The sequence below is a fragment of the Atractosteus spatula genome, chromosome 10 (genome assembly GCF_055471065.1).
Source record: "Atractosteus spatula isolate fAtrSpa1 chromosome 10, fAtrSpa1.hap1, whole genome shotgun sequence".
Classification (NCBI taxonomy): Eukaryota; Metazoa; Chordata; class Actinopteri; order Semionotiformes; family Lepisosteidae; genus Atractosteus; species Atractosteus spatula.
This window is the reverse complement of record NC_142715.1, coordinates 29,762,288-29,834,376: the sequence shown is the minus strand read 5'-3', so window position 1 is coordinate 29,834,376 and position 72,089 is coordinate 29,762,288. Positions and strand designations below refer to the sequence as shown.

Here is a 72,089-nt window from a genome sequence, read left to right as displayed (position 1 = left end):
ATAGGTACTGAATGAGGATGAGAATGTTGAAGTTGACTCGAAACCTGATAGGAAGCCAGTGCGAGGAATTGAAGACAGGCGTAATGTGATTGCTTGCTAGCAACCCGGTCAGGATTCTGGCTGCTAAATTCTGAACATATTGGAGATTGCTCAGTGTGTATTTAATTACCCCAGTGAACAAGATGTGCATTTATTTATTCTATGTTACAGTGTGTGGTCCATGTGTGCTTTTGTTGCTATGTTCCACACTTCCTGACCCTGATTGTTCTCCCTCCCCCATTGATCTATCTTTACACCATTGTTTCTGTGTGATGTCATCATCAATCAGCTTCTTGGCCAATCAGAGTACAGCTCCATTTTGTTTTTGTTTTTTTCTTTGGCACCACTCTAGTTCCCTACCCCTGTTTCTTATTGTGTCTTATTAAGTACCAGTCACTTATTCACCTTAAATGATCACTTTTGCACCAAAACTTATTACGCTTCCTAAGTCCCTCACCAGAACCCACCTGCATCCAAAAACTATCCTAAATGTTACACCTCTTTACCCCTAGACACTTGGGGTCGTAACATTTTAGAAAAAAAAACCTCTTCGTTTCTCTAGTTCCCTTTAAAAGAAAGGGAATCAGTGTGATTTTCCACAATGCAGAGTGCTACATGGCTGGTAGTTACATATGATATTTGTATATGTTAAACCAATGTCCTGACTCTCAGTGGTCATTAAAGATCCCCTAGGCATTTCTCGAGAAGAGTAGGGAGTTACCCCAGTGTCCAGGTCAAATTTCCCCCCATGGCCTTTACCGTGGCCTCAAAACCGTCCTAGCTATTGCTAGGCTCCAGATCTTCCCACAACCCTGAATGGGATAATGCGGTTAGGAGGATGGATGGATGGATGTTATAGACTGCAGAAGAAGATGATCAAGCTAACAGACTGAATGGTTACACATCTACTGAAAAAAAGCATGCTAACAACTATGCCTTTCTATTCCTTAGTTAATATATTTCACATTATTCATTCATAAAGTAGGAAGTACAATAAGCTTCTGCAAAAATAAATCTAAATGGTGAGAAAGCTGTGCTTAAAGATTAGGGACTTAGAAGTAAAAGAAACTACACTGTTTAATTTTAAATACTAACTTATAAACACAGAAGCAATGGGTGCCATTCACAATTTGCGCTATAGAATGCTCACTCTGTATTGTTGAGCTCTGCACCTCCTCTCTCTCTCTGTACTGCCTCCCTCTCAGAGAGCGCAGAGGGTGGTGTGCAATTTCCCCAGCCTCTGATTGGGGGGAAAAAAGACCTGATGATCTGCTCACACCAGAGGAAGAGAGGAGAATGTGATTTGCTCTGTAAGAAACGTGTGTTGCATTTATGAAATTCAACTATTTAAAACATTTAATTTAAAAGTAAAAAACCTACAGCATACACAAGTTTTCTAAGCTTATAGAAAACTTACAGAAAACTACAGAATTATTAACAGTGCCAAAACAGATGTTCTTATTAGGAAAGATTCATACGATGTCCCTCTATAAGATTATTTCTTATTAATCAAAAATAAATTACTTAATGTATTGATATTTGACATTTCTGGGGATCAATACTCTTTAGACTGTGCAACAAAAACTTGTGCTTTTTGACAAAAACTTATAAAATGTGTTAAATTTTTTCTTAGACATTTGATTATTTATTACAATTTAGTATTCATCATACCTTTATACATTTGATTATACAAATAAATTAAAATACTTAAAATGTGACTAAAACTTTGTTTTAATCAGTTTAATTAAGTTAATTAAGTCATATAATTAGAAACTAAAATGATTATAAAGTAATTATAGTGAAAATTTAGTTGATTGGACTAAATTAAAAATGGATGACTAGAAGGTGGCTATGATTAACAAACACTTTCACTGACTTGACTAAGACTATGACTAAATCAAAAACTGGAGGCTAAATTAACACTGCAAACAAATACACAGAAAAATAACATGCAGAATTAGCAACTTTTCTAAACACACATTACATTTGTTGGTAACAAATACCTCTAATTGACAGCAACAATCAGCATTGACCAGCAAAGTATTTTAATAACCACTTCAAGGTTTAAATGTTGAAACAGTGTGGTGATTGGTTGAAGCCCAAGCACAGTCCTCAGTGTGCTGTTTAAGGTTGAACTCTAGAAGCAGTGACTGGCTTAGACAGTGAATTCAGAGAGGGAGAGAGATGAACCAGGCAGGAAGGGAGACAGTCTGATACAGAACTGTTTAATTACAGAGAGGCTCCCATCTTAATCAGAAATAGGCAAGCTGGTGATTCAGAAAATAAACCAAAGAGGGGAAAAAAGGCAAAAAGGCACAGAGATAACCAGTGGGAGAAAATGAGACCGGAGATTATTTTCCACTGAGTCATTGCTTGACATGATAAGGGGGGGAAAGGGTTGTTTTGAATTTACTTTACTGAACATAATGCTAACACAAGTGCAAGACACTCATTAACAACAGTGAATGGAATCATAATAATACATAGAAAACTTTGTATTGCTCACTGGGATGTGGAAGCCTGACTCAGTGATCAAAATAATTGTAAAGTTTACCTTGGTTTACATTAGTTAATTCAATTCTAGGTAAATGATTAAGTGTTAATCAACAGTTCCAGAAGACAGCATAAAAGAAAAGGGACAGAGATAAGAACAGAGGAAACAAGAGAATATGAAGGTGAGAGCTCCTTGTTCTAGATCACCTGGAAAGATCAGACTGGAGCTAAGTATTTGAATCTTGTTAAAATAGCCTATTATTCTGTAATTTTTAGATCTCACATTGTCAGTGTAATGAATCCCTTGGTTAAGAACACTTTCTCCTGATTAGTGGGTGGATTTTGAGAATAAGCAGATAAATTGCCATTAATTTGGTAACATCAGGGTTAAGAGGGAGAGAGATTTAACTGCAGGCAGTTGATCTCTTCTGCTGGTCTTTGTAAGAGCTATTTAAGAGTTGAATACTTAGCAACAGTCAGGTTTTTCTGGGTAGATAGGAGGTGGGTCTCTGGGTCACCTTATTTATAAATTCCATAACTTGCATGTTGTATGTTTATTGTGTGTGTAGTTTAATGTGTGTATTGTCACTGTTAATAAATATTTGTTAGCCCAGTGTGTCTTACTTCTGACTCTTTTCTGTGTCGGAGCACAAGGAACTCAAGTGCTTGTCAATGTAATTATTTCTGTAAATGGGGGATGTAGATATATAATTTAACTGTTGATTTACCATCTGGGCCATTTCAGGCTGTTCCTCTAATTTCAAAACCCCCTATTTGTAAAAATTGGTGTCAACAATATTCTGTGATGGTATCCTATGCATGGTGTATCCCACACTGTGCCACTTGCATGCTGGGACAGGCTCCGACTCTACCGTGACCCTGTACTGGATAGAGTAGTGAATTCAACTGAGAGGAAACAACTCTCTCTAAAAGACTCATACACATTCTACTCTGTGCCTAATCCAAAGAGGTCAGGAAGAAAACAGTGGACATTACAGTGCTGGTACTCAACTGATCAATAAGAGCAGACAACACTGACCAGACAGGGTAGCACAGAAACACCAAGACAAAAACTCTGGGAACAGAGTTTGTCCTTTAAATTCCTTCAAAATCCAGGACACTCCTCCACAATCAATGAATACAGCAGAATCCCCAAACTGAAAACACCCCAATATGCTGCAGCTCACCAGAGACAATCCAATATTCACTTGCTCCTGCACCTCAAACCCCTGAACGTTAGAAAACATAAGAATGCATATGTAGTTCAGGTGGGTAGCTGCAAGCTGTAAGAATGCATATATCTATCGACTGATTGACCATTTTTATCCTGTTTAAAATGTCACGTTTACTTCCAGATTTTATTTGCTTTTGTAAAACCTAAATCACTGAGAAAACATTTGGCCAAGACTATATTAAAAATAAGTTAAATTAATTAAAAATATATTAAACATAGTTCCAAAGAAAAAAAAAACACTAAACAAGCAAGATACTAATGTATTCTGTAACAATGATGTAAATATAGTAGCTCATCATTTTTTACTCCAGTTACTGAATGATATAGACTAAACAGCATCTAAACAATGTGTTCTCGGCCCTGTTACTAAAATACAGATGAGGGGATGAGGCGAATGAGGGGTTAATACAGACAATAACTGGACACTCCAGTACATTAACACTGCACTGAGAGAGAGAGAGGTTAATACAGACACACTGACTGACTGGACACTACAGTTCATTAACACTGCACTGAGAGAGAGAAGGGTTAATACAAACACACTGACTGGACACTCCAGTACATTAACACTTCACTGAGAGAAAAAGGTTAATAAAAACACGAATATTCCGAATAATCCTGACAGAATATTCCAGAGGAATTACAGACAGTGGACTGGAATGTTAAACAAATATAAAAGCTAAACAAATATTGTATTTGTATTATAATAATTGTGTAATATTATATACTGTATATATATATATTTCCTAATAACATCGGATTACACACTGATTTAGAGAAACAGATGCTGAATCTGAACGAGTTGTTCTTAGCACCATAACCGGATTATAACAATTTCAGTTTCCAGTAAAGCATCCTGTCGCTATATCACACAAGTCTTTCCACTTCCGTATCTCCACTATATTCTCACCAGTGAGGAAGTTAAAGACACTGTTTTTAAACACACACACTCTGACTTCGTACAGGTCACCACACTGACCTGACAGCTCCAGTTTCGTGTCCATTTCTTCTTTTATTTCTGCAGTGACTTCACAGGGAAGCGTGTGTCCAACACGATCTGTCTGTCCCTGATCTCCTCCTGCTCCCGTCTCCTTCTCCCACAGCTGCAATCTCCACTTCAAGCTCTCGTTTTCCTTCTTCAGCTGCGCCATTTCACTCCCGACACTGTCCTCCACACACTGTGTGATTTTAAACACGGCCCGTCTCACCAGAGTCTGGGAGACACTGCGGAGTTTGTCTTGTAACTCGTCCTCAAAGTCAGACATCCTGTTTCTGAAAACGTCTGAAACTTCATACACGATCGATTTGAGCAAAACCTGCATGAAAGAGTGAAGCTGTTTGCAGATTCAACAAACACTCCGCCATCCTTCTTCAGAGTCGGTCGGAAACAAAGGCTAAATTGTGGAGTTTAAACGCAAAAACGTTCTTATTTTATTCTTCACAGATCCTGCATTCAGGCCTGTATTCCGTTCAAGCATTCCGTTCAACACAGCTGACAAATCGTAGCATAGTAAAAAAACAAAATAACTTTCTTCTTGATTATTTAGCTAAAAACAACTGACTCAATCACTGTCGCGTGGGTGAAATATCTGTTGTGTTGAGTCGCGCAGCATGATGACGTCATTCTTTAGGGCTGCCGCAGCTTCAAAACAACTGAGGAGAGGAATTTTGAGACAGATGTATTTCTGCAACCCCTGCAACAGATATAAACCTCACCACACCTGCTAGCGCCATCTAGTCAGGACGAGTGAATCACCTGCGAGTTACGCAGTGTGAATTTTGTGAAACAGAAAATGTATTTCCACGTTTTACTTGCAGGACACTATAATGTACATTATTATCAGCGCAGGATTTCATGTAAAGTTATTTTTAAATCGAAGCACACATCACTAATCACCTGCTCTGCTCAGTTTTGTGATATAATATTAAATGCAATCTCTGAATAAGTCACTGAACTGGGCCAGACCAACTGAAAGGACGGAATGCAGACAATAACTTAACAGATTTAAATTTTATTATTCTATTGCCCCTCCACAACCCACTCAAATTCATCTTATCTAATTAATACATTTTTCCTTCCTTTCATTTTCTTTGTACACCTCTCTTTCCCTTCCTTACTATTTTTCCCAATCTTTTTTATCTCTCACATCTCTCCATACTTATAGCTTTGTTTATCTTAGATGAAATATGTCTCAACAAGGCCACATACTTGTTTAAATTGATTTATTTTTCCTTCCAGGCTATAAACAGTGTTTTCATCTTCAGTCTGTCCAACAGGTTGATTGGCCCCATATTGTTCATCTGTTTCTACAGAACAGCTCTTCCTCCAAAATGTAAGCGTAGCCAATGTTGGTGAGACTAGGAGCCTGCAGAAAATAAATATGCCTATTGTAATAATTCTAAAAATTGTTCTAGTGCAAGAGCTTAACCAAAACTGTACCTGTATTTCTAGGTGTTATACCAGTTCAGTCATATATACATTTTATGATCAGTCACCTTGTAGTCTGCTTAACCAGTAGAAATCAAATACAACTGAAGTTTTTCTTGTTGAGACTTAAACTGTTAATCTTCCATATCAGGTAAGTGTATAAAAAGTCAGCTGTAACTCTTCTTGTCAGAACTACTCTCCTGACTGTAAGGAGGATACTTCTTCTTGGTCATGTATTCAATAAACTCCTCTTTTACTTAACAAAAAACGTCCCAAGTGGATTTTTGTTCTACATCTCCATTCGCAGGTTTTTGGTAAAAAAAATCGCCAGGATTTTCTTGTTAGCTGGCAGAATTCCTTCTGCACTAATGAGCAAGATTTGTATTTCATCTTTCACAAGTTATATGCAATTTTTGAAAAACAAGTTGTCCAAAAAGGAAATGAATACTTGCATTGAACCAAATCAAGCCATATTTGATCTTCAATAATTATGATACATTCTATAGGACAAAACAAGAAGAAAGACACCGCAGGATTTCAGAAACAGGATTCCCTGTTTATTGAGAGAAGCTTTTACCATCCAGGAATTTTCGTGTCCAAGGACATCAATGTGCTTTCCATATACAGCTGCCACTGAAGCACAGCACAGACTCAGAAGCTTGACATCTCCCAAGGAATATGTTGAAATTGTAGGTGGAAGAGGAAAATGACCCTCAAGTACAAGGAAAAGATGATCATCTTGATCTCGCCACCTCATAACTGGTCCAGTGGCAACGCCCTGACAAGGTGGCTGAGTGGTTAAGGTGATGATTGCTAATCCATTGTGCTCTGCATGCATGGGTTAGAATCCTATCCTTGTTGTGTTGTGTTCACTGTTCCTATTTGAAACTGTTTAATAAGTGTTCTTTGTCATTGGTGTTCCTTTATGAGAACAGTAGCCAAAGAACTTCCTCTATATTTATTTGAGTGAAGGGGGGGAAACCATGTATGTACAGAAAATAATAATCGAATTGAAGTGCTGCCCCACATAAGTAATGTCTGAACTTATTGTTGGTAACCTGGAGAGCAGACCAACCTCTTCAGTGATGTAAAGCACAGGACCTGCAGTATGTAACATACACTAAATATGATATTTCAGTCTTCTGTGGAGCAACTCATACGAAACTCTAAATCCCAGGGTTGTGAATTCAAGCTCCATGCGGGTGTAGTGGCAAGGCTTATTAATAATACAGGAATTAAGTTTTCTGCTCCCTTGCCTTGCTCTTCCTCATCCTAGTGGTGCTGGACACAGAGAGGCCATTCCATTTGGTTCAGATTTAAGATGTTTTTCTAACTGAGTTTTTTCTATTTTTTTCCTGATAAGGAACAACTCCCAAGTCTGAGGTTCTCCAGCCACCCTAATAAATGGTAATCTCTGCTGCCTTACTGTCTGGGAGATTCCAAGGGAGAGTCTCATCCCAGGTTGTTTACAACCCTAATGTCAGAGAGCATAGTTATTCATCCTCCACCTTGATCAGCTAATCAGGAACTGGTAGGGCAGGATAACCCCACATGGGTCTCGAATGCCCACGGAACATTCAAGCAATGAACGACCGTAGTTCCTCCAGATAAAACAGGCAGCACAGGGCCCAGAAGATGCCCCTCCAGGACATTCTCAGACTCAGCTCGGACAATCACGTGATGGAGTCGAGAACGGAGAACGTTCGCTTGTAACCAAAGGATCCGCCCGAGGTTAGCCCAGTAGCAAGCCTCATGAACCCACCGCAAATGCTCGCCTGATCAACGAGTGAACTAAGGTCGGAACTGTCAATAGCTGGATCTTATTATTCAGGGCTAGCACTACACTGGGAACGAAACGGTCTTCTTCCCATCGATAGAGTGGACCCACAGTCACTTTTCATGTCCACAATCTCTGCTAGTGGAGCCAGGACTAACTCCCCTCCTTCTCCCACACATCACGCCGGACCAGGACTGCCTGGCGCTGGTCTAGAGGATGCCGATTGGATGCAGCAACAGCCTGTCACTGTTCTCTTGTGTCCGTGGGAGATCTGAATCCACACAGATTGGATGAGTATTCAACATTCTGCATTACAGCTCGAGAATTCAATTGTTACCTCAACCCCAGTTGATATGAATTTAATGCCTATGAGTGATATACTTCCCTTTGAGTATCTAGTGTAGAAGTTGTAATCAAAGTTCATTTACAAAACAGTATAAATGAATGGTATACTGAATGTATGTCCCTCATGGTTTGTGACTCTTTGTTATTGAATATACAGTATAAGGTCAGCAGGCTTGGGGAATTGAACTTTAAGGTGAAGACTGCGGGTTCAGTAGCAGCAGAACCTGGTCAGTATCAGTTGACTCCGATATACTTTGAAAACTTAACTTCTGGATTTAGAGTCAGACATGCTACTGTTGCACAATGGGGTACTTAATTAAAAAAAAAATAGAAAAACAATCAGTGTTCCTGGATCATTTATAGAGAACAACACCTGCACAAGAGCTGTGCAGGAAGAATGAAATGTGGTCTGGGAAGAAGAGACTCTCTTCGGAAGAGCGGTGCTCTTCACAGGATAATTTTTTTTGTGACGCTGATTTGTCTCCTTTGGGGAATTCAAATGTATAGACAGCTGTGACCTTGTGGCGCAACGGTAGCGCGTCTGACTCCAGATCAGAACGCTGCGTGCTCAAATCACATTGAGGTCAACTGTCAGTTTTTCAGGTTCTGCTGCTCCTGAACACGGAATTCACACTATGCTGTTGAGCACTATCTGTACACCACATAGATAATCTAAACAAAATAGAGCAGTACAGGACACGCAGTGTGGGAGCTCACACAGTGAATAGCCTTGAACACAAGAGAAAAGGCACAGTTCACATCTGACTTTAGAGACAGCTTCATCAGAGAATGGAATCCCGGAAGTTTCAGTTAAAGTTTTTTTTTTTAAATACAGGTTCAAGCAAACCTGAAAGTTAGGGAGTTTCGAACACATTCTTTTATTAAATAGTGTCTGAAGCCTGAAAATGTAATTTGAAAAAAAAACGCTATTGGCCATTAGCAGGTGCTTTTTGTAACGATTTGCTATTTCATGCTGGAAAACAAAGGAAACAGACCCAACATTTGCTTTCAGGTGCGGTTCATTACATAATAGACATCTATTACTGAGGAGCTTGAATAAAATTTACACGAGCCAGGTAGAAGTCAAACCTATAATTTTATGATCCGAAATCAGATGCGTTATTTATTAAACCGCTGGTATTTCACATAACCTGAATTCCCCCATAGTGTGCTCAGCGCCGCTACTAGTAATACACCGCCACGTCTAAAATTTCAAAGTGAGAAATATGTGTTTTCTGATTTTTTATGAGTTTTAAAATATCATCTCTTTAAATCAGACAAAAGGTTTATGTTTCGCACTGAAATTCCGATTGATTGAGAATTCAAATAAAGACTGTTTTCTTCCACAACACCGTATAATTATCACATCCACCAGACTCTCCAACTTCTCCAGACCTTGCTGGGTGAGCATTTGCTCCGATAAATTAGATCACGTATCATGTTAAACCACTTCTTCTCAACACAACATTTCCTGGTGCACGTTTTCTCTATGAAAAAAAGACATTTTTCCCTTGCATGATTTCTCGTTTTTTATCAAAGCGTACAGAAAGAAAAAAGAAGAAGAAATAGTGTCGCAAAAGAACTCTGTCGCCCTTGGGAGATGTCAAACCCATTGGACATGAAAAATGCCAGATAAAAGCCAGTTCTCTTCGTTTCTCAGTGTCGGGGCTGCTACTGTATGTAAAAGAGGCAATTTGCTCTGAGAGCAGGTTCAGCGCTTACTGAACGCAGATGTCTCAGAGCGGTGTGTCCAAGTGGCTGTAAAAGGGGACAGGTGTCCTGTCACCATAGCTTAGTTGGTTAAAGTGCCTTTCTATTAAACAAAAGAACCCAGGTTCAAATCCCAGCTGTGTATTTTTTCCTATCTTGTAGTACAGAACGTACCATTTTGGTCACTCACAAAGGGCTTGATTTCGTTAAATGCATGTGTTCATTTCCTTTCTGGAAAACTTGTTTTTGATGAAATTCACGCAGCTTGCGAAAAATGAAATTCAATTCTTGGTTATCAGTGCAGAAGAAATATTACCGGCTGGCATAAAGAATGGTAAGAGATATTTTGTTTAACCGGAAACTTGTGATTCGAGAAAAAATACCAGCAGTCAGTCTCTGTGGTGCAATTGGTTAGTGCGTTCGGCTGTTAACCGAACGGTTGGTGGTTCGAGTCCACCCAGGGACGGGTTTCTTTTGCGATGTAAACGTTGTCTTCGCATAGGTAGATTGGATTTCTCAGCGAAACCATAGCCATTTTAATATTTGCAGGAAATGCGAGTGTTCAACATGTGTCAAAAATGTCCAATAATGCCCAACATCGCAACTCCCCAGAAAACCATATTCACACAAGAAAAATGATCGTCGAATCATCATTTATACTCCCGTCACATCCTCTGCTGAAATATTTTAAAAATACAATGCAGATTTGTTTGAGAACTTGACAAGCATTGTTACGTTAGCACTGTGCAGTTGGATTTTGATATTTTGACATATTTACCTTAATTTTAAACATAAATACAATCTATTGTAATTGTGTTGTAATATTAAAATATGTTAGCTGAGGATGCAAAGGGGTGAAAGGGAAAGGTCAGAGGGTACAGTAACAACAAGGTTAGGATTGGTGGAGGTGGTAGGGGTGTTGATGGTTTTTTCTCTTTAGAGGACGATTGAGTTTTTTATCCTTCTCTGAAGTGAGAAACTGGAAGAGTTGGGAGTTGAGAGATCTGATGAGGTTAGATATAAAAGGAAGATGATGTTGAGCTGTTAGCGGTAAAAATTACTTAATGTCTTTGATGTTGTCATCAAAGATAAACTGCAGTAAGCAAAGATAAAAAGAAAATTATCTTTGCTTACTGCCCTGTCTTTCTCACACCTGAAGAAGGCTCCACAGCCAACAAGTTGTGTTTCCTTTCTTATCTTTTCAGCATGGAACAACCCTTTACTTGTTCCTTTGCAGCCTACGCATGCTGACGCAGCTACTCACCTGATATTTAACATTCCTATAATCACAAATATGAATATCCACTGTGGGTATCTTTTCCATGATTATTTATTCTGTCATTGAAGCATATTTTATGTCATACCGAAGTGTCATAATCACTGAATTTTTTTTCCATTTAGAAAGTAAGAAAATGATAAATCACTAAGAATTGCATTTAGCCTGTTCTGATCTAGATTTTCTATATACTTTAACATGCCATGTTCACAATGTCACAACTCAGAAATGCAACAGTGAAGTGTTGTAATTACAAATGTACATAGTGTTGGAACATTGAGATGTTTTGGTAATGAGGAAGGAGGGAAACGCCATGTTCAAATGATACAGTAAAATTTATTGCATTTCGGGATTAAGAGAGCCTGTTACATTGTGTCTCACACCTCAGTGTCAGAATTTTGAGACATTTTCATAATCAAGAGGAAGGGCCATAGCAATACAGTAGAAAGTGCATTCCCAATGCATTCTCTCATGCTTTGTTCAGAGGGTCACATTTTCAAAAATGGTACAGTAAAATTTCCTAAAGTTCAGGATTTTGATAGTCTGTTCCATTGTCTCTCACACCTCAGTGTCAGAATTTTGAGTTGCTTTTATAACCAGGGGGTAGGTTTATAGCAATAAGCAGAAAGTGCCATCACCCTTTGCTCATCCTCGGTTAACCATATATTCTCATATGCCATGTTCTAAATGTCCCATTTATATTAAAATTTCTTGTAAAATGCAAGATTTTAAGACTTTTTATGATCAGAAGGCAAGGTCGTGGTAAATATGCAGAAAGTGCCTGTGAACTTATGTTTTGCCTTTGTCTTATTTACTTATTGCGTTTGTGTTATTGTGAGTTTTGAAAATTGGTTTACAATTTTCTGAAATGTGTTTCACACAAAAATGCTATTTGGATAGTCACTACTTACATATTCCCCTTTACTGAGAATAAGTACAGTAATCCATCCTGATTAGTACTTTTAAAAATTACTGTAGACAGCCATCTACAGGCGAAAGCCGGCATAACATCACAGCAGCAGCATTTAAGGCAGAAGAAGAAGCTGGCGAATAAGAAGCCGGCTTCAGCCTCGTTAATGCAATATCACTGGGTGAGGTGGAAAAATATTTCTTGCTCTGAATCCTAACATGTTTATAGGAGGTGTTCTAGTACTTCTTGCCTCAGATAAAACTGCCAATACATCACTTATTTCTATTCCATCAATAGCAGCAGTGTTATCGGTACTGAGTCCTAAATGTACGTCCTGTCATCATACAAAATGTCGAAAGTTTTGACTGCATTCAACTGATCAAATTTCTCTTCGATGACAGTTATAATTTTATCCAAAATACATCTGAAACAAATTTGCACGTTTTTTTTATCCAGAAGAGCATCATCAAGAGACTCAAAACATACCTGTTTTTTTTCTTCTTTCCAGGAGGAAGGATTGTTCAGATGCAAACATTGGTCCAAAATCAATGTACTCTCCTATTGCTGTTGCTTCTTCAAATCCTTCATTTGAACGTCGATATTGAGGGATGATATCTTACAAATTCTTTTAAAGCAAATTTTCTTAAAATATAAGGCCCTGTCATAGTTGTCTTGGAAGTTTCACAAGGTATAATAGACCCCCTTGTGCCCTCAGCTAAAATATGATAAAATACAACAAAATGTATTTACATAGAACAGCATTTATTGTTACATGTATATTAAAATTAAGATAAATATACAAAACTATTAAAATACAAATGTACAGTCCTAACATAATCATGCTGTTCAACTGTCTTTTTTGCTTGTCAAGTTCTCCAACAAATCTGTGTTGTAATTTTAAATATTCTAACTAAGGGTGCAACGAGAGCATAAATGAATTCTCCTGCCAGCCATTCGAAGATCAAAGTCCATGGCTGAATATGACGTCCTTGAATGTTGGTCATTATTGGCCATTCCCAGTGATATTGACTTACGTACTTAAGTAACTTAAGTGTTTAACAAAAAAAATCACATTTCCTGCAAATATGAAGTGGGTTAAGGTTTTGCTAAGAAATCCAAATAAGTAGAGATGAGGTTTACATCACAATAACAATAATAAAGTACATTTCTGGGTGGGCTCAAACCACTAACCTTTCAATTAACAGAGACTCACATGTGTCCCTTTTCTCCATTTGCAAGCTTCTGATTAAAAAAAAGAAAATAATGCTTTTTTCTTACCAGCCTGCGATATACAAGGCAAGATTTGTATTTCATCTTTCACAAGCTGTATGAATTTCATGAAAAGCAAGTTGTTCCAGAAAGAAAATGAAAACTTGCATTAAAGAAAATCAAGCCACATGTACAGATACAGCCATTCAAAAAAAGCGGGCGATACCGCATTATTCTGCGTTGCGCTTGACGCAGTTTACCGCAAGTTACAGTATTAATGCCCTAAATTCTCACATAGTGCCGCATGATACCATGTGGTACCACAAGTAACATAATAGTATCCGGAATTTCCGCAAGGTGGAGCTAATAAAGCTCAACCTCTCATGTTTGAGCTGTCGCTCAAGTCTTTACCGAAGATATTACTAATAGTATTAATAATGAGTGAACTTGGACAAGCTGTAAACTCAAAGTATTGCCCTGGTCCACATTCTTTTTTTCATTGACTGTCTTTGTAAAAGTAACAGCACAGCATTTCGCAATCACGCATTTGTTTCCAATCATGCAAAGTACAGTAATTTTTGAGAATCTCCGATTCACCATGCCTTTCACATGCTCATAAAAGATATTGATTTAGGAACATAAACATATTACTGTATGCAAACTGTACTGTATACAGTATGTATATGTAAATTTAATGTCTTTACTGTGCCCGTTTAAGTATTAAATATTTATATGGAATTTTACCACTGAAGGGAAATCTTAGTAGCCGAGCATAAAAAGAATAGGAGCATACTGTAACGCGTGTGAAGGCCATAAACAATATTCATTTTGGAAAATAAACATACAATATATGGCTGGTCTCGGTACTTTAAAGAGAAAATTCACACCAGTATTCCGTTTCTCCCTAAACATTTTAAGCATCAAAGTCTTTAACTAACATGTGAAATAGCGTGTATAAAAAGTGGTAGTTTTAAGCTTTTCTGCTAATATAATATGGAATCACATATCTAAAGAAATTAATAACGATATAATTATATTCGTGTACTGCAACACAGTAATACACGCTGTACAATGTCTGTTGATTCTGTATGTGTAGGGCTGTTACACCATTCTTTAGGTGACTGCTCTGGGTGGTTCTGTGGTCTATGTTTCTGACTTCTGAACCCAAGGTTGTGTGTTTAAATCCAGCTGGTGCAATGACTTTTCTCTTAACAAACATTTCTTTGAAAAAAATAGAATAGCAATATTATGGACAATTAATTGACTTTTTATATTTCTAAATATCACAACATGATTGAATTTAAGTCATTTTTAATAACAATGAATAGTCACCTTCTTTCCTTTTGACAACTGTCCCTGCTTCTATCGTGTGTGTGTGTGTGTGTGTGTGTGTGTGTGATCCCTTTAGATCTCCCTTCAGATTTAAAAGGTTATTAATCATATGTTCTGTGTTGCATCTTCCCAGTGTAGCCGATCTTTTGCTGCCTGGGTAAACTATCACAAAGCTTTAGAGAACTTAACATTTCTATTATCAGCAAATTGTAAATATGGAGGTACTGTACAGTATGTGTTACAATATAAACATTTATATTGATTTAAATCGCGTTTTGATTTAAATCGCAAACGCGTGTTTAATTATATGTAGTTTTTGATTCACAATCAGACAAATTCAACATAAATTGTTATCTTTGTCTTCTAAGTATCTTAATAAACTTTCAGCATAGCTTTCTCCCCGTTTAGATTTATTTTTCTTGGGATTTGGGGATCAAACGTTGAAAGATTAGATTGTAATCGTTTTTATTTTTTAAATACATTTTAGAAAAGTGTAATTTATACTAAAAAGATGTATTTATTTAATACCACTCTATACTTATATTAATGGAGTTTAGTTGATACTGTTTAAAATTTTATTTTAAATTGTATTACAGCATTGTACACACCTTTAAAAGAGAAGAGAGAAAACTCAAGCCTTCTTCAGGTTTTCTGACCTGAATGAAATGCTAAAATGTAATGTAGGCTCTGAATGGGTTCAATTCAGTGCGAATTGTAATGCTAATTAAATGACCGCGGGCACTTTCCAGCCCCTCTGACAGCAGGAACTCCTATTCTTACAATAGCTCAGCAGCTCTTTACAATATAGGGTGTTCAAACTGTTTTTTTTTTTACACAGTGACACAGCGTTGCGTTGTGAATCTGTTTTTCCGCGTTTACAAAGAAAGTGGAATACAGTGACACTACCTGCTATATACTGTAGATACATATGTTTAGATATTTAGACCTGGCGCTGCACCGAGAGAAGGAGGAGGCGCAGAGCTCAGTTCTGCTGCCTAGGGTGCTTAATACACCAATCGCGTCAGCATTTATAACTTAGGTTTTAAAATTAGTCAAGCAATATGAAGCATCTCTTTTTACTGTTTATAAATAATAAAATGTATTAACTAAGGAGTAGGCTGGCACAGTTGTTAGTACACTTTTTGTTTTGTTTCTTCTTCATAAATACAACAGTAGTACCTGATGTCTCAGTGGCTTTCACGTCACCCCGTGTCATGATGCGCAAGGACGTAGCCAATTACGCGCGGTACGTGTCTGTGCCGCACACTTTGAATGGCTGCATCTGTACACTGGATTTAAATATGTATTTAATTTTTGTTCTCGTTGCTCCCCAGGTATTCTGAAAATTTACTATTGCATATTAAGGCTCTACATCTATTAGCTAAAATATTGAATCTTATAGACATTAAAATACATTGTTAAATTGCAGTGATTAAAAAACATGAATTAATTAAACTTCATTGTGTATATTTCTGGTGTGTATTTAAAGCAATTTTAGGGAAATATTACAATAAAATTCAAGCGACTGAAGCAAGTTCATTTCTGACTGAGGATATTATTTCCACTATATTCAGGAACGTTCTCATATCATCTGGTGTTCTGCTTAGTCCCCTACCTCACCAACGACTACAGGGCAGCAGCTGTTACTTTGGATTCCCTACAAATGAGGGACCTCTCGCACTCTCATAATCCCATCATCAGAAAGTCATGAGTTTCGGGCCAGGGCTACATCCTCTCCTGCCCTTTTCAGTCACTTGTGTCAACTTTTCGCTCATAATCACGTCTGGAATGCGTGACCTTTACAGGGGGGAGAAGCAACGCCGCATCCCTTTCCTAAAGAACATTCACATTCAGAAATAAGTCAAGAAATTTGCCATTACTTTCGCTCGTGCTGCTGTCAGCCTGCCCATGTTGCCAAAGAGAGATTCACTCGGCGTCAACATGACAGAACAGCGATCACTAGAAAACAATGTTTCACACTCCGTAAGCAAGAACTTCAGTGTTTGCAGTCACCCGATATGCCGATAGTCAAAGGAGCGCAAAACACGAAGCGTCAAAAGACAAGATGAGTTGATGGAAAGAGCGTTGAATTGATGAGCACAAAAGTTCAGCTCGTACAATAGGCAACGAAGGTCCCGGCATCGTCATCGCACTTGAAAGGACTGCCTTGCAGACCAAGGGCAGTGGGCGGTGCCCTGTAAGAAGGGCAGAGGCGGTAAAACATGATGCAGAGAAGCCTGAAGCGAGGGGGATTAGCTCAAATGGTAGAGCGCTTGCTAAGCATGTGAGCGGTAGTGGGATCGATGCCTGCATCCTCCAGGTCTGAGTTTGGAGCTCCGCCAGCCAGGTGCTCTCCTTTAGCCTCTGCTACTTCTGACAGGTGCTCCTCCGTTGCGGAGAGAACGTCCTTCGGTTGTCAAGCGTTGAAGGGCCACGCCTCCTTCCCAACCTCAGTCTGCACTGAGTGCGTCTCCGGCATTTTCTCGTCCAATTTGTCAGCTTAGCAAGTGAAAAGTATATCCGAGTGAAAACAGTGCTGATAATACTCTCACGAATTGTTAGAAGACGTGCTTTTGATAATCGATTGCTTAACAATCACATTCGTTCGACTTGAGCCATCAAGCTTGTAGTTTTCCTTCAAATCTTGAAAGCTGTCAGTGAGCACATCATAGTCTGCAGGATGCCCCGTAACTTGAGTACTTCAGCAGAAAGAAGAGCAGACAGCTCCACAAATATGTGAGGTACAGAGAGCGCAAGGCGTGGAAAGAGCGTTGAATTGATGAGCACAAAAGTTCAGCTCGTACAATAGGTAACGAAGACTAAGACTTGCAGACTAAGGGCAGTGGGAGGTTGCTGTTTTGAGACGGAGGCATTGGGACGGTGGGCCGAGATCTATTCTTCTTAAGGAATTCTTCATCGTGAAAGATCGGTCCACAGGTCATCCAAATAACTTACAAATTTTTTGGACTCAGGAAATCACGTGCTTCCGGAAGGGAGTGAAGTGCTGAAACACATGACATGCCCCCTTGATCTCACATGCACAATTCTGCTGCAACATGCACAGCTACTGTCCACACCAGGCAGTGGGGCTTCAGCAGAATTTGCTACGCCACCTGCAAATACATATCCAGCTGCACACATATACATGGCCCCTCTGTCCTTTTCAGGATCTCAAAAAAAAGCATAGCGTGGTTTTCCTGCAACCTGATTGACCGCATCTCCCTCAGAATGTGCCCCGCTGAATTCATTGCTGAAGCAGGACGGAGGCTAACGGACATGCCAGAACAGTGAGGTTCAGCGATCTCTCCAAAATATTGTGGTTGTAGTGGAAGAAATATGGTTTAAATTGTACCTTGGTATTTCAAACTCTCTCTAGAATGTTATCCATTTCTATTTTATTTTGACAGGAACTGTTAAAAGGCTAATGACACTAGATGAAAAGAGCAGAAAGAAAACACAACGTTTCGCCCGTGGAGCCTTCTTCAGGTGTGAGGGCTCCACGGCTGAAATGTTGTGTTTTCTTTCTTTTCTTTTAAGCATGGAATAGACCTATTACTTGTTCCTTTGCTGCCTACACATGCTGACGCAGCTCCCCACCTGAACTGCTAATGATACTAGATGCCTGGTAGTTTGTGGTACTTGGTTATTGTCTTATGTTTGCTCAAACTGCATATGTGTGATTGCATATTTTTGTGCATTTTCATATGTCAATATTTAATTCACTCACATTCCTGTATGCTTGGAAGGAAGGCAGATTGGATTTGGCACAGGACGCCTGCTCATATATGTTGATCTTTGTTGGGCTGGAAAAACTGATAAAAAGTGTATGAAAAAAGCTCTCCACAACATTTCCCTTCTCTTAGCCATGGTTACACTGCCCTTTCTTTCCGTCTTTTGTCCTTCTACAAAGATTCCAGGGCTCTTTATCCACCATAATATCAGAAGCCAAAAATAACCATCTAATGTGTAAACAGCATTTGTAATGTTGGTAGCTGGAAGAGGTTAAGTATGTTTGCAAGACCTAGTTGATTACACCACAGACTTACTTTGTTGTTGTCAGTTTTTTTTCTCTTTTAAAGGCTGTGCTGGACTGTACCACTATCATAGAAGATTTTTTTCAGGACACATCGCAGTTCCATAGTAGAAGTTATCAATAGTAGAATTCCATAGGACATTATTTATCAACATCTAACACTACCCAGTGTGAGACTCTGCCAGTAAACCTCAGAGCATTGAGTTCTCCACTGGTGAAGATGGCTTTCTGAAGTCATGAAGTCCACTGCTGGGATGCCTGAGAGACAGTGATTGAATCCTGGCTGGAATTAGGCTCTCTGTTAGTGTTGATCTGTGGGAATTATGTGGTAAAAAGGGAAAACTCCTTTACTTTAGTCACTTTGAAAGTTCAAATGTACAGATCTTCAGAAACCCCAGTCTGAAGGATAAAGCAGGTTCTGCTCAAGGATTTGCCTACATTTTGCTTCATTCATTCCAAGCTGATAGTCCAACATTTGCCTTCTCTTGGCCATGATTACACTACTGCCCTTTCTTTCATCTTTGTACTTCTACAAAGATTCCAGGACTCTTAATCCACCATAATATCAGAAGCCAAAATTAACCTTCTAACATGTAGAAATCATTTGCAATGAAAGGAGGTGGAAGGGTTTAAGAATGTTTGTAAGACCTGGTTGATTACCACACATAGACATACTTTGTTGTCAGTTTTTTTTCTCTTTGAAAGGCTATAGGAGGGGCGTGATGGACTGTACCACTATCATAGAAGATGTTTTTCTTCTAAGGACACTTCTGTAGCGGCAAGGTTTATTTAAAATACAGGAATTAAGTTTGCTGCTCCCTTGCCAGTCCTTCTCTCCCTCATCTCAGTGGAGCTGGATACAGAGAGGCCATTCCATCTGGTTCACATTTAAGGTGTTTTTCTAGCTGATAGAGTTTCCTGATAAGGAACAGCTCCCAAGGCTGAGATTCACCAGCCACCCTAATAAATGGTCATCTCTGGCGCCTTACTGTCTGGGAGATTCCATGGGAGAGGCTCATCCCAAGGTTTACAACCCTAAGGTCAGAGGTCACTGTTACTCATCCTCCACCTCAATCAGCCAATCAGGAGCTGGTAGGGCAGGGTAACCCCACGTGGGTCTCGAATGCCCGCGGAACTTTAAGCCACTGAACTACCGTAGTTCCTCCAGATAAAACAGGCAGCACGATGCCCAGAAGGTGCCCCTCCAGGAAGTTCTCAGACTCAGCTCTGACAATCACGTGATGGCCAGTGTGTCCGAGTGCCAGGACTTAACTTTGTTTTAAGAGTCGAGAACGGAGGTTGCCCGTGCATAATAAAAAGATCTGCTCGAGGTTAGCAAGCCTCGTGAACCGCCGGTACTCCACCGCCAAAGCTCACCTGATCAACGAGTGAACTACGGTTGGAACTGTCAACAGCTGAATCTCAGGATTCAGGGCTAGCGCTACATCGGGAATGAACTGGTCTTCTTCCCATCTAAAGAGTGTGACTGGCTTGGCCCCGCAGTCACTTTCCATGTGCACAAGCTCTGCTAGTTTCAGCCAACACTAACTAGCCGGTCTTCAAAGAGCATCAGCAGCGCATCGCAGCAGGAATCTCTCCCTCCTCTCCTTCTCGCCAGCCGCACCGGCCACTGCCTGGCACCGAGCCAGAGAGTGCCGATTGCACACAACAACAGCCTGCCACTGCTTCTTTGTGTCCGCGGGAGATCTGAATCCACACAGATCGGATGAGTATTCAACATTCTGCATTACAGCTCGAGAATTCAATTGTTACCTCAACCACAATTGATATCAATCTAATACCTATGAGTGATGTACTTGCTTTTGAGTATCTAGTGTAGAAGTTGTAATCCCAGTTCATTTACGAAACAGTCTAAATGAATGGTATACTGAATGTATGTCCCTCTTGGTTTGGAACTCTTCATGATTTAATATATACCTTTTGTATTCTGCTAACCCACACTCTTAAGATCTGTTATGTTTATATGCACATTTTATGTATTAATAAGTGTATTAGTATCTGTGTGTGTGTGTTAATGAGTTAACCCGCAAGGTCGGTTTTCTAATAGCCATCAAAGAATCATTTTGTGACTTACTGCTACAATTAATAATTGTCCCAGTAAATACACAAAACCCCTACACACGCATGGAAACCAATATTTACCTGCTAATCCAGAATGCAGCAGAGAACAGTTGGACAGAAGGTTAGTATTTGTCGATACTGCATCACAGAGGTCAGTCTCTTCCCCCTCATTATGCAAGCTGATTTGTTGAACGATGAACTGTCCTCCAGTGACAGTCAGCTGCAATCACTGACTCAGACATGGTGTTGATCCATTAATGGCACTTTGGCTGATTTGGTAAACATGCTTTCCTCTTAAACAGGAGATGCTGAGTTTAAATCCCAGCAGTGCTTGTCTTACAAAATGAATCACTATGGATGATTACGTACAGCTTGATTTTGTTTAACGCAAGTTTTCATTTTCTTTCTGGAACAACTTGCTTTTCATGAAATTCATACAGCTTGTGAAAGATGAAATACAAATCTTGCCTTGTATATCGCAGGCTGGTAAGACAAAAGCATTATTTTCTTTTTTTTAAGCTTGCAAATGGAGAAAAGGGACACACGTGAGTCTCTGTTAATTGAAAGGTTAGTGGTTTGAGCCCACCCAGAAATGCACTTCTCATTATTGCAATGTAAACCTCATCTCTACTTATTCGGATTTCTTAGCAAAACCTTAACCCACTTGATATTTGCAAGAAATGTGAATGTTTTTGTTAAACAATTAAGTACGTAAGTCAATATCACTGGGAATGGCCAATAATGACCAACATTCAAGGACATCATATTCAGCCAAGGACTTTGATCTTCGAACGGCTGGCAGAAGAATTCATTTATGCTCTCGATGCACCCTTAGTTAGAATATTTAAAATTACGACACAGATTTGTTGGAGAACTTGACAAGCAAAAAAGACAGTTGGACAGCATGATTATGTTAGGACTGTACATTTGTATTTTAATACTTTTGTATATTTATCTTACTTGTAATATACATGTAACCATAAATGATGTTCTATGTAAATACATTTTGTTGTATTTTATCATATTTTAGCTGAGGGCACAAGGGGGTCTAGTATACCTTCCGAAACTTCCAAGACAACTATAACAGAGGCTCATATTTTAATATAATTTGCTTTAAAAGAAAACCACAATTTGTACGATATCATCCCTCAATATCGACGTTCAAATGAAGGATTTAAAGAAGCAACAGCGATAGGAGAGTACATTGATTTTGGACCAATGTTTGCATCTGAACAATCCTTCCTCCTGGAAAGAAGAAAAAACAGGTATGTTTTAAGTCTCATGATGATGCTCTTCTGGATAAAAAAAAACAGTGCAAATTTGTTTCGGATGTATTTTGGATAAAATTAAAACTGTCATCGAAGAGAACTTTGATCAGTTGAATGCAGTCGAAACTTTTGACATTTTATATGATGACAGGACGTACATTTAGGACTCAGTACCGATAACGCTGCTGATATTGATGGAGTAGAAATTAAGTGTATTGGCAATTTTATCTGAGGCAAGAAGTACTAGAACACCTCCTATAAAAATGTTAGGATTCAGAGCAAGAAATATTTTTCCACTTCACCCAATGGTATTGCATTAAGGAGGCTGAAATTGGCTTCTTATTCGCCAGCTTCTTCTTCTGCCTTAAATGCTGCTGCTGTGATGTTATGCCGCCTTTCGCCTGTAGATGGCTCTTTACAGTAATTTTTAAAAGTACTAATCGGGATAGATTACTGTATTTATCCTCAGTAAATGGGAATATGTAAGTAGTGACTATCCAAATAACATTTTTGTGTGAAACACATTTCAGAAAATTGTAAACCAATTTTCAAAACTCACAATAACACAAACACAATAAGTAAATAAGACAAAGGCAAAACATAAGTTCACAGGCTCTTTCTGCATATTTACCACGACCTTGCCTTCTGATCATAAAAAGTCTTAAAATCTTGCATTTTACAAGAACTTTTTAATATAAATGGGACATTTAGAACATGGCATATGAGAATATATGGTTAACCGAGGATGAGCAACGGGTGATTGCACTTTCTGCTTCTTGCTATAAACCTACCCCCTGGTTATAAAAACATCTAAAAATTCTGACACTGAGGTGTGAGAGACAATGGAACAGACTATCAAAATCCTGAACTTTAGGGAATTTTACTGTGCCATTTTTTTAAATATGACCCTGTGAACATGGCATGTCCCTCCTTCCTCATTACCAAAACATCTCAATGTTCCGACACTATGTACATTGGTAATTACAACACTTCACTGTTGCATTTCTGAGTTGTGACATTGTGAACATGGCATGTTAAAGTATATAGAATCAGATCAGAACAGGCTAAATGCAATTCATAGTGATTTATCATTTTCTTACTTTCTAAATGAAAAAAAATTTCAGTGATTATGACACTTCGGTATGACATAAAATATGCTTCAATGACAGAATAAATAATCATGGAAAAAATACCCACAGTGGACATTCATAGTTGTGATTATAGGAATGGTAAATATCAGGTGAGTAGCTGTGTCAGCATGCGTAGGCTGCAAAGGAACAAGTAAAGGGTTGTTCCATGCTGAAAAGAGAAGAAAGGAAACACAACTTGTTGGCCGTGGAGCCTTCTTCAGGTGTTAGAAAGACAGGGCAGTATGCAAAGATAATTTTCTTTTTATCTTTGCTTACTGCAGTTTATCTTTGATGACAACATCAAAGACATTAAGGGATTCTTACGGCTAACAGCTCCACATCAACTTCCTTTTATAACTAACCTCATCAGATCTCTCAACTCCCAACTCTTCCAGTTTCTCACTTTAGAGAAGGATAAAAAAACTCAATCATCCTCTACAGAGAAAAACCATCAACACCCCTACCACCTCCACCAGTCCAAACCTTGTTGTTACTGTACCCTCTGACCTTTCCCTTTCACCCTTTTGCATCCCCAGCTAACATATTTTAATATTACAACACAATTACAATAAATTGTACAGTATTTACAGTTTAAAATTAAGGTAAATATGTCAAAATATCAAAATCCAACTGCACAGTGCTAACAAAACAATGCTTGTCAAGTTCTCAAACAAATCTGCATTGTATTTTTAAAATATTTCAGCAGAGGATGTGACGGGAGTATAAATGACGATTCGACGATTATTTTTCTTGGGTGAATATGGTTTTCTGGGGAGTTGCGATGTTGGGCATTATTGGACATTTTTGACACGTGTTGAACAGTCGCATTTCCTACAAATATTAAAATGGCTATGGTTTAGCTGAGAAATCCAATCGACCTATGCGAAAACAATGTTTACATCGCAAAAGAAACACGTCCCTGGGTGGACTTGAACCACCAACCTTTCAGTTAACAACCGAACGCGCCACACAGACGGAATGGTGGGTCCGTGTCTCGCATCACAACTTTCTGGTTAAAAAAAATATTTTTTTGCCAGCCGGTAATATTTCTTCTGCACTGATAATCAAGAATTGAATTTCATTTCTCGCAAGCTGTGTGAATTTCTTGAAATACAAGTTTTCCAGAAAGGAAATGAACACATGCATTTAACGAAATCAAGCCCTTTGTGAGTGCCCAAAATGGTACGTTCTGTACTACAAGATAGTGTAACGCTTGCAGGTTCTTTTCAGAACAAGGACGAGTGGAGACGCAATTAACAAACAAGCATTAGCTTTATTCGTTTTAAACCACACAAAACCCAACACAGGATCTACACACACATGAGGAGACTGACGGAACACGTACACATATTTAGGGTGGTAATTACCTAACAACACACTACACTTTTACAGGACTACACAGGGCACTAGAATTACTAGGACATTATTTACACAGGTAGGGTCAGCCGCTGGTCATCGTGCTGACCCTCAGACTCTCCCCGGCTACCACTCCCAGCATGCCCCGCGGTACTACGAGCGCCTAGGAGCGCTTCCTCCTCACCACCAGGCGAGGGCGTTACACTGCCCCCACCTGAAGCGTCTGGCGTCTCGCCGACGTCGAACACCCCCCTCAGGCTGTACTCGTATTCGGCCAACTGCTGCGGAACCCTGCGCGAGCGGCCGCTACGCCGCGGTGACGGCTGGTGACCCACGGACGCCCCACTATCGGCTGGCTCCAGCCCCGGCTGCTCCTCTAGAGCCTCCCCACACGGCTCCTCCTCCCGGGCCCGGTAGGGGGCCAGGCGGTCTCGGTGCAGGACCACCACTCTCCCCCGTGTTCGCAACCGGACACGGTAGCAGACCTCACCCACCACCCCGAGTACCTCAGCGGGCCCCTCCCACGACGGCGCCAGCTTAGGGCTGAGGCCTTTGCGGCGGCGCGGGTTGTACACCCAAACCGAGTCCCCGGGCTGGAAGGCAGGCCCCCTGCAGCGCAGGTCGTAGTACCGCTTCTGCCGGACCCCCGCCTGTGTCAGGTGGGTCCGTGCAAAGCTGTGCACCCGCTGCATCCGCTGCCGCAGGTCCCACTCGTAGTCCGGTCCAGCCGGCGGTGCCGACCCGTCTCCGGGCGGCGGGCCGAAGACCAGGTCCACCGGTGTTCGCATTTCCCGGCCCAGCATGAGCGAGGCCGGGGTGCACCCGGTGGATTCCTGGACTGCGGTCCTGTACGCCCAGAGTGCAAGGGGGAGGTGGCGGTCCCAGTCCCGTTGGTGCCGGGACACCAGGGTGGCCAGCTGGGTGGCGAGCGTCCGATTAAACCGCTCCACCAACCCGTCGCTCTGGGGATGCAGCGGTGTGGTCCGCGTCTTAGTGATCCCCAGGTGCTGGCACACTCTGGCGAAGACCTGGGACTCGAAGTTACGCCCCTGGTCACTGTGTAACTCCTCCGGCACCCCCAGCCTGGCAAACATCCCCTCCAGCAGTGCATCGGCCACCGTGGGGGCACTCTGGTCCGGGAGGGTGTAGGCCTCCGGCCACTTCGTAAAATAATCCATGGCCACCAAGACGTAGCGGTTCCCGGCCTCGGTGCGCGGAAACGGGCCCAAAACGTCCACCCCCACCCGCTCTATAGGAGCCCCCACCTGGTGTTGTTGGAGGGGGGCCCGGGAGCGCTCGGGGGGACCCTTCTGCGCCACGCACACCGCACACGTTCGGCAGTACCGCTCCACGTCCCGGTGGCAAAGACCCCAATAAAAATGGCCTCGGAGACGCTGCAGGGTTTTTTTACCGCCGAAGTGCCCCACGCCCGGCTGGCCATGCACCGCTCGGAGCACCGCCCCGCGGAGCGACCGAGGCACCACCAGCTGCCACCGTACCTCGCCACTGGAGGGTACCCGCCACCCCCGGCGCAGCACCCCGTCCTTTACCTCCAAGGCCTCCCACAGGGCGCAGAGGGCCTTGACGGACTTTGGGTGCGGGGCGAGCTCCTCTCGCGTAGGCCGCACTCCTGCTGCCCTCCAGCGGAGCACCGGCCCCACGTCAGGATCAGCTGCCTGACGCTGCGCCAGGTCTGGCAGGCTCACCCCCAGCGGCCCCTCCCGGGCCGTGGCCGCGGTGCTCACCCCCGCCACGGGGCGGACAGCCTCCTCACGCTGCTCCCGCCGGGCGCAGTGGTGGCAGTCCGCGGCCTCGCAGGGGCGCCGCGAGAGAGCATCAGCATTGAGATGGCGAGACCCCGCACGGTGCACGACAGTGAAGTCGTACTCCTGCAGGATCTCTATCCATCGCGCCATCTGCCCCTCCGGCTCCTTAAAGTGGAGCAGCCAGGTGAGGGACGCATGGTCGGTCCTCAGCCGGAACCGGGTCCCGAACAGGTACGGCCTGAAGTGGTGGACCGCCGCCATCACCGCCAGCAGCTCGCGACGGGTCACGCAGTAGTTCCGCTCAGGCCTAGTCAAAGCCCGACTATAGTATGCCACTACGCGCTCCCCATCCGGCCCCTCCTGCGCCAACACCGCGCCCACCCCCGAGTCACTCGCGTCGGTATCGAGAACATACGGCAACCGCGGGTCAGGGTAGGCCAGCACGGGGGCCCCCACCAGAGCTTCACGCAACCGGCCGAAGGCAGTCTCACAGCCCGAGTCCCAGTCAAAACGGAGGCCCTTGTCGGTGAAGCGGTGCAGCGGGGCAGCGATGCTGGCAAAGTCCCGGACGAACCTCCGGTAGTATGAGGCCAACCCCAGAAAGCTGCGCAGCTCCGCGACGGTGCGTGGAGTCGGCCAGCCCCTCACTGCGGCGACCTTACCTGGGTCCGTAGCCACCCCTCGCGGTCCAACAACATGTCCCAGGAAGGTCACCTCCCGCCGCAGGAGCTCGCACTTGCGGGGGTTGAGCCTCAGGCCAGCACGGCGGATGCAGGCCAGCACCGCCTGGAGGTTTGTCAAGGCCTGGTCGAAGCCCCGGGCATGAACCAGCAGATCGTCCAGGTACAGCACACACTGGTTCCGCGGGACAGATGCCAGCACCCTCTCCATCAGCCTCTCGAACGTCGCCGGGGCATTGCACAGGCCAAAAGGCATGACAGTAAACTGCCAGAGGCCCTGGCCGATAGAAAAGGCCGTCTTCGGGCGAGCATCGGGAGCAAGCGGTACCTGCCAGTAGCCGCAGCGGAGGTCCAGGGAGCTGAACCAGGTCGACCCGGTGATGTAGTCTAGGGCGTCATCTATCCTCGGCAGGGGGTAGGAATCCATCTGTACTGTATATTTGATTTCCGCGAACCGTTCAAGGCTGCTTGGTGCTTCGCAAGCAAGTCATTTAACTTCATTTTAATATGGATGTAACCATAAATGTTCTTAAGCATGTTGTACTTTTGTCGTACTTTTTAAAACATTTTAACTGAGGAAGCACGACAACTATTATACCTTGTGATACATGCAAGATATCTGTAAACGAAGATGTAATTACAGTCAAATTGGCAATTAACAGAAAACCACAATTTGTATAATATTATTTCTCTATGTCGATGATCAGTTGAAGGATTTGAAGAAACTATATAATATTATTCCTCGATATCGATGATCAGTTGAAGGATTTAAGGAAACAGCAGCGATAGAAGGTGATTTTAGTTTTGAACCCATCTTTACACCTCAATAATCCATGTGTCCTCGAAAAAAGAAAAGACAGGCATGTTTTGAGTCTCATAATTATCCTCTTCTCGATCCAAAGAAACGTATAAATTTGATTCCTTCCGTAGTATTTTGGATTTTCTTACGAAGATCTCACGAAGCATTGCCAGGATCTATATTTAGCGTTCTGTAGCGATAACACAACTGATATTGATTGAGTAGAAATCTATGATGTATAGACAACTTTATCTGAAGCGAGAAATCCAAGAATGCTACTTATGAAGTGTTAGGATTCATACCAAGATATACTTTTTGTTTTCAACCCAAAATGCTGCTATTGCATTACACATTATGTGAACATTACCAGTTTTGGTAGCTTCTCTGCGCGAAACTAATTTTCAAAACTGAAACTAATTACAAAATTACTTAAGATCAACCATGACAAAAAATTATAAATCAGGACTAATATTAATATCAACTCATATGACTACAGAAGAAAAGATTTAACTGAAATATTAATAATACTATGCAAGCCTAAAAAGTAGAACAATTCAATTTATATAACTTTTATTTTTTTTATATTTTGAGAAATGGGCTCACACACCGGAAGACACTAACGTTTCTCTTCGTTAGAGTATGTGAATAACAGTTTAACCCAAAATGTTTGGAGTCCAGAGGGAGGACTCGCTCGCTGAATGATCTCTCAAGAAATCCCTGGTGAGATTCAAAAGGTGTTTTTTTCAACAGCCACGAAAAGTTTGATGATCTTCTCTGGATTTTCTGAATATGACGTTAAATTAGTTCAAATCAGTTGGTAGTTAACAAAACTAAATGCTTTGGAGGTACATTTAAAACAGCAGAGCAACACTGTAGCACTTCGAGTGTGCCTGAGTTTAATTGTGTAAACCTGTCTCTCTATGAACACGAGCAAAGAGTTCTCACTCAACAGAAGACTGTGATGTGAGCACAGTAATATAAAGCACCTGGAGATGCGGGGGATTGAACGGATTGTTATATGCTTTAAGTGATGGCTGTACGCACAGAAAAAAACGACAGTACTGATGATTTTTTTTTTAGTTGAAGCACAGATTCTTTCCAAGATAATGGATAAAGGCAACCCAGTGGATACTCTAGTAGAATGTGGAAGACAGTTAACCTTTGTAACCAACGCAACCACAGGAACAACGTCAAGAAGCAAAATCAATTCCCCATTTAAATTTGACATGTGAGGTATGTTTTGTGACTGCTTGATGTAAACCCTATTTTTTTTTTTACTTGGACAAGTTATTTCTGATGGAGCGCTATCCGCAAATATGTAATAATCTTTACCCCTGCCGATGATTCGGCGTGAAGTATCACAGACAACTGCTTTCACAGACAAAAACAGCTCACCACCACAGCCAATATTAAATGTAGTTGCTGGCACACTACAATGTGCACTGGCTCATAAGTGATTTCGGCAGACGTTGCTCCCTCTGTAAAGCTGAAAGTGCCAAAGAGCATTTCTGTTGAGAAAACATTTTTTTCTGCATTGATGTTAAGCTTAGGGAGCCTGTCTTTTTGAAATTCTTTCTCTAAACACCGTGTGCAGCCTCCAGAGAGACTAACAAATATTTTTTTGAGAAAATGTCTCACACATCAGAAGACACTAACGTTTATCTACGTTAGAGTATGTGAATAACAGTTTAACCGAAAAAGCTGTAATTGTGATTTTGTTAAAATTCAATAAATCGTCAACAGTAAGAAATTATTAAGAAAGTAAGAAATTGTTTTATTTAATAAACTATAAGACATGAAGAGAGTTTACAGGTTATATCCTTCGCTTTGTCAATTAACTTAAGCGTTCAGGATCCAAGCCTGTGTGTGGATGATTGTGTTTCTTGAATCTCTTTAATCATCAAATGTTGTTGTTTAGTCCATCAGTTTTTTCTCGGGTTGTACCATGGATATTTTATACACTCAATACTTTTCATGCTCTTTTGCCTTTTCCTTCACATACGGAAAAAGTTCAAGGTGTTCTTGTTGCTGTGCTCCACACCTACACGAAAGCACATGTAACAGTACAGGACACACAGTGAGGAATTCACACAGCTTTCAGCTCAGTGCGGAGTCCAGAGGGAGGACTCGCTCGCTGAATGATTTCTCAAGAAATCCCTAGTGAGATTCAATAATTGTTTTCTTCAACAGCCACTAAAAGTCTGATGAACTTCTCTGGATTTTCTGAATATGACATTAAATTAGTTCAAATCATTTGGTAGTTAACAGAACAAAATGCTTTGGAGGTACATTTAAAACAGCAAAGCAATACTGTAGCACTTTGAGTTTAATTGTGTAAACCTGTCTCTCTATGAACACGAGCAAAGAGTTCTCACTCAACAGAAGATTGCGATGCGAGCACAATAACATAAGACATCTGGAGATGCCGGGGATTAAACCCGGGACCTCATACATGCGAAGCATCCACTCTAGCACTGAGCTACATCCTCTCGGGCGCAAATGGTGGAACTGACGTAAAGATGTGCATATGTTCACTGAACACAATCCACCCTTCACGAAGAATGCCTGCAGTTTCCCACTTTCGCGTTTCTTCTACTACAAAGTAAATCAATGGGAATGAAGAAATAAGGAAGGGAAAACAATCGCATTGAAGCTTCCAGAGACTGGGCAAAATGAATAATTTATTTTTATATCCAGTCACATGGGCGACGGTGGTTGATTCTTCAACGGGGGAGTGCGTTTTTCTACCTCCTTACTCGACTGTCTTTCAATTATGTTTTCTTTGAAACCTTTTTTCATCTTTTAAGTGCTTGCGATTAAATTACGCATAGAAAAACAGCAGTACAGTTGATGTTCATGGACCGATGCACACAACTCCAGTGATAAAGCCCTGTCTGTAAATATTGTAGAAGAACGTTAAAGGGCGAAACAACGCTCCAACCACGGGAATGGTAACAAGAAGGATCGTGTTCTTATTTAATATGTGCTTTTGAATTGCCTTGTCAATACACACAGGCTTTACAGATGGACAAATAATTTACAGTGGTGTTTGTAAACAAAGATGGAACATGTTTCTTCTATACCAGGAAGAAAGGAGCAGACTCTTAAACTTTAAGAGACAGAAACAACACCTCATCACAGCTAACACTAATTAAAACAACATCACAACAGAAGAGTGAAGCCTTGAGTGAATCAAATTAGTTTTCATTGGTCGTCTGTGTCTTCATAACTTTGTAGGTGAGAGAGAGGATTGCGAAAATGTGCGGGTGCTTCTTAGAAGTGTGTTGGTAGTACAGGTGACTTCCAAATAATTGAGCCGGGTTTTAATCCCAGCCAGTGCATCCCCAAACCTTTTCAAGATAATCTGTTATCCGGTAGCACATCTCCTGAAACTAACATTCGAGGTAGGAAGCATGCTCTTAAACACCAAAACACTCAAAAAGGAAGAAGCAGATCTCTGTACACAAGACAGAAGTGCGATATTAGAATTTCTGAGTTCTTGACGGATTCAGGCTCCTTCTCAGAGGTCCTTGCTCGCCAAATAACTTTACTTCTGAGGAAGAGCACCACGGAAAAAAAACCCAACTCAACAAGCGAGCGCATTGGTTGCTCTTGCTCTTAATGCAAGGAGCTGTTTTTTTTTTTCCTCGCAATAATCATTATTAACCAAAAACAGCAGCACAGGTAGGTCACATTTGTGATTATGTCACTTCTTTGCTTCAGCAAGGTCAATAAAAGACTCTGAAAGTAGTAAAGCAAAACTGAACTCAAAATCATATTAGGAATTCTGAGCGATATCTCCATACAGGTAATCCAATAAGAACGTTGAAATATTTGAATATCATCTCTCTATATATTTCGCTGCTTTTTACCCGGAGTAAAACTATTGGATTGAAGGAATGCTAACCGCTGGGTTAAAATGTATAGTTGTTATCTGGAGAAATCTGTAAACTCGTGATCTTATATGTTTTAAAAGACAGCACAGGGAAAAACGACAGTGCTCATTATTTTCCAGAGACGGAGCACTGATGACCTATCCGAGCTGATTGATAAAGCCCACCCAGTGGATACTCTAGAAGAACGTCAAAGAACATTCACCTTTGTATCCAAAGAAACGACAGGAACAACATCAGGAAGCACAATCAATTCCCCTTTTAAATCTTTCCTGTAAGGTATGCTATGTGAAATCATGAAGTTAATCCTCTGATCTCTTTTGATCACGAACAAAGTATTTCTGATGGGGCGCTATGTTCAAAGATTTAATAAGCTTTACCCCTGCCAACGATTCGGCGTGGAGAATTAAAAGTTTCACAGACAAAAGCAGCTCACCACCACAGCCAATATTAAATGTACTTGCCGGTACACTATCATGTGCACTGCCTCAAAAGTGATCTCGGCAGACGTTGTTCTCTACATAAAGCTGAACGTGCCAAAGAGAATTTCTGTTGAGAAAACAAAATATTTTTTCTGCCTTGATGTTAAGCCTGTCTTTTAGAAAGTCTATCTCTAAACACCTCCCGCAGCCTAACAAAAAGCGCTTTTACTGATTGTATACTGACTGGGGGGCTTCAGCTCTTGTCGTCAGATCTAATGATATCATGACATGTGGAAGTGACTGCATCTTTATCTTCCGAGATGCTTTCAAGAGCACAATCGCTACTTTCACCGGCAGAAACACAGCAATAACGAAGGAGGTGGGTTTCATCCTAAGTGCTGTTTGTAGGGGCGCAACTCTATGGTGATCTACTGACTTGAAGAGCAAAAATCAAAATCCTCTGCTACTACTGTTGCTTTTTTCATAGTTTCTTCAAATCCTTCATTTGAACGTAGATTTTGAAGGATATTGATGATAATACCACATAAATTGTGGTTTTCTTGTGATCGCCAATTTTATTCAAATAACAGCCTTTTTTACAGTTCCTTGCGTGTTTCACAAGGTATAATAGCCCCCCTCGCATCCTCAGCTAACATATTTTAAAATTACAATAGATTATACAGCATGCATGTTTACATTTATATTAAAATTAAAGTAAATATACAAGAATACATACAGTGCTAACCCAATAATTCTTGTCAGGTTCTCCAACAAATCTGCGTTGTTATTTTAACATGTTTCAGCTGAGGGTGCAACAGGAGTATAAATGAATTTTCCCGCCAGCCATTCAAAGACCAAATTCCATGAGTGAACATTATTTTCTCAGATGTTGCCGGCATTGGACTTTGCCGGTGGTATTGAATTATGTCCACAACTGTTGTAGTAGTTCCTTCTTGAAATTCGACACGTGCAAAGCACTCGTAATATCATAGGTGTTAAAGTTCGCTGAGTCTATTCGAGTCATGGTGTGTATCCCTGCCTATCATTGGGAGACGGGTAGCTTTTTCACACTCAGATTCCAATCTTCAATGCTTTGTGTGAGAGCTTACATAACTTTCATTTTCTCACATTTTCTGACGATTGTTCCAAAGGGGCACCCTGTCAATTCCGAATACTTTTCAAAAATCTGCCTGCATGTTTGATTATTGTCATTTAATTTCGAAAAAGTTCAATATTGATCATAACTAAAGAAAATAATGATCACGAACAAAAAAAGGATAAAGATGCGAGTCGATTCTTGAATCAGAGCTGGGTGACACGGGCTTCTGTTCCGATATGGTTGTACGAGAAACAGGAGGAATCGCCAATCTCCTGTGGAACATGAGTTGAATCAGGAGTGAGACATTTAGTATACTCGTGCATATGTCAACGCCTGACCTACATCGTAAAACTAAATTAAAAACTAACATTAAGTTGTCAGAGACATTTATTTATATACAAACAAGAGACAGACCAAGTAATAATTCTACATTAGTTCAGGTAGGTAAACCTGAACTAACTAACTAAAAAACCTATTAATATTTCTACATTAACGTGTCCTACACTGATCAGACTAATTGACATGGTCTGATTCAGAGCCTGTGCAGTTCGTGCTAATTACAACAAGGACAGTTCTGATCCCTCATCACCGAACTGAGCACAAGTTCAGTTGTTCTCCAGTTTTGTTACGCATGGTTTTTCATTGCAATTGAGTTCAGAGCTGGAGCTGATCTCCAGACAGTACAGTGTTTTGGGTAAGTTGTCGAAATTCGCATGAGGCTGCAGACAACTTACCCAAAGTGTTTTCTATAGCTTTCAGGTGGAGTTCATTTATATAAAAGAACGTAAGTGGTATAAACACAACACACCAGACAGCAGTCCAACTTATAATTTTATGACGTGAGGCCTGACGCGTTATTCATTACGCCACTGACCCTGCTATTGTAGTGCTAAAAAAAAACACGTTTTCTACATTTATGTCTGTTCACTCTAAAAACTCTAAAAAAGACAAAGGGTTTGTGTGTCGCGCTAAAATTCCGCTTCATTTCGAATGCAAATAAAAACCGTTTTGTTCCAAGAAATCATAAATTTGTCACATCCTTCATACTATACTTCTCTCTTGTATTAGTAAAGCATTTTTATTTAAACTGAACAATATATGAAAGGTTTCATCTATACACTTACACATAATAAGTATACGAATAAATACTCGGAAGAAGCCGCAGCTCAGGTGTTAGAGAGATTTAAAATCGGATCGGAGGATTTAGAGTCCAGACTGCAAACCAACAGCTGACACAGGTCTTTTATAGAACCGTTTTGATTTCCTCTACTTTATCCCCGTGACGTCATTGTCCTGCTCGCAGCCGAGCCCGACACACGTCTGGTTTTTGTCGCTGGGCGCACACCCTGCGGTCCATGCGGGTCCTAATACCCCAGTACAATGAAGGGGACACTAAACTGTAAACAGGTGCCGTCCTTCGGCTGAGACGTAAAACCGAGGTCCTGACTCTCTGTGATCATTCAGGAGAATGGTGGTGGTGGAGGGGAGTCCCCATTACCTGTAAAGCGCATTGAGTGGAGTATCCAGAACAGCGCTATATAAGTGTATGCAATAATAATAATAAATATTATTATTATTATTATTATTATTTTAATGTAAAATGCAATAAAAAATAAAAAAATATCAAACTTTGATTCAAAATAGATTAATATAAAAACTGATAAAGCTAATGCTTTTTTCAGGGCTATAGCTGTAGCTGCGAGAAGGTTAAAAGCGCGCAAGTTATACTCCCAGAAGTGCACAGTAGCTTGTACTTAATAAAAATGTACAATTCACCGCTGGTATAAACAGATGTGTGCCGTGTTTGCCTTTGTAAGCATTTGTTTAAAAAATAAGTTCACAATACGATAAAAACACAGAAAGCACAAACTTTATAATACAACGATACAAAATCAATACCAAATCATTATGCCAATTAAGTACCTATCCTTTGAAAACAGAGAACACCTTTATATCTACAAAAAAACTTGACATTTGTATGTATTTTTGAATTACAAAGCAGACAGAGTAGTCCCTTAATTCAAAGATCAGATCTTGGCCAAAACAAGACAATCAGACGTGGGCTGAATTCGGAACAGGAACCTCTACTTCGTTGTTTATTGAGCTTTTGATAAATGTCTGAATTAAACAGATTCGCTTTTTTAACTCTTTGATTAAAGTACACAAGAAGCACCTTCCTTTAAACCAGAATCGAACCAGCGATCTAAGGACTTCCTGCTGATTCTACTACACTCCTCCGCTCAACCAACTGAACTATCGAAGGGATGGCGGTAGGCTTTCTGGCACATACTGCCCAATGTCGTGAAATGTTCCCGATGATTTAAATCCCACTCGACATCAAGTTTCCAACTCGTTTCCTTAGTCTTGTTTACCTTGAATTTAAGCCACGAACCAGGATTCTACTGTATAAACTTCCAGGGATATTACAAAATGTTTGATGGGGCATCAATCATTCCAGGCGGAAATTGACTCCTTTTTTTTCTCGAGGGATCATATTGAACATTTCATTAGTATCGAGAGGAGGATCACCATGAGACACAAAACAAACAGTTTCTTTCTGTCTTTATTAGAAAGTAACGTTTGTGCTACATTAATAATATTTTCGTGGAAATAAAGAAGTTGTAAATTTTAAAATTTATATTTGAATCGAAATGTGGTTTTGAGTTAAATATTACCGTGTTCATGTAATTAATTTGTGTTTGTCATTACTATATATATATATTGCCATGTTACTAGAATTTGTAACTGAAGTTTACTAGTTGTGTTTTTTTATGATGGTTAGACATTTGTTGATTACAATATTGTATATAATGTATAATTTGAACTACATATTTTTCAGGTGTGAATAATTGTATATTTTAAGAAAAAATTTCTAAAATAAATCATTGGCTTTATTTACTAGTTTCTACACCTATAAAAATCTTTCTTTGATGTATGATAGATCTTTAACTATATATGTACAATAGTCTTCTAAATTTATCCATATAATAGAACTCCAACCATTTATGTATAATAAACATATAATCATAGATGTCTAATTGACGTATAACGATATACGTATATTAGAATTTCATTCTAGACCACTTACGGAGCACATTTACACGTCTGGTATGCGTTTAATAGTCGTATATTCTACATCTTTTGCCCACTGGGATGTGCCGATTTTAACTTGGCAAGCCAAGATACACATTTTCTAATGAAGCCTTAATTAAAAGACAGTTTGTTTCTCGAAAGCGTGTTATGTAAAAAAAGAGAAAAACGAAAATATATGGATGGTAATCTTTCAAAGCTGAAGATTTTACTTTTGAAAAATTGACATTTTATGTATGCAGATGCATTCGCTGGTTTTAGAACTTTGCTGTACTTCCTGAATCATTTTCAGTATTATAAAGTGGGTGTAGATTTTTCTTTCAGGTTAGGACGCGAGTGTGTACATGTGTTTGATTTTCGTTTCACTGATTCTCATTGAAGATTTGGGAATTTACGACGAAAGAATCAGTTGCCTCGGAAAGCAGAAGGTTTGGTTCTCAACGATATTGAAGACACGCCCATGTAGAGCAGCGGGTGATGATTTGTGCTATAAAAGACCAAGTGCTCAAAGTGAAGTCTGCGTTTACCGTTTAGACTTTTCATCTCGGGCGCACTTTTAGAAAGCAAAGATAGAGCAGTTGTGTTGACTTGCTATATGGCAGAATGGCGCAGCGGAAGCGTGCTGGGCCCATAACCCAGAGGTTGATGGATCGAAACCATCCTCTGCTATGTACACTTTATGCACGATTGATAAGCACACCATCAATTTAATGAAGTGCATTAGAACTGTTTTTTTCTCTCGTGTCTATGCAAGCTTTACACTTAAGGTACTCTTTCGTCTTTACCAATAGCAGATGCCCAAATGTATCTTTGGTTGTTCTGCGATCCTTCATAGTTTCCTCAATTCCTTCAAATGAACATCCATATCAAAGCAATTATATATATATTTATTACAATTAAGGTACATATTAAAAATATCAATGCACATTTGTATAATGCTCATTTAATAATGATTGTCAAGTATTGTCAAGTTCTCCAACAAATCTGTGTTCTAATTTTAAAATATTTTTGCTAAGGATACAACGGGTGTATAAATGAATTCTCCCAACATTCAGTTAAAGAAAAATTCCACACGTGAGGATGGTTTTCTTGGACATTGACTTAGGTACTTAATTGTTTACTTGTTGTAGTTGCACACGAGTAAAACACGAAGATTTCCTGCAACATTCAAGAGGGTTTGCGAAGAAATCCCTTCAATTTTTAGCGGAGATTATGTTTACATCATCACAATCAGAAGCGCGTCCCTGAGTGCATTTGACCCACCAGCCCTTTGTTTAACAGCTGCACAGGGACACATTCCCGTTGCTTTTCACAAATCACTGGCATCTTTTTGCAGCATTTCTTCTGTCCTGAGAAGCAAGATTTGTATTTTATCGTTCAGAAGTTGTATGAATTTCTTGAAGTTCAGAAACAACTTGTTCCAGAAAAGAAATGAACACTTGCTTCAAAGTAAATCAAGACCTATGTGTCTCTTGCTGTGTGTGCTCTTATCTGTCCATCTCTCTCTCCTCTTCTCTCTGGCAGTCTGTGTAGAGTATCTGAAGGGGATGTAACACCACTTGGAAAAGAAGAAAAATTCTCAGGAAAAATTCTCAGGAAAATTCTCAGGCAGAATAAAAAATCATTATTCTCTTCTCAGTCAGATTCACAGCTCAGTCTCACACTCAGACAGAAGCTTAACTCCGTACTGCTCTCTATCCTCACAATCCAGAACCAGAAGATATTCAGACAATCAGTGCTGCTACATGAATAATATCAGACAGAACAGCCTGGACTCATGTCACATTTCCCCCTTTTATCCTTCCTCCCAGCCCTCTTAGAGACATAAAAGAACTCCTGGTTCTCCTCTCTGTGAACTGGGCTCAGGGGTCACTGATCTGGCAGCTGTGGGCTCTGTTCAAGGTTGAAAACAAGAAGGTTCTATTAACGCTTTCCAGGACTTCCAGCCCTTCAGTATTACTTTCTTTACTGTATGTCAGCCTCCCAAAATGTTTATAAATGTTTTATAACACATATGAGTGTGGAATTATCTTATTATTTATATATAGTATTTATGTAATAAACACCAGTAGTGACACTATGATCAGTATATTGATTATTTGTAGCCGATGCTCCGATGGTCGTATCTACAATAGTGACCATTTGACCAGTCTGTAGCTCTGGGCAGTGGGACTCAGATCACACAGAAGACCCGTCTGTGTGTGATTCCATATGAGCCCTGGGAATCAGCTACTCTAACAAATGTCTCATAGACCATCTTATAAATTTACAATTAGTTGAAGACATGTACAGATGCAGCCATTCAAAGTGCGCGTCACAGACACGTACCGCAGGTGACGTCGCTCAGTATGACGCAAGATGACGCGTGGCACCGCAGTACGTGATTGGTTGACCGACAGGGGCACTCGTGGTCCGTTGGTCTGTCGTAGAAAGACTTACAGTAAAAACGTCTTTGCTGTGCCTGTTGTAGATATTGAATTTTACCACTGAAGGGAAATCTTAGTAGCTGAGCATAAAAAGAATAGGAGCATACTGTAACGCGTGTGAAGGCCATAAACGATATTAATTTTGGAACATAAACATACAGTATATACTGTAGCTGGTCTTGGTACTTTAAAGAAAAAAATACACACCAGTATTCCATTTCTCCCTAAACATTTTAAGCTTTGAAGTCTTTAACTAACATGATACCGGAGTCAACAAGCATACTTTTAGAATTTGATTAAAAGGGAATATAATATGGAATCGCGTATCTAAAGAATTTAATAACGGTATTCGTGTGCTGCGACAGGGCTGTGTAGGGCTTTTTCGCCTGCCTGTTCATGCGAGCTGTCTTCTAGCCGACTGGTCTAGGTGCGTGACTAGCAACTGGGAGGTTGTGTGATCGAATCCAGCTGGTGCCGGACTTTTCTTTTAACAAACATTTCTTCGAAAAAATAGAATAGCGATATTATGGACAATAAATTGACTTTTATATTTCAAAATATCGCAACATGAACGATATTTGCGATATTTTGAACATATCTTCCCTTCTGACAGTGGTTCCTCCTTCTATTGTGTGTGTGTGTGCAACAGAGTAAATTTTTATAGAGAAATGGAGGCTGGACAGTATGCGTTACAATATAAACATTTATATTGATTTAAATCGTGTTCTGATTTAAATCGCAAACGCGTGTTTAATTATGTGTTTTTTAATCATAATCAGGCTAATGCATTTCTACATTTTCTGTATGAACCAGCTTAGAGGTTCATACAGAAAGACAGCTTGTGTTTAAATTGAGTGTAAGGTAATTTATGCTTCTAAAGTCATGGTCAGCATTTATTATTGTACTGTGCTGTAAACTTTTTCTGTGCCTAGTCACATTATTTTATAGCGTTTTTATTGCGTTATTAAATCCGGTGGCGCTGTGTGTTAGAGTAGTTTCCTGACTCCCTTGTCACATGGTCTGTGATTGAATCCCATAGAACTATGACTTTATTTTTTAACAAACATTTCTTTGAAAAAATGAAACGTTTCCCTTGGTCAGAGATTAAATAAAACCTCACTCGCACCAAACAAATTTATATTTCTAAATATCACAAAATACGTTCATTGTCTTCCAATCGAGTCGAGTTGACATTGGAAGCCTGCCACACCCGGACTGTTAAACCAACGCATTAGCACGTCAAAGCCCATCGAGGGTATTGAGCCAGTATTGCCTTTAGTATTCCCCCCTCTCCCCTCAATTCAATTCAATTCAAGGTGTTTTATTTGCATGACAGATGGGTACAAGCAGTGTTGGGTATGTATATTGTAACGCTTACGGCAGACAGGCACTGTGTAAGAGCCGGCGCACCAGAGCAGCGCACCGAGGGAGCGTCTGCATTTCTAACTTAGTTTTTAAAATTAGTCAAGCAATATGAAGCATCTCCTTTTACTTAGTGCCTGAGCATAAAAAGAATAGGAGCATACTGCAACGCGTGTGAAGTCCATAAACGATATTAATTTTGGAACTTAAACATACAGTATATGGCTGGTCTCGGTACTTTAAAGAAAACATACACACCAGTATTCCATTTCTCCTAAACATTTTAAGCATCGAAGTCTTTAACTAACGCGATACCGGAGTCAACAAGCATACTTTTAGAATTTGATTAAAAGGGAATATAATATGGAATCGCGTATCTCAAGAAATTAATAACGATATAATTATATTCATGTTGCAAAAGAACTGCAACGGACATAAAAACTCCCTTGCTTTTAACAGAGCGTTCCATAATTTCTAACTACGAAAATGCCAGGTGAAAGGATTTGTAAACATATTTTGTTAAAGCAAGTCAGAACCCATTCAGAGCCTACATTACATTTTAGCGTTTCATTCTGAGCAGAAGACCCTCACACCTGAAGAAGGGGGAGGTGTTTTTCGCTGGAAATCTCGCCTGCTTCTACTTTACAACCGGAGTGCTGGCTGTGACGAATTAAACCGGTATTACAGGTTACAATCACAGACCATGTGACATGGGAGTCAGGAAACTAACACAGCGCCACCAGATTTGATAACGCTATGAAAACGCTATAAAATAATGTGACTAGGCACAGAACAAGTTTACAGCACAGTACAAAAATGCTGACCATGACTTTAGAAGCATAAATTGCCTTACACTCAATTTAAACACAAGCTGTCTTTAGCCCTCTAAGGTGGTTCATACAGAAATGTAGAGATCCAGGCTCAGAACACACAGCTTCATTAGCGAATACATATGGAGGATAACTAGAGAAGACGTTTTACAGAGGATGGATTTTTAGAAACATCCCATCAGTGACATCACTGAAGTCAACTCCTAGGTACTGTAACTGTCGTGTGGATAGTTTCACAAGAATCAGACAAAGGTTTAAGCATCGCTTGTTCTAGATAAAACTGCAAAAAAAAACAACAACCCATAATGTACTTCTTTGCGGCTCTGTTTGCCCAAATCATATATTCACAACGTGAAATCTAGAAAATAATATTACGTAACCAAAATCCGCAATATGGAAACAGAACCTGTGTAATTGTTGATAGATGATGTACTCGTAACATTTTTTCAAGACGAACTACAACATTTAAAAAATGACTTGTATGTACTTGATATCTCTAATCAATCCACGGGTCCCAGCACGAAACGAAAGTAAAACGCATACCGTTTCGCGCTTCTTATTAGTTGCTCAAAAGTAATTTGACCGTATGAAATGCATAATATAAACCTAGAAACATATACGTGAGTAGTACTTAAGCACTGTAGTATCGGTGTTAAGACATACCTCTCAAATACTGTAAATCAAGTTAAAAATATCTCAAGATTCTGGTCATAATGAAACCATGTTTCGTGTATGTTTTCTTTAAAGTACCGAGACCAGCCATATACTGTATGTTTATGTTCCAAAATTAATATCGTTTATGGCCTTCACACGCGTTGCAGTATGCTCCTATTGTTTTTATGCTCAGCTACTAAGATTTCCCTTCAGTGGTAAAATTAGATATGAATATTCAATACTTAAACGGGCACAGTTAAGACATTAAATATACATATACATACTGTATACAGTACAGTTTGCATACGGTAATATGTTTATGTCCCTAAATCAATCTCTTTTATGAGCATGTGAAAGGCATGGTGAATCACTGTACTTTGCATGATTGGAAAAAAATGCGTGATTGCGAAATGCTGTGGCGTTACTTTTACAAAGACGGTCAATGAAAAAAAGAATGTGGACCAGGGCAATACTTTGAGTTTACAGCTTGTCCAAGGTCATTTATTATTAATACTATTATTAATATCTTCGTTAAAGACTTTGATGGCTACAGCTCAAACATGAGAGGTTGAGCTTTATTAGCTCCACCTTGCGGAAATTCCGGATACTATTATTTTGCTAGCGGTATTTACCGGTAACTCGCGGTATTTACCGGTAGCTTGCGGTAGACTGCGTACAGCGTACCGGAAAATAATGCGGTATCGCCCGCGCATTTTGAATGGCTGCATCTGTAACAGTTTTACAGATAATTTAAATAATCAGACAGCAGTTTTGGCAGTGGATACATCTCCACATGGGGGAAAGAAACTGAAATATATGTGCTCACTGTAAAGTATGAAGAGGTGGTAAGACAAGCAAAACAACTTTGCAGATAATGTAAAGTGACATTGTTTTGTGTCAATCAGCTCACAGATTTCGCTTCATGTGCCTTAAGCTGTGCAATTTGTATGGTTGTTGAATGAGATTGGTTTCTTCACAAGCCCAGTCAATTGCCCAGCTTGCCGACGCACACCTTCATGAAGACTCTCTTTAAGATTTCATTGTCAAGTCGCCTCCTTTGCATACAATAGTATCACCGACACTAAGAGAAAGGATGAGAAATGGCGTTTATCAAGCGATTGCAGTGTTTGTTTGACTGAGGATCCTTGTGTGCTGAACTGGCCTCTGGAGAAGTGTAGTGCAGTAAAACAGAAGGTTTGTGTCACTCAAGATTGTTTCAGAACAGAACAATACAATTACAATACTTTTGTGAGATTAAATATTACTGGTGCATCACAGTTCTTATAATGGTGAAAACAGGAGCACCTTCTCTACATTTTTGACTGAAGTATTTAAACGGAAAGAAATAATATCACTATGCAATTCATAAATGCAATTGAGCTCCTCTAAATGTTCTAGTCTGATGAAACAATGTATAGAATTAGGTGACAATATCGGAATTCATTCAAATGCACAAGATTAATTTTCAGCAACAAAAAAAGTGCTCGGAAATATTTTACAAGAATGAAACCTTACATTCACCTAAATAAACATTCACCCTCTACATTAGCAGAGAACAGTAGGACAGAAGGTTAGTGTCACTGAACACTGCGTCAGAGAGGCCGATCTCTTCTCCCTCATTATGCAGGCTTACCCACTCATGATTAACTGTCCTCCAGTGATACTCAACTGCCATCATCGACTCAGACACGACGTTCATGTACATATTATACCTTAATATGGCACTGCGTTACAATAATTTGATCAAAACAACTGGTGAAAAAATAATAATCAAATATTTCTTTCCTTATTTTAGTAGATAAAAACTTTATCCAAAAAAGAAGCATTTATTCCTTTCCTCTCCTACCAGCCCTTACAAGTCACCCAGTTTTTAATTTAGAGCTGGATTAAAGCTCCAGTCTCTTTGGGGGTGTGAGTTGGAACCCCACTGCTGCCAAATATCTCCAACTATCTCAGTGTTAAGAAGCAAAAAACACACATTTGCTGCAGAAGTAACAGGAGAATTTGTGCCATTCAGCCTTATAGCGTGATGTCATTTTCTCATGCTCATTTTTAGATACTTGTGATCGACTCTATGATTCTTATGAGTGTGCCCTCCATAAAGGTAGCACAGATATAACGTGCCAAGTTTTCAGAGAATCGCATTAAATACAGGTCAGAAGAAGGTGACAAAGTGTCCGCTAGGCAGTTCAGCGATTTCAACAGTGTTCTCTGTTGACACCCGACGTTCTCCAAAAGAGTAAGGTGTTGGGAGTGTGGCTGGGTGGTCTAAGTGCTGGGTTTGTGCTCCATTTTCTTCCCTGGGTTAGGTTTGAATCTTGCCGCTGCTAAGTGTTGGTGGGTAAAGACCTTCCTTCTATTGCGAGTTCGATGGGTAAAAGCTTTGCTTGACAGTCTGTCGAGAGACTGAACTAGGTGTTTCAAGATAGTCTTTGTCAGCTTAACATCAAGGTATAAAAAAGCCTCATTTTGAGTTCCCAACAGCAATGCTCTTTGGTCCCTTCAGCATTATGCAGGTGTAGCGGCGAGGCTTAATAATAAGGCAGAATTAAGTGTTTCTGAGCTTCCCAAATGAGGCCCAATTTCTCTGTTCATCTCTGTGGTGCAGCCACAGAGAGACCATTAGTGCAGGGTGATTTAAGGTTTCCTAGGACAGCTCCCAAAGGGGGATGCACTTAGCTAAGCCTGGCTATCATGATCAATGGTCATCCATTGGCGCCTATCTGTCTAGGGAGTGCCAGATGGACATCTGGACTGCATTCCTAAGTGTCAGGAGTAAGTGACTCATATCTCACCTTGATCAACCAATCAGGGACTGGTAGGGCCGAGTAACCCACGTGGGACTCTGATGCCCATGGAACTTTCAGCCAATCAATGAGCTGAAGTTCCTCCAGGTAAAAACAGGCAACACAGAGAGCCTGGGAGATTCAGTAAGTTTCAGTAAGATTCTGGAGAGGATTCTGTGGACTGTTCTAAAGGGAATTCAAAGGAGAATCCAGGGCAGGACGGCCCAGGAGCAGAAGGCTCCCAAGGGCAGGACATTCTCGCAGCGCGCCTCCTGACCATCCTGAGACTCAGCCCGGACAACCACGGAACGGCCAGTGTGTCCGAGTGCCAGAACTTTCCTTTGTTCTAAGAGTCTAGAGCGGAGGTTGCCAGAGAATAACCAGAGGATCCACCCGAGGTTAGCACCAGCAGCAGGCCTCGTGAACAGGTCGGAACTGTGGACAGCTGAATCACTATTCAGAACTAGTCTTCATCAGGAACGAACCGGTCCTCTTCCTGACTTGCTGGGACCCACAGTCATCTTTTCTCCTGTGCACAAACTGTGCTAGTTAAAGCCAACACTAACTAGCCGGTCAGTGAGCATCAGCAGCGCACCGTCGCAAGCCGCACAGCACAGCCTGGCATGGAGCCAGAGAGCGCGGATTGGACAGCAACAAGCCTGCAGCTGATTCTTTGTGCCTGCAGGAGATCTGAATCCCCAGAGATTGGATGAGTATTCAACTTCAATGCATTACAGCTCGAGAATTCAATTGTTATCCAAACCAGTTGATATCAATTTAATTCCTAAGAGTTATGTACTTGTCTTGAGTATCTAATGTAGAAGTTGTAACCAAGTTCACTTTACGAAACGGTCTTAATGAATGATATACTGAACGTATGTCCTCTTGATGTGTAACACTTCGTAACTGAATGAATATATATCTTTTGTATTCTGATAACCCTCTTGATAAGATCTGTTAGGTTTATACGCATATTTTATGTATTAATAAATGTATCCTCGTGTATTAGTACCTGTGTGTGTGCGTTTTTTGAGTTATGTCGCATGGTTGGATTCTAAAGCCATCAAAAGAATCAACTTTGTGATTTACTGCTACAATTAATAATTGTCACAGTAAATGCCCAAACCCTACAGAACTGGTGCCTTCAGAGAGCCACTACATTTACGTTTTGGCGTCCCTGGGCTGGTTATTTTCCTACACAGGGAACAACATCTGCCGTGATCACTTTTGAGTCAGTGTGAATCGTAGTGTGCCGCAATTGTTTTTAAAATTGGTTTTGTAGGCATGGTGCATTTGTCTGTGAAACTTGAATGCTGTGCTTTTTCATGCAGAATCATCGGCAGGAGCAAAGCTTATTCAATCTTTGCGCACAGCGCTCCATCAGAAATACTTTGTCCAAGTTTTGAAGAGATTGTGGGATTCTCTCCACACGTTCACATAGTGTACCTCAGACAACAACACCATTCGATAGGAAATTGATTCTGCTTCTTGCAGTTGTTCCTGTGGTTGCAGTAGTTACAAAGTTGCACTTTCCTCCACCTTCTGCTATAGTATTCACTGGGTGAGCTTCATCATTTGGCTCAGAAAGGTCAACTGTGCTTCGGAAAAAATCAGCAGCAGTGTCGTTATTTTGTCGGTGAGTATGGCTGTCTTTTAAAGCACATGAAAAACACGAGTTTGTGGATTTCTCTAAATAGCAATGAATTCAGTTGTGCAGTGCTTTACTGCTTTCAGAGGGTCTCTTATTGACGCTGCTATAGTAGACAAGTGGCATAATCACAAACACAACCATTTGTGCCGGCTGTTTCACTAAGTATTAAGCTTTTTCAACTATCACATGATTTTAACTAATTTAACATCATCTCCAGGAGAGCACCTCGCACTGCTCACTGAGCTGATGTATGTGCCCATTTCTCAAAAATTAAATATCATCTGAACTGATTTTTTCTATTTTAAATGCTTTTCTACTCTTTTAATATTTCAGTAAAATCTTTTATTTTGAAGTACTTTCCATTGATATTAATCCTAGTCCTGATGAATGATTCTGGGACATGGTGCGTCTTGAATAATGTTCTTATAGGTTTCAGTTTGGAAAAGTGCGCTCTCCAGAAGCTACCGAAACCTCTAATGGTCGCACAAAGCTTAATGCAATAGCAACGTTTGGGGTTGAAAAAGAATATTACTTGCTATTAATACGAACACTGTTACATGAGGCGCGTAAGGACTATTTTAGCTCAGATCATCAATTTATCTTACATTTCTACTCCATTAATATCGCTATTGAGTGCTAAAGGTAGGTCCTGTCAATACTTCATGAGATCTTCTTAAGAAAACTTAAAAAAATATATTTCCAGTGCTGAACAAAAAGTAAAAAATACCAATTATGTGCAACTGATAAAATCTCTCTTCCAGGGATGTTGTAGCCACATGCAAATTACTTTATCAGCTTTAAAAGTTTCTTTTGCATTTATAAGATGATCAACATGACACTCAAAACATACCTGTATTCAGTAAGCGCTGAGTCTGCTGGCTGAGCAAGTTGCCTCCTCACACACAATAGCACCCCTGAAGCTAAGATAAATGAAGAGAAATTGCTTTTATTGGGCACTTTTCATATCCGATGAGGTTGACATCTCCCAAGGGTGACAGAGTTCTTTTGCGACACTGCTTTTCCCTTTTTTCTTCTTTCTGTACTCTGATGGAAAAAAACGAGAAAGCATGTACGGGAAAAATGTATTTTTTTCATGGAGAAAACGTGCACCAGGAAATGTTTTGTTTTGAAGAAGTGATTTAACATGATACATGACCTAATTTACTGTAGCAAATGCTCAAACTGCAAGGTCTGCCTTACTACAAGAGAGAAGTAGAGTGAAGATGTCATAATTTCACTGCGTTGTTGAAGAAAACATTTTTTCTTTGAATTCTAAATCAATCAGAATTTCAGAGTGACACACAAACCCTTTGTCTGTTTTAAAGATATGATTTTTAAAAACTGATAAAAATGTAGAAAACATGTTTCTCACTTTTAGATGGTATGGTGTATTACTAGTTGCAGTGCTGAACTCACCATGGTGCAATTCAGTTACATGATTGGCCAGTGGTTTAATGGATAACGCATCTGATTTTGCATCATGAGATTGTAGGTTCGACTTCTACCGGATTTGTGTGATTTTAAATCAGGGTCCTCAGAAATAGATGTCCATTATGTGAATGAACCGCACCTGAAAGCAAATGTTGGGTCGGGTTTCCTTTCTTTCCTGCATGAAATAGCAAATCGTTACAACAAGCACCAGCTAATGTCCAATAGCGTTGGTCATTTTAATTAACATGAATATACTGTAAGGTCTTGGTACATGGGAGTGGAATTCATCCACAATTTAAAAAAGGACAAATAATATTTATTTTATATAATACAAAAGTGACCTAAAACTCTGTAACTTTCAGGTTAGCTTGAACCTGTAATAAAAAAGGGGCCTGAAACTTCCATTCTGTGATGTAACTGTCTTTAAAGTCGGACGTGATGTTTCACGGATGTGCAGTGTGCCTTTTCTCTTGTCGTGTTCAAAATGACTTGCTGTGCAATCTCTTGAATGCGTGTTCTGTACTGCTCTGTTATTTCATTTAGATTATCTATGTGGTATACAGATAAAACTGGACTGCATGGTGTAATGTCTGGGTTCAGAACCTGAAAATATATCAGCCAATCTCAACATGATTTGAACACACAACTTTCTAATGTGGTGTCAGATACGCTACCATTACGCCACGAGGCCACTCCCTAGAAGTGCTTTTAATTCCCCCAAGGAGAAAAATCAGCGTCCCTGAAAAAGTTTTTTTTTCATTCTCTCCTGTGAGGATGCCGGTCTTCCAACGAGGGTTTCTTCTTCCCAGACCACAGATTATTCTTCCTGTCCGGCTCTCTCACAGAGAGCAGACACACCGTCTCCACTAATGTGTTTACTACATCTATAGATCTGACCCCCTACAGCCCTGATATTCCTGGACAGGATCCCATATTGAGCAGTATTTCTCGCGTTGTGAACTTACAGTGTGTACACAATGCACTTTATACACAAAGTAAGTGTTTTTGTAACTCTAGGACGTTTTCTGAAAATGTTACTGGCATGCCAAAATCGCCCCCTCAACTGAACAGTCCCACCCCCCTCAGTTTTGGATAAAAGGTTTGGATAAAAAGTTTTTGAACACTTTCACTTAACTTGCGCCGTAAAAAATAGTTGTACTTTGTCAATGGTCAGATAACTACACTAACCCCGAATTCACAGTTACTACATCGGACTGTTTGATGTGCAGGAGGGCTATCCGTCCAGGAACAGCATGTTACATAGTATCTATGTTTTGGGGTGTCAACATTATTACGACCTTATTTGCTCAGGTGGACCACTGCCTTGCAGTAGTTTATCCTTATACTTACAATTGTTATATAACTAGGACTGTAGTTATAGAAGTTTGTACTTTCTGTTGGTTTTACAATGAATTCTTAATGATTCAGAACGTAGCGCAATTGGTCAGGTTGGGGTGCTTTTAAAGCGGAGTTATGCCGAGGTTGTGAATTCAATCATCACGTGGAGTAGTTTCTGTTTTCAGCTACAGAAACTCGCTGTTGAATTTAAGTCTGTTCTTGTGTTACTTTTTCCGCTCGATGGAGCTGTGTTAATGCAGGCACACCTGCTTCCACGTCAAGTTATTTTATTGTTGCTCACAAACCAACACACTGCAGACACCTCTGATATTGTCACTGCTTGTGGGCCACATGTTCCTGCTGTCAGCCTACCATGATCATACACCTATAGAAATATTACTGCTGTAGTACAGGAGCGAACAAACGAAACAAAAGCACACCAAGTTTAAAAAGGTCAAAATGTGTTAAAGCCCGTCCTCGAGAAGGATGGGGTCCAAACCTACTTGTGCAGAGTATCATGTATTAAGAAGTTATTGCTTTAACCACTAGGCCACCACCATACACACTTTAGCTCCTTCCGGACATGAGTTGGCTTCTTTCCCCATACACGAGGGTAATTTTCCTCTTCCACCTACAATTTCAACATTTACCTCGGGAGATGTCAAACCACAGAGCCTGTGCTGCGCTTCAGTGTTAGCTGTAGTGGACACCCCATTGAACATAAAAAGCAAATTGAGCTCCTTGGACATAAGCCATTTCTCATCACTTGCTCAGCGAGCAGGCTCAGCGCACACTGAATGCAGGTGTCTCAGAGCAATTGAGATGTGTCCAAGTGGCTGTAAAAGGGATATTTAATGCCAGTGCCGTGGCTTAGTTCTCCGACAGCAGGCGAAGCGGCGCGCCGGTTGGAGTATTCTCGGTCGCATTTAATGGGAACGTCATGGCAGCGTCAGCTCAAACCACCAAATGGAGACGGGCGTGCCGACAAGCTGACCCTGCTGATGCGGGATTAACATGAGGCTGAGAGAATGCTGTGGCTTAGTTGGTTAAAGCACCTGCCTAGTAAACAGGAGATCATGGGTTTGAATCCCAGTGATGCCTTTCTTCCTGTCTTGCCACACAGTTTATCATTATGGACAGCAACATGCTTCTACATTAAATTTAAAGGAAGTGTTCATTTAATTTTTGGAACAACTTGTTTTTAAAAAAATCCATACAAATTGCGAAAGATAAAATACTCATCTTTCTTGTCGGTGCAGAGGAATTACTGCCAGCTGGCAAGGAAATGAAAACAATTTTTTTGTCTTTAGCCAAAAATCTGTGAATGTAGAAAAAAGGTGACGTGCCTTAGTTTCTATGGCACAATCAGTCATCGTATCCTTCAGTTAAACATAACGTTGGTAAATCAAAAGTCCCCAGAGACGCATTTCAAATTAATCTGACCTCAACACCGTCTCTCCTAAATGTGATGGGGTTTCTTTGGATGTCCTTAAGCATCCTGATAGTTGCAAAGATTTCAAACTTTTGGCACAAGTCAAACTCCAAGAAGTTAATAGTTGAGCGCCTAAGTCAATATCACCTGGAATGTGATTATGTAAATTTAAATAGTATTCAAAATATTGCAATTTTGTTGTAGTTTAAAAAGATATTTTAGCTGGGGATCCTCAAATGATGAGGGTAGAAAAAAGAACCATTCGACACCATCAGGAGTGCTTAACGTGTGATAAAAATGTTTTTTAATCACAAAGTGAAAATAGTGAATTTGTCTTTCACTTAGGCGTTCATCAAAAGCTCATTAAACGATGAAGGAGAGGTTTGTGTTCCGAATTCTCTTCGTGCCTCATTGTCTTGCTTTTATTTTTAAAATGTACACTGTTGGCTATTCACTCTTCCTAACACGATTAAAGAGCCGAGTTTAGTTCAGAGGTAAAGCATCTCATGCATCATATGAAGCTCTGTTTTCTATCACCAGCGTCTCCACTCTGGATTTCTTTTTAAGCGCGATATCTTTTCTGTGATTTCTTTCGTTTGAATTCCCTCATGTGTGAATTTCAGCGCGACACATAAACTCGTTTGTCTGTTTTAAAGAGATGCAATTTTTAGTAACTTTAGTAAGAACTAAAGTTAACTACTCCCATAGTAATGCGTGGGGTCCTATCAATAGAAAAAAAAAAATTGTTGTAACCCGAAAACACAACAAACACAAAACGAGAAGTCTTCCAGGAACCTAGGTAAATCCCTGTAGCAGTCTAACAACTATGAAAAAAAAACAACCAAACGCAACAACTTCAAAAGAAAAAGAACATTAAAAACAAATCTGGGGAACAACAAAAACACAGAGTCTAATGCGAGAGCTTTATCAAGTCTTCAGTGCTCCTCTCGTCTCAGTAGACCTCTCTCATATATTTGTGTACAGGTCAGCTGGAGGTACACAGTTGCTGGTAATTTAAGTAGGGAGCTGCGTCAGCATGCATGGGCTTCAAAGGAAAAAGTCAAGGTTTATTCCTTGCTGAAAAGAGAAGGAAACAATGTTTCAGCTGTGGAGCCTTATTTGATTATGACTCGAAGTAAACCTTTACTTCTTCGTTTGATGTTAATTTATCTCCATCAGATACCTAAGAGTATCTAAACTCGAAAGTTGCTTTCAGTAGCTAAAGACACTGCTCCAGGTGAGGCTTGAGGGAGATCTGCTCACAAGCAAGTATTAAACACTTCAGCATTTACTGTTCGAATACCACACTTTGTCAAAACACTGCCGCTTCTTAAGTTAATAAGTAACGGTTTTTGAGCACGCATTGTATTGTTAATGCTTATATTAAAAAAGCATAAATTCACATAATGGAATTTGGACTGAACAAAGTAGCCCAGCCCCTTTACAACATTACATACCCTCTGATTAAAGCTTAAAACTATAGCAGCAGGAGTAACAATAATGGCAACAACATGTTTGGAGTTCGGCATTTCATTTATTCTGCGGAAACATCGTATCGGAATGAACTGCCCGAGATAAAAGAGTAATTGCGGCTTCAGATCGGTTTTACAGAGCATTGCGTTGTTCTGTTCATGCTGACTACACGCTTTAAATTTGTCATTTACTGCAAGCGTTGCTTTTCCAGGTTTTTCTGAAATTCCTCGCATTTGAGCCAGCACTAAAATATTTCATTCCCGTCGCTGAATACATAGTGGAAACGGTATTTGCAACGGAATGCTGTCACACATGAAACCTCTTTGTTATTCGGTTCTGAAGTTTGAAAATGAAGATAAAATGGGGGTCACTTCATAGGCTTGAAAGAAGTCCAAGCAGTATAAAAACCAGCGAACTATCACAAAGGCTGCACCTTTCTTCTGCTGCTTTTATAAATCAGCCTTAAACATTTGAATGCATACCTTACTGCTGCTAATCACATTCACGTGTTTACGAAGCTTTTTTCTGTCCGTTTTCTTTTTGCTAAGCAGTTTCTCCGTTTTCCTCATACTGTGATTGTCAGCGAGCACAACAAGACTGAAACAGTGTAAAGGCAGGTAAAAAAGACAGGGTAAAACGCCTGACTGTCGGGAGTGGGATTTGAACCTGTGCCACTATTTGGAGAGCGAAACACAAAGCTTAAAAGACACGAATCTGAATTTGCTGTTTTTAACCGCTCGACTATCCTGAAAAAATGTGTGCTGATTGCACCAGTTGCATGCGATTTTCCGTAACTTTAGGACGATTGATACAACTGGACGAACACAATTTGTGGCGTTTAGCATGACATGGAAAACGGTACCGGAGCATTCGGGTCCGGACTACTAGACTCAGAAACATTTTTTACCCGCGCACTATCAAACTATTAAAATCCCAGCCTCTCTCACTCTCACCTCACCTCTCACTTATGATCTGAACCTCACAGTGCCTTCTTACCAAAAACCCAAACACACATTGAAAATCTCCCTTTACCATACATGTCAAAATCTCAGTCCCCATAATTTCTATCCTTTTATTTCATTCTTTTGATGTATGTTTTTGCACATAACCTGTTACCTTTTTGTTGTTTTGCACACTGCCTGCACATCGACTGTTGTCTCTGTCTTTCTTTTGTTATACAATTGTATTGTTGTTGTGTTGTTGTGTTTTTTTCTTTGTACTACTTATGTCCGAGAGCTAGCTAATAGCTAATACCATATACCTGTGTATGAGTATAATGACAATAAACTTGAACTTGACATAGTCTTGCAGGCAGTATATTATTTTATCGTTTACTCGTTAAAAAAAACACGGTCTTCTCGTTCCTAAGTCAAATTTTTAGTGCTTTCGAACGTTACTTCCAACCTGGACTGACAGCTCACCAGATCTGTTTGTGATCAGACCATGGAGTGGGGGGCTGTACGAAGCAAGCAAAAACAAGGCAGGATATGCAAGAATACTAATCACTGGCGACAGTTATGTTCTCTTACTAGTGAGACTCCTACATTGCGAGTTTTTTGAAGACTTTGAAATTAAAGTAAAGCGGTGACAAATGAAACAGGCACGGGTGAGGATTGAACCCACGATCTTTGGTTTACGAGACCAACGCCTTACCATTTGGCCACCGCGCCTTCAAGTCAACATGGGAATAATGTTGTTCAAATTATTTTTTTCTGAATCTGGTTTACATCGCCTGGAGGCAGCAACAACAATAAAAGGGATACTTAACAAGGAGATACGCTGTAGCAGTGCGACTCCAACAGATGCTCCTGAAGAGACTGGAGGTTTAAGCCAACTCCTTAGAGCGCTCGGCCGCGTTACTCTCAACAGCGGCTCTTCAGCTCTTGTTGTTTGACCTAGTGGTTTTATAACGTGTGGAAACGACCGCAACTTCGTTTTCTGAGATGCTTTCTCTCACGTGGTGAAATCTCGACCTCTTTGGCATCTCTGGCTTTAGTTTTTCTGTAGAGCACCTCTGCTTATAGTGCCCTTGAAGTTTAACAGGAACAGGATTTTAACAGGAAGACGCATTCCCTAACGATCTCTCCTGTTTTAGAAATGCTTCATAAGGCGTGTTTGATTCAACGGACAAACAGTATACTAATTGTCCAATGCAGATCTATGCGGCATTCGTACTGGATTTGAGTGGGATTCTGAAATACTTCTTGCAAAGGTATTCAGACTTTCTTGAACCTATAATAAAAACACAGACCTGAAACTCCCTAGCTTCCAATCTCTGATGTTACTGTCCTTAAACTCGGACGTGATGTTCTGCAGACGTGTGCATAATGTCCTGTTTTCTTACAGTGTAGACATTTTTGCTGTTCACGCTCCGCATTCATCTGCTTTGTGCATTGTTAGTCCGCACCTGTAACATGTAATGTCAGCCGTCCCTGTTCTTCTATATCTCTAGCATGACTGCGTCCTGCTGCTCGGCTTTTGTTTGTAAAGTTTGAGCGAGCGCCCCGTTCAGTGTCACTTTGTCACTGTGGTCAGAAAGCATTCTTGAATTTGCTTGAGCTGCTTCATGGATTCTAGCGACTGTAAGAGCTCTTTCTAAAGTCAGCCCTTCCTCCTGCAGCAATTTATAGTCTCTTATGTGCACATTTTTCCACAAGTTGATCTCTTATCATGTCAGTTTCGAATACTCCAAAGTCACAAGATTTAGCCAGTTCTCTTAGTGCAGTCACAAAAGCATCAACAGATTCGTCCTCAGACTAAGTTCTCTGCCTAAATTTATGCCGTTCCAAAACCACTTTTCTCCGCGGTGTAAAGTAAGCGTCTAAAGCAGCTACAGTCTGTTCATATGTACCTTTTTCTCTTGTGTTCCGTATACAAATCCGGAGCTCGGAGGTTCAGTAGAAGCGGTGGAAAAAGCTGGGCACAAGCAAAGCTTCTCGGCGCGGCTGCCATATCTTCCGTGGCGCAAGCTAAACGAAAAGTCCGAAAATTCAGAAGTTCGTTTCTACCAGCAAGAGAACTAAAATCTGCACTGTTGTGCTCACTTTGAGTCCGTCAAGCACTCATCTCTCGTCGCCATAAATGTTGTGTATCTAAATGTAGAGACGTTTTTATATTATTTTAACTATTTTATTAACTACACAGATCACGCCCTTACACCATATATTCCTGCCTTCTACTCTCTCGTTCTGTTAGTTAACAGAACTTGAGCTTGCGCCATGGAAGATATGGCAGCCGCGCCGAGAAGCTTTGCTTATGCCCAGCTTTTTCCACCGCTTCTACTGAACCTCGGAGCTCCGGATTTGTATACGGAATACAAGATATGGATGGAGTCGTACAGATTTTTTTAAATAGCCAGTGGATCTACAGAAGCTCCGGATGCCGTGAGACGGGCTACACTACTGCACTGTATTGGGGCGCCTGTGCAGTGGATTTTCGCCAACCTCCCTGGAGAAAAAGGTACATATGAAAAGACTGTAGAGCTGCCTTAGACGCTTACTTTACACCGCGGAGAAATGTGGTTTTGGAACGGCATAAATTTAGGCAGAGTACTTAGTCTCAGGACGAATCTGTTGATGCTTTTGTGACTGCACTAAGAGAACTGGCTAAATCTTGTGACTTTGGAGTATTTTAAACTGAAATGTTAAGAGATCAACTTGTGGAAAAATGTGCACATAAGAGACTATAAATTGCTGCAGGAGGAAGGGCTGACTTTAGAAAGAGCTCTTACAGTCGCTAGAATTCATGAAGCAGCTTAAGCAGAATCAAGAATGCTTTCTGACCACAGTGACAAAGTGACACTGAACGGGGCGCTCGCTCAAACTTTACAAACAAAAGCCGAGCAGCAGGACGCAGTCATGCTAGAGAAATAGAAGAACAGGGACGGCTGACATTACATGTTACAGGTGCGGACTAACAACGCACAAAGCAGATGAATGCGGAGCGCGAACAGCAAAATGTCTACACTGTAAGAAAACAGGACATTATGCACGAGTGTGTAGAAAGAAAGACGGTTCCCATCAGGAAAAGAAATTTAATACAAATAAGGAAGGGACAAAACTGCGAGCAGTTCAAGAACCGTCTTCAGACTCAGATGAATTTGTTCATTCCATTGACCCTGAAGGTAAAGAAACTGTTCGAATAAATGGCCAAGAGATAAAAATGTTGATAGATACAGGAAGTCAAAGAAACTTTATTGGAGTAGAACTTTTAAAGAAAGTGTTTGCACACAGAACTAAACTTCAGCAGACTAAGAAGAAATTTTATGCCTATGCACAAATTAGTCCACTTAAGTGTGTTGGCTACTTTGAGGCACAGATGAAATTGCAGAAAAATTTAATAAAGGACAAAGTCTATGTATTGTAGTTGAAGGAAATGTAGAAGCGTTGTTGAGAAGAAAAGCATGTTTTGATCTGAAGATTCTGAATGTAGGACACTGTCAATGTGGTTGACCAGTCTTCAGAGAGGTTTCAGCAGTTAGCACAGGAATATGAGTCACTCTTTAAAGGTTTAGGACAGATCAAGGTTACAGTAGATGAGAAAGTTTCACCAGTAACTCAAAGTCTGAGACGAGTACCCTATCCAGTGATAGAAGCTGTTAATCAGGAGTTAGATAAAATCCTGGATGATGGAATTATTGAAGAAGTGAATCAAGGTGCAGAATGGATCTCAAATATTCTGATAATACCTAAAAAAGACACCAAGGAAGTGAGACTGTGTGTGGATCTGCGAGAAGTGAATAAAGCAGTTATCAGAGAGAGACATCCAGTACCAACGGTTGGCAGCATATTGCAAGCAGTGCAAGGAGCCAAAGTTTTTGCAAAGTTAGATGTTCGAAAAGGGTTCTGGCAAGTTGAGTTGGCCCCGGAATCAAGACACCTGACCACCTTCATCACACACAGGGGTTGTTACCGTTTCAGAAAAGTTCCTTTTGGCTTGTCTAGTGCTCCAGAGGCCTATCAGAAGGCTATGGACTCGATGTTGTGTGAAATGCCAGGTGTTGTATGGTATATGGATGATGTTGTAGTACATGCGGAAAATGAAGAACAACTTGAACAGAGGCTCAGGCAAGTATTCCAAAGATTCCAAGACAGAGGCTTAACTTTAAATAAAGATAAGTGTATATTTGGCCTGAAAGAGATCGAGATACTGGGACATTTGGTCACTGCAGAAGGAATAAAACCAGACCCGAAAAAGGTGACAGCTGTTTGCAGTGCGCTGAGACCTGAGAATGTTGCACTTTTGCGCTCATTCTTAGGAACTTGTGGATTTTTGATGAAATTTATTCCTAATTATGCAGATATATCAGAACCCCTTAGAAAACTAACGAGGAAAGGACAGAAGTGGGAATGGACATCGGAAACTGAGAAAGCCATTGCCGAGTTGAAAAGAGCACTTGTAACTGAACCATGTCTGGCATACTTATACTAGATGCACCAACAGTAGTGATCAGTGACGCGAGTCCTGTAGGACTTGGAGCAGTATTGCTACAAAGACAAGAAGATGGACAGAACAAGCCAGTGGCATATGCAAGTCGCTCACTTACCCCAACAGAAAGGCATTACTCACAAATAGAGTGTGAAGCCTTGGGTTGTGTTTGGGCAGTGGAACATTTTAGGACATATTTATGGGGAGGCAAGTTCACACTTCAAACGGATCATAAACCCCTCATTTATATGTTCAATCCCAAAAAGGCAACATTGTTACCACCCAGGATACAAAGACTTGGATTGAGATTATGGCCTTATGATTACAAAATTGAACACAAGGTAGGGAAAACCAATGTCGCAGACTCATTGTCACGTCTTCCTTTACCAGACACAGAAGACACTGGTTATGTAGACACCTATGTTGATGGAGTGCTTTCAATCAGCACTTATGAACTGCATGCACTGACACTTGAGGAACTTAAGCAAGCAACAAACGAAGATGACACATTGAAATTGTTGATGTCCATAGTGGAAAAAGGACAATGGCCTAATCCAATTCCAGACGAACTGCAGCCATACCACAGGTGTAGGTTGGAGTTATCTACATATGATGGACTGCTTTTAAGAGGACAGAGGATTGTGTTACCGAAAACAAAAATCAGACAAGCACTGAAAATAGCACATGAGACACATCAGGGTGTAGTTCGTACAAAACAGTACCTGAGAAGCAACTTTTACTGGCCCAACATGGACAGTGATGTTGAAAGACTGGTCAGGAATTGTTCCACTTGTGTGTTGAATCAGCCATTGTAGGAGGATCAACCTCTCCAACCACTTGAATTACCACCAAGGCTTTGGACAAAATTGGGCATTGATCTGGTAGGTCCCATTCAGAATGAATACATATTGACTGTCATAGACTATTATACCTCTTACCCTGAGGCGGTTGTTGTATCAGACATATCTTCAGCCACAGTTATTAGAGAGCTGATGAAAATCTTTGCATGATTTGGTTATCCACTAGAGGTAGTAACAGATAATGGCAGGCAATTCATAGGACAGTTGTTTGAATCATTTCTGACTAACTGGAATTAAACACATCCGTGCATCACCTTACTATCCGAGCAGTAATGGCAAAATTTAAAGATTTCACAGATACCTGAAAAAGGCCTTGAGAGCAGCTGCGACAGAAGGAAAAAAATGGAGAGAGAAACTCCCTAAGATTCCGCTGGCTTATACATCAACACCTCACAGGGCATCTGGAGAAACCCCAGCTAATCGTATCTTTGGACGTGATATCCGGACTAAACTACCAAACATGGAAAAGAAAGAAGAAGAGCCAAGGGACATTCAAAAGACAAAAGATTTCCATAGAATTGAATCTGCAGAAACAGAATATGCTGAGAATACAGGACTTTCTGACGTGCAGGAATTGCCGAGTCCTCAGACAGTGGAGAGTACATCCATAGGAGAGCCAGTAACTTTGCCCAGAAGTGAAGTAACAACCAGAAGTGGCAGGGTTATTAGGAAACCGGCTCGTTACAGAGACATTTAAAAATATAAGACTTGCATAGCTCTCCATATGTTAAATTGCCCTATTTTGTTTGTGTTATCTATGTACAGTAGATGTTGCTTAGACTGCTAGAAATGAGGTGATATTTAGAAGTGACTTAAGTAGAAATTGAACTAAAATTTGAGTTGGTACGCATAGAAATAGTTGTAAAAAAAGTTGTAGGTGTTGAATAGAAATGGAAGGTTTTACATACATTTTGTTGTAATAGTTAATAACCATTTACTGTGTGTTGATATAGAATTGTTACAATTGTATGGTAAAGTTATGGACTTTAAAAATAACAAAGGAAAGGATGTAGTTTAGTGAGTAGACATTGCGAGACAACAGAACGAGAGAGTAGAAGGCGGGAATATATGGTGTAAGGGCGTGATCTGTGTAGTTAATAAAATAGTTAAAATAATATAAGAACGGCTCTTTATTAAGATACACAACAGAGATATTTCAAAGTTGATGGGAAATTTATTTTTTGACACAGAATCAGATTGAAATAACACAGACGACCGGGATATGTAATATCACTTTAATCTCTGAAAGTCACAATCAGCTTGACACAAAGTACATAAGGAGTCCTCTCTGCACTAGAGTTCAAAGACCAGTCAGGCAGGCTCATAGTTCCTATTAGCTGTAGACCTGAGAAGAGCTAACCTGCACTAATTAAGACTGTAGACCTGAGGAGTTACTCTGCACCAGTGAGTAAGAAAAATGTTTAAGGGATAGGTATCACTGTTATGGCCTGTTTCTCTTGATCCGCTCGTAGACGGCTGAAGCTGCTCTACCCACCCATACACTGGCCGTAGTGCCAACTATAGTTCCTGTGGCGATCCCAGCCTGCACAGTTATAGCGCCCCCGACCAAGAAGGCCCCAGCCACGCCTCCAGCCACACCCCCAGCCACGGTCAGCACAGGTATGGTCACCACACAGCCCACAGTCAGGCCAAACTTGATCTGATAGATCTGCAGGAACTTCTCACTCTTAGTGGCTGTGTACTCGCAGAGCTCCTCAAACTCCCGCTGGCTGACTTTGTCCTTTACATAGTCCAGCAGTTCTGTCTTCTTTACCTCCAACATCTCCCTCATCTTCTTTGGACGTTTCAGCATGTTATTGCTCTACAGAACATTGAGGGGTAAGTACACTTCAGAGTAAAGGATAGCTCCATATATCTTTTGAACATTCCAGTACACCCCAGAAACAAGCAGAAGACTACTCCAGAACACCCTGGACACAAGAGCCTATGCCAGGACACAAACAGAATGCAAATGTACACAAAGAAACAAGGAGTGTCCATCAGGACACCCCAGAATGAAGCAAGAGGTACCCCAATTAAGCCTGTGAACTCCCACACACATCTATAAACTGAAAATATTCACACACAATCATATATTTACCTGCTTATGCAGAAAGCCATCAAATTCCTCCTGCGCCTGCAGGAGAATGAATTCCTTCAAGAACTTCTCTCGCTCAGAGCCGAGGAACTGTGAGAGCTCCTGGAAGTCCTGCTGACTGACTTCACCCTGCACATGGGACAGCAGCTCTACCTCCTTCTGTTCTACAGTCCTCCTCATCCCCTGTGTGGGGACGGGCATGATACTTCTCTGAGGAAACACAGCACAGGGTCACTTTAGAGTAGAGAGCGTCACACTACGCCCTCTGAACTGCACAGGGCTCCCAGAAACAAAAAGGAGCCAACCACAAAATACCCCAGAAACAAGCAGAAGACATCCCAGTGGCATCCAGTAAAATACACAGACAATGTGACTTACAAACACTCTCTCATACCCTCCTTGTTTGTCACACTCTCACAGCCTCCATGTTTCTAACTCTCACATGCTTCTTGTTTCGCATACTCTCACACCCTCCTTGTTTCTCACACACACCCTCCTTGTTTCTCTTACACAAACACTCTCACACCCTCAATCTCACACACTAACTCCTCATTTCACACACACACCCTCCTTGTTTCTCTCACCTTCACATACCCTTCTTGTTTCTTTCACACTCTCACCCTCCTCATTTCTCATACACACTCCTTGTTTCTCACACGAACACACCCTCCTTGTTTCACACTCACACCCTTCTTTATCACTCTCACACCCTCCTTGTTTCTCACACGAACACACCCTCCATGTTTCTACCTCTTACACACCCTCCATGTTTCTACCTCTAACACACTCACCCACCCTCCTTGCAAGACTTTAACATATCAAAGGATCCTCAGTTCCTCGCAATATTGTCTGCAAGGTGAACCTTTGTAGGGATGTCCGAGAACATTTTTGGGTAATGTTTCTTTCTTGAGGTTTGGGAGGGAGCCATAAACTCTACTGGAGCTTTCAGAGGAGTAAATGATTTTCTGGAAGTCAGGTTGTCTCAGTATCTAAGACACATAAAGCGCAGAGACAGTAAGATCTGACTTCAAGCAGAACCTTTTCAAATCTTAGGTTCTTTTAAAACCCTGTGTGACAGAGGCATCTCTTTCACCGTCCACAGACGGTACAGTACACGACACACATTATCCCACAAGTTACACCTGTTGTGCATCCACTTTCCTGTCAGTTAGCTAGCTCATGAGGGTGCACCCTTGTGGCTTGGCTGGCAGTTTCCCATTTCATACACGCAAAACATTACCAGAATTTATTTTGAAATCGGTTTCCTGTTATCTGTAGTAAATCAGACACAAACACAAACTCTGAAGGGCTAACGTTATATTTTCTGTTTATTTGTACTTAGCTGTGTGAGAGAGCTGATAGGGCCTAAGTGTGTTGGGACTCCTGGTTTGTAATTATCAGAGGAAGGGTTTATTATTTTTTGTGTATATTTGTTTCATTTCTTTACTTTTCCACTATATATAATTGTTTGTTGGTTTGTGGGGAGCACTGTCCTAATAAATCATCACTTTTGCACCTAAGTGCCATTGTTCTGTTTTAAAATAACTAACTTGGGCACTCCTCCTGCCCTCCCTGTGACACCCTGCTCCTTGATATTGTGACAGACAAGAAGTAGGATTGCTTTGTAGTAACAACAATGGAAAATAAAGAAATTCTTACTGATCATAACTGATAATTCTTTTGCTGTATGCTGTAAGTCAGAACCAGTAGGTTCTTGAAATATCTCTAGCAGTCACAGGACTTGAACTGTAATGAAAACATAAGGGGAAAGAGAAACACAGAGAGGACATTGCTGCACAACAGCTTGAAAGCAGGAGTGTGAAAACATCAAATCTTCAAAAAGATGAGGGGACCCATGTTTAGTATCGCTGTCTCGCGCCGCTGGTGCCTTCATTTCAGTTCTGGTCCTGGGGCTCTATCTGGGTGGAGTTTTTCATGTTCTCCTGTGTTCATGTGGGTTTTCTCTAGGTGCTCCTGTTTCCTCCCAAAGTCCAAAGACATGCTGGTAGATAAATTGGCTTCCCATGCTGGGAGTAACCTGTATTCTGCCTGCAATCTAAAAATGCTCTTGGAAAACTAGTTTACACAAATCTTGTTGCATGGAACCTTATTATTTTCTGTGACCCCTAATGTAACGTTTATAATGTGCTGGCTGTCTTTGCTGTTTAGTTAATACATTTGATGTTGTTTTGTAATATTTTGCAGAGTCTATATGTATTTGCCCTTCATTGTAGTATTTCGTCTCCGAATAATAAACTTCAAAAAAAGAAAACAGAAGGATTATAAGTAGAACACACACACACTTCTTGTTTCATACTCACACCCTTCTTCATCACTCTCACACCCTTCTTCATCAGTCCCACACCCTCCTTGTTTCTCTCACACACAGCCTCTCAACCCTCCTTGTTTCACACACTCACACGCCCTCCTTGTTTCTCTCACACACTCTCACGCTCTCCTTGTTTCACACACTCACATGCTCTCCTTGTCTCTCACATAGTCTCACACCCTCCTTGTTTCTCTCATACACTCTCACGCCCTCCTTGTTTCTCTCACACACTCTCATGCCCTTCTTGTTTCTCTCACACACTCTCATGCCCTCCTTGTTTCCTCATTTCTCACTCTCATACCCTTCTTCTTCATCACTCACAGACCCTCCATGTTTCTCACTCTCACACACAAACCTTCCATGTTTCTCATTTACAAACCCTCGAAGAAAAAAACTTCTTCACTCAGCTTTCCAGACAAGATTGTCAGAAGATTGTCAAACAGAGATCTTTAATTCAATAATCTGAAGGGGAGCATATCACAGAGAATGGGTTTCTCCTAGCACTCAGTAAGATATGCTCACTTAACTGAAGTTACACTTTCTTTATTATACATTAAAAGTAGGCTAGACTTTAACATATCAAATAAATATACAGGGAAAGGACAGTGTCAGAAGTCTTTCAAGCATAAACAAAACAGGACAGGAAGATGCCATTTATCTCTAGTTGAATACAGGCTTTAGTTGCAGAAAGACAGCGGTCTTAGGTGCAAACAGAAAACCTTTCCTGCGCATCGTCACTGTCTAGACCCATGTCACTCAGTCTTCCACACCCTCCTTGTTTCTCACCCCCCCCCCCAGTTTCTTACATGCACACACACAGTCTCACACCCCCCCAGTTTCTTACACGCACACACACACACACTCTCACACGCACACTCACCTGCTCATTCAGAAAGTTGGCGAATTCCTGCTTCTCCCTCGTGATGATGAGGAGAGTATATTCTTTCAGGAATGTCTCACACTCAGAGCCCAGGATCTCCAAGAGTTTCTGGAAATCCTGCTGACTGACATCACCCTGCACACGGGCCTTCAGCTCAGCTTCTTTCAGCTCCACAGTCCTCCTCATCCCCTGTGTGGTGTTGTGCATGATCATTCTCTGAAGAAAGGGGGAGCAAGGTCAACAAGCCCAGGAGTTCAAACACACACACACTCTCTGACACCTTTATACTAACATTGTCACACACTTTCACACACTGTTACCTGCTCATTCAGAAAGATGGTGAACTCCTGCTTCACGTGCCAGAGAGTGAGCTTGTTGAGGGCATGGATGAGCTGGAGGAGGAAGCAAAGGAGTTACCGATTTAACTGACATTGATAGAGACGTTCTGGAATGAAACACACATTTCAAGGAATGATCTATCCTGACAGGCTGAAGGAACTGAGTCTCTGTATTCTGAAGGAACTGAAGACAGGAACAGAGAACAGTTGAAAAGGTTTTCTGGGTCAGCAGGGAAGAGAGGGACACACCTCTGCAGGAGAGGAAATTCTGTATGTGCTTGTGAGAATCACATGTGCCACTTCCTATGAAGACAAGAACAAGTTCAGTGTGGTTTCGTTGTGTAGTGTGGGGTCACAGCTTCACAGTTTCCATCACAGGCTATGCAGGTGTTTGTTAGCCCCAGTTCTGTCAAATTGGGACTGACACCTACACAGCTTCTTCCCCCAGGCCATAACTCTTATAAACACGGACACTTCTCTCATCCCTCCTCTGTGATCAGCTGTACATCTTCATTTGTAGTGCAAAAACAAAATCTACAGATAAAAAGTGATATGTACAATTTAACGATACACACAGTTAAGTAATAAAATGTAAAATTAATACTGTGTATATTTACAGAAAATATCAGTAGCATGTGCCATTATATATATATAGATATTACTTTTATGTTATTAGAATTTATGTCAATACCTGCACTAAGAGAAATTTATTGTACATTTTGTAATTAATGAATAAGGTTTCTGAATTCATTCTCAACAATTGACAGACAACACATCAGAACAACTAACAGTTCATATCACACTGTATCCACTGTATGGCTTGTATTCCATAGGGCTTTACTGCACTGTACTGGTTTTTAACTTTTTAACATGATCTTTGATGTGTTTTACCCTAGTGGTGTATTGATGGCTGTTGATTGGTTCAATGAATAATGTCTTACCTTGAATATCTCTGCCAGTGTCTTTCCTGTCACAGTTGACTGTATTGTCTGCAGGACCTGGACAATGTGGTTGATGTACTCTTTCAAGCAGTGCTGAAACTGTTCATTCATTTCTTAGAAAAACACGAGAAAACAAATGAGTAATAGAAGCTAGTCTTGAATTTAGACTAGACTACTAATTTCTGCTATTCCCAATCCTCACAAACACTGACACATGCAACCCAGTGGATTTCCTCAAAATGAACACTAAACCACCAACCAGACACAAATGGAAACAAGTGCATTAAAACTGAGAGCAGAAGGCGCATCTTTACACAAAGAGCAGTGAGAGTGTGGCACAAGCTATCCAGCTGGATGAGATTCCCAGATCAATGATCTGCTATCTACTACAGAAGCTGGATGTCCTCCTCTTGTTTGTAACCTGTGTGGTGCCATGGGGGTAGTTAACACTACATTGGGCATGATCATGCTCTCATTCTCCCCTGTCACACTCCTTTATAAGCTCTTTTGGGTTTCTTTTCTTTATCATACACACACTTTCCACTGAGGGTGGCAATCACACTAACCACATCATTGAGGTAACAGGATACATAACTCCATAATCCGTTACATCTGGGCCCTTTGACTTCAGAGTCTCCAGTTCACCGAGTTCATCCGTTTCTCCTCACTGCTAGGAACCTCCTGCTTCCAGACCCCAACACAGAGCCTCATGCTTCTACTCCATTAGGTCACTGTTTCACACTCAACAGGTGCCTCAGATTTCCAGGTCCACCTCCAGCCATGATGTCCTCCCCTGACGCCACCAGGTTGAGTTACAACCTGGTGGCTCACACAAGCTCACACTACCTACATCACAGAGTCTATTCGGCACTACACACTGTGCCGAGACCCAACACACTGTCCCTCTCTAACACACACTCACAACCTCTCAGGTTTCTCACTCTCACACCTTTAGGTAATGAACTCACAGCTGCCAGCGCACCTCACATTGTGCCCAGTCACCACTGTGTTACACCTACGTAGCTGCCAGCTCACTTCATTGTGCCCAGCCACCACCGCACTATCTCCCAGAGGGTGCAACTAGATAGACCCCACTCGCTTCCCTGATAACAATGTATTGCCAGGGGGAGGGTCCCTGTACCACACAACCTTCTCTGATCCACACACACTAACTCACAACTCACACATACAGTGGACACGACAGCCCTGCTCTCACACACTAGCAGGATGCTGTCCCTATAAATCTTTCTATGATCTCATAAAGCTCAGTTTCTTCTGTCAGTCTCCTCACAGACTGATGTTTTCTTTTTTTCCCTGCAGGCTATTCCTCTCATAATCCCCGCTGGAATTGTCATTCGTCTCCACCCCCTCACAAGGTTACTTCATCAGCTAATCATTCTTTATTCACTCATACTAGACATGGCGGCACACTCTTCTAACATCGTCCCGACTAGTAGCGGCTCACAGCAGCTCACAGCCGCTACTGTCAAGCTTCAGCCCGGCTCTCCCACAGCAGAGCCTCCACATTTGTCCTTTCACTACTGCAGCCACAGCAACACCATGTTCTTGCTGGATGTTCCCCCCTTTTAAACCACTTCTACAGCTGCAGTTCATTCACCTATTCAAGTCTGGTGTGGTTTCCATGGCAACGTGTCTTCCTTAATCCGAGTTTCCACCCTCCACACCAAACACTCCCTGCATTGTACCACACATGCTTCCAGGCCATTAACAAACTCACAGCATCGCAGAACTTTACCACCCGGAGCTACCTGTAGCTGGTTTTCTACTCAACAGTACCTCCCTGTGGTTGACCAGAACACCTGTCTACAAGATTAGGGCAGCTGCTCTGGGAGTGGAGCTGTCCGGTTTTTACCTTGCATGGTTCCCTGTTGACTCCAAAGCAGTCCGTCCCCAGGAAAGGGCATGAGGTAGCAGCATGGCCTCTTCTCCCTGAGGATCCTCAGAACCTGTTTGTTTGTCCCTGACTCCTCCAAGCGCTGAAAGCACAGACAGACATGTCGACAGGAAAGGGGTAGGATCCCATCCCTCTGTGTCTAAAATAATGCAGCTCTCAGCCTGAAGGAACAGGCTCTGGAGGGGGATTCTTTAGTCTTTAGTCCCAAAATGACAGTCTGAAGGAACTGAGTCTCTTTAGTCTGAAGGGTGTGTCCCACACTGCCAAGCTGGAGGAACAGAGTCTTTTTTAATCCAAAAGGAGTGTCCCACACTGACAGACTGAAGGAACTGCTTCTCTTTAGTCTGTGGCCTGTAGTTGTCTGTATAAGGCACTGTTGTAGCTCCTGACCGGTCTAGAGTATCAGTATCTCTCTGCCTTTCTCAGCACAGGTCAGGGTTATATATATATAAGGTCCATAGTATTTCTCCTACCTGGATGATTCTCTCCAGATGTCGGAATCCTCCAGACTGTCCAAATTCCCGAGTTTGTGTCCAGTCCCGCACCAGGAAATCAAACCCCTTTATCAGAGATTGAGAAAGATCTCATATCAGCTCGCCTCACAAAGTCATGAAATCCTAACGATTTCTATAGATTGAAGAGCCTCACTTGCTGTCCTACAGTACAGCTCAAGTAATAATGTGCATGAGAATGATTGAAATAGATTAAATAGCCAAACCAATATTCTGAGTGAATTATGACAGCTGTTATGATGCCTGCAAATCTGCTTTCTCTCAATTGGACACTGCATGCCTTAGTAAATTGGTACTGCTGAAAACAATGTGTTTATGGCTGCTTTCGACACTGTTAACCATGATATCTTCCTTTCTCATGTTTGCAGAGACTGTGGCTGTGTTTGCAGTTTCTGACACTGCTTCCAATGGTTCAGGTCTTATCTGATGCTGGGGCCTATACTATTCAGAATTTGCCTGTATCTATGTGGTCAATTATAAAGATCACATGGTCTGATCTATCATTTCTATGCTGATGATACTTAAATCTACATCCATACTAAGCCTGACACTGAAGTGGCTGTCTCTGCACTAACTGCATTTCTAATATAAAACCCTGGGTGACTCTAAATTTCCTTAACTTAAACTACAATAAGACTAAAGTCATGTTGCACCTGTGTAACACTAAGGTAAAGCCAGTGTAGTAGCCCTATCTGTGGATAGCAGTGTGCTGGAATTTCAATCAAAATTGAGGAATTTAGGAGTGATCCTCCTAACTTGACTTCCTAACCAGGTGCACATGATCACATTACCCCTGTCCTGGAGTCCTTGCACTGGCTTCCTGTCAGGTTTCTTGTTGACTTCAAAATCCTCTTGCTCACCTATAAGGTTCTGCATGGCCTGGCACCTCAGTAACTGTCTGAACTATTATCACCCTACTCCCCACCTCGCAACCAGTTAAAACAGGCCCTGGTCTGCAGGTGATAAAAGAGATCTGATCTTTTTTTGTGTTCACTGCACTGAAGAGTACATTTCGTACCTGAAAATGCTTAAAGTTAAAAGCTCCTTCACCCTTTTGTGCCACAAGATACAGCAGCTGCAAACAGAGTAAACACAAGCCAGCTGTGTGTCAGAGACAGAGAAAGAGAAAGTCATACTGTAGGTTCTCTCTGTTAAAACTGTCTGTAATTGCAGAGTTAATTGTTTCTGTTTTGGCAACAGTGTAATTTACCACTCATGCCAATAATCCTGAGAAGAATTTGAATCTGTCAGACAGTCTGACAGAGACACAGGCACTCATAAAAAATAAACATGGATACACATATAAAACAAATATACACATATAAAACAAATATACAAATACAATCACATACACAGGCAGACACACATGGGGAAAGATAGGACTGGCCTATTTATATAGCCCTGTGAGGAAAACCAGGCAGCACAGAGCATCACACACAACAGCACCTCGAGTCATGCAGTGCTGTGCTCATGCCACACGTCACCAGCAGGGGGCAAACTCATACCCCAGTCAGAGAGACCCAGCACTGCAATTGCTCCACAGTCCCAGTTGAAGGACCTGTGACACTGAGAGGTTCCCGGCTTTAGCCCCCCACTGCACCACAGCTCCCTTGTGCAGGTGCTGTGTGGCACATCAGGGGATAAGACCGTGGCCGGGTGCTGTACCTCCAGGTATTCCAGCTCTGTTTTCTTCACATCAGCATGAACGTTGAAGATCTGGGAGAGAGGACAGGGGAGACGTCACCTCTCCAGAGCACAGCAAGGGGTACAGAGTCATCAAGGAAGGTGGGACAGGGCCACGCAATTCTCACCATATGTGAGCTGAGAAAGACGCTCAGGGCAGACAGCTTCACGCTCAGTTCCGTCTCCCGCAACAAATCCACGGATCCCTCAGTGTCCACCAGGAAGACAGCCAACTGGACAGAGGGGACAAAAACAGAATATTCTGATCAGAGATGCAGTGGTCATCTGTCTCCTCTTCCCTTCCGGTACCAACACAGAGCTGACAGAGCTTTACACAAAGGGTGGTGAGAGTGTGGAACAAGCTGCCCAGCCAATGGCTCAATGGCCTACTAACTACTGTACCAATCAGACTGGATGGGAATGACCTCCTCTTATTTGTCTGGTGATTTGATACACCAAAACCTTCCCATTCCTGAGCAGAGAATGCCACACAGATGCCCTGAGTGTGGACAAGTGGGTAACAGGGGCTGGTGAGGGTCAGTAGAGCTCTCATTCCTACTTATTCAGGATGCCTGCAGGGTCTGTGAAAGACTCTCTGACTTAGTTCAACCTGCACCTGTCTGAGTCATACAGTTGCGCCCCCTACAACAGATGAATTCCCAGCTTGCCCAGCCCTTGCCTTGCCCCCCTGTGTCTCCAGGAACAGAGGCCGGCTCCAGATGAACACACCCTTCGTCATGGTCTCAGTTCCAGGCTGCCACTCGAACCCTCGCAGAGGCTCATCGTCACTCATCCAGATGTCCTGTGTTCACAGGTAAGGGAGCATTCACAACCATGGTCATAAGACGGGACTTTACACAGAGAGTGGTGGGGGTGGGATGTCAGGGCCGTATGACACTGCTTTATACAGAGAGCAGAGGGGGTGGGGTGCTCTCACCATTTTAGACAGTTTGCGCAGGAGGTAGTTGAGGAGGAAAGACTTGCCCTTCCTCCTCTCCCCGACAATGGCCACCACACAGAGTGGAGTCTCCCTCACATCTGAGCGCAGGAAACACTGCCGAAGCACATTCTCTTTCAACAGGAGGGAGCCATCAGGACTGACATGGACCAGCTGAATGGGCTTGACAGAGCCCAGGAGGTGGGAGACAACATTTAAAACTGAGACCAGGAGGCATTTAACTTTACACAGAGGGTAGTGGAAGTGTGGAGCAGAGTGCTGATGCCCACTGGACGGGCCTCTCTCTCTGACATCCCCCAGGTCAGAGTGCTTGCTGTTGCACCAGGAGCACAGGGCATCTAAAGTCTACCCATCTCACAGTGTACACTGTGCACCTGCCACACCAGGATTCTCCAGCAAGTGTATCTGGGTTTCAAAATGTTCCCTGTAGCCTGACTGTCAGGAAAGCTTCTAATGGAAAAAGAGACGAAGCCTCTGTGTGACCCTGCAGCCCTCGCAGAAAACAATACTACAACTCACCTCCTCTCTCTTGACTGTGCTCGCACGCTCACACACCTTGTGGCATTGGGGACAGGTGATCACGAGGTCGACCCAGAAGGACTCGATGCAGTCTTGGCAGAACTCGTGGCCACACTGGATAATCACTGGCTTGGAGAAACTGCCCAAGCAAATGGAGCACTGAGGCTCAGACAACACGGAGCTTCCTATGTCCTCCTGCTCGAGATCGGGAAGCAGAGAGCTCTCTACTGCCTCCTGCTGCTGCTCAGACATCAGGCAGGCCGAAGACATGCTGGAGCGGAGGGAAGAGAGAGACCGAGACACAGTCAGCAGCCAATCCACAGCCAAAGACAGAAAAGGACTTGGATGGCAGGACCAGCTGTCCTGGAACTGAGTTGTCTTCTAAACACATTATCATGATTTTAAGTTTAAATCATAATAATACCTTTTTTCTGATGGGCACTGAGAATTCCCCATTGACTGTCCCAAGTCACAATAATCCTGTTTAGACAAAGATAAAAACAAGAACAAGGACCAATTCAAGTACGATAGCATTTATAAATACACACACTGACAGATCAGAGCAGTGTAACACACAGTATCGATGACACACTGAGAGATCAGAGCAGTGTAACTCACAGTATCAATCACTGACAGCCCACAGCAGTGTAACTCACAGTATTAATTACATACTGACAGATGAGAGCAATGTAACACACAGTATCGATCACACACTGACAGATCAGAGCAGTGTAGCTCACAGTATAAATCACTGACAGCCCACAGCAGTGTAACTCACAGTATCAATTACATACTGACAGATGAGAGCAATGTAACAATCAGACACCGACATTTACTTAGCAGTGTAGCAGACAGCAGTGATCACACACTGAAAATCAGCAATATTTAACACTGATCACACTACTAAGTATTTATGTTTCAGATACAGGTCCAGTATTTTCACAGTGTTAAATAGATTTTAAATTTCTCTGAAGCCATAATAGGCTCTTGAACCAAGAAGAAGTATAGTAAGACAGTAATAATAAGAGGAACAGCCACACAGAACTCAACACCACACAGTCCGTCCTATAATAATAATAATTGCTTACACTTATATAGCGCTTTTCTGGACACTCCACTCAAAGTGCTTTACAAATAATGGGGAATCCCACTCCGCCACCAGTGTGCAGCCCCACCTGGATGATGATAATAACTTCAGCTCTGCTAGTCTAACACATCTGTACGATTTGCTCTAATTTCACTGGGCTGTACTGAAATACCACAGCTGTCTGGGCTCCCCTGATCCCTGTCTGTGTGGATGAGAAGATTTAATTTGTATTACTCACCAAAAGCAGCAGCTCCTTTTTCAGCAGAGTTGAAGTGAAAGTGAAAGATGTTCCATTTAAGGAAATTAGAACTGTCAATTATGAGCTGCTCACTCAGAAGGGTTCACAGAAATTGTTATGAAAGACTCTACTGCTAGAACACTTTCGGCCCGACAGTCTTCTTTTAAATTCTGATCTCACTGGACTTTGTTGCATTGGACCTGTTTTATACCCCAATTACACTGGGCTTCATTGCACTGGACTGTGTTTTTACCCTGGTCTCATAGGTTCTACTTCACTGCACTGCATTTTTACTCTGATCTCATAGGTTCTACTGCACTGTGCTTTTGTCATAATTTCACTGGGTTTACTACACAGACTGGGTTTTTACCTGAAATCACTTGGTTTTATTGCATTACACTGTGATTTTATCCTGATCTCTTTGGGCTTTACTGTACTGTACTGTGAGGATGTGGCCTGTTTACAGATATGTATGGGTATTTTCCTCACCACATTACCAAAGAGGTCCCTGACAACAGTGCTAGAATGCTGTTCGACTGGATAGCAAACA

The 72,089-nt window shown here is 41.2% G+C and overlaps 2 protein-coding genes and 1 non-coding gene across 4 annotated transcripts; 1 reads left to right on the top strand and 2 right to left on the bottom strand.

The window, feature by feature from the left end:
* The first annotated feature begins 26,001 nt into the window (after positions 1-26,001).
* On the top strand, positions 26,002-55,039 carry LOC148827843 (uncharacterized). The gene is made up of 2 exons (XM_088926384.1): positions 26,002-26,820; positions 54,980-55,039. Exons 1-2 carry the CDS (start codon positions 26,002-26,004, stop codon positions 55,037-55,039), a joined length of 879 nt encoding a protein of 292 aa, XP_088782510.1.
* On the bottom strand, positions 53,353-53,424 carry trnat-cgu (transfer RNA threonine (anticodon CGU)). Its single transcript has one exon. It is a non-coding gene; the product is annotated as a tRNA-Thr (tRNA).
* Positions 55,040-59,202: 4,163 nt separating the features above from the next.
* On the bottom strand, positions 59,203-70,689 carry LOC148827842 (uncharacterized). 2 transcript variants are annotated; one of them, XM_088926186.1, is made up of 14 exons: positions 70,639-70,689; positions 70,251-70,485; positions 69,417-69,539; positions 68,866-68,970; positions 68,720-68,770; positions 68,073-68,129; positions 67,016-67,102; positions 66,501-66,624; positions 64,628-64,740; positions 63,936-63,989; positions 63,669-63,740; positions 63,349-63,564; positions 60,143-60,349; positions 59,203-59,863 (listed from the first exon to the last, which is right to left on the bottom strand). In XM_088926186.1, exons 1-14 carry the CDS (start codon positions 70,668-70,670, stop codon positions 59,483-59,485), a joined length of 1,857 nt encoding a protein of 618 aa, XP_088782312.1. In that variant the 5' UTR covers positions 70,671-70,689; the 3' UTR covers positions 59,203-59,482. The 2 variants fall into 2 exon arrangements, with proteins under 2 accessions (XP_088782312.1, XP_088782313.1); XM_088926187.1 differs by lacking the exon at positions 63,936-63,989.
* Between the last annotated feature and the right edge of the window lie 1,400 nt (positions 70,690-72,089).

Excerpts from the sequence above, each read along its gene's own strand:
- LOC148827842 (XM_088926186.1), bottom strand. The coding sequence starts at position 70,670 with ATGGGGAATTCTCAGTGCCCATCAGAAAAAAG. Across the intron at positions 68,130-68,719 it reads CAGAGCTGGAATACCTGGAG|CTGCTGTATCTTGTGGCACA; the intron begins GTACAGCACCCG and ends CTCTGTTTGCAG. Across the intron at positions 63,565-63,668 it reads CCATCTTTCTGAATGAGCAG|AGAATGATCATGCACAACAC; the intron begins GTAACAGTGTGT and ends CCCTTTCTTCAG.
- LOC148827843 (XM_088926384.1), top strand. The coding sequence starts at position 26,002 with ATGGCCTCGGAGACGCTGCAGGGTTTTTTTACCGCCGAAGTGCCCCAC. Across the intron at positions 26,821-54,979 it reads TACGGCAACCGCGGGTCAGG|ATATGGCAGCCGCGCCGAGA; the intron begins GTAGGCCAGCAC and ends GCGCCATGGAAG.